Here is a 71,258-nt window from a genome sequence, read left to right as displayed (position 1 = left end):
AAATGAATTAATCAATAAAAAAATTAGATACATGTGGTTATGCCCAAAATAAATAAATAAATATATATATATATATATATATTCACATGTTCATTGATTGGAACTTGGTTGGCTGCTAACCTGTGAACACATAAAATAAATAGCAAGTCCCATCCTTTTGAAATTCAAAAACAGCGGGATAGCCGTTAGGGTTTAGATAGCGAGAGTAGATGATGACAGGAAGTGGAAACAAGGGCCGCTCTGTTTTCTCATGGGCCGATGAGGTCGAGAAAGAAGAACAAGAAGCAGCCGCCATTGCGGCTGCAGCAACCGACCAAGCACAACAGCAACAAAGGCAGAAGAAACCAAACCCTTTTGGATCTGCAAGGCCCAGAGAAGTTGTTCTCCAAGACAAAGGGATTGATTGGAGACAACTCGATCCCCATCTTCAACCACCCTCTCCTTCACTGTATGCTGTTTCACCCCTTTTGTCTTTCTTATTTGCAAAAGAATCGTAGTTTAAAGTTAGAAGAAGAGGTTATAGATGCGGGGATTGAAATTTTCAAATTGGGTTCATCTCACTTGCATTTGAGAATCTCCTCTTAAATTTTAATGGCATTAGCAAAGCATTTCCCCCTCCCCCCCGAAGAATATCAAGTGATTAATTCTTTACAAAATACAATGGATGTTGTTTGTAATAGATTTGTTTTTGAATTGATATTACCTGGAATGAATTCCATCAGAATGAGAAGCTGCAGAGACAAAGTAGCCCCCAGATTCAGAGTCCGATATTGTGTGCTACTACACTGAGATATCCACCAAAGTATGTCGCCGGCATTCTCTACGAGCATTGGGTGTCAATCACTCCGCATGCATCGCATCATCAGCATTGTAGGATCAAGAAAGGGAATATATCTCCAGGAGGAGGAAAGCGCGAGATCAGAATGAGAAGAACAAGAAATGAATTTGTTGAAGCTAAGCACGCACAACAGGGGAAATTTTTGGAAGGAAAGGAAAATTTTCATGGCATGAATTCCCTTGGTTTGACTCTGGTAAACCAAAATATTGGAGACCCTGAAATGCGCGGTAACAAGATGTCGTTGTCGGCCAATGGGATCAGGAGGCAACCTACGAACATACGAGATTCGGGCATGGACAAAATTGGCAGGACGACGAAACAAAAATGGCAGGACAACGAAACAAAAATGGCAAAAGGTCACCAACAAGCGCCAAGATTTGACCATAAAGCAGGTAAACAATGGCGTTCATCAAAAGAATTTTGACAAGTTACAGGAATAACTATAGTGTTATTGAAATCCATGATGGACCCACAGTCGATTTTCTCAGTCTTAATTAGATATATTCAATGGCTCTATAGTGTATTGAAAATTCATGATGGACAAGTCTTTTTATCAACAAGTATGTATCATTTTTGTTTTAAAATCAGCTTCACTTTTGATGAAACGACACTCCTATAACTTGCTGTAATTAAAGTTTTTTATTATGTTGAGGCTAACCGAAAGCGGAAAATTCTCATCATCGAGTAAAGGGCACATATAAGAAGAAATGCCAAATTTAAAGGACTGCTCTAGCTAGTAAGCGCTTTAATTCATATCTATGCCTAGCCATTGTTCGAAAATCACACCAAGAACCAAAAACTTGAGTAGATCCCGGCACTGGTATGCAAAATCAGTCCTCGGAAACATGGCTAAAACTTGGGCCGCCCGCCAGTGCATATGGTGATCTCAGAAGTTTATATAAATGTTGATAGGATATTCTTCTTGAGAGTGAATTCATCTGCTTTAGCTGGGCTGATAGACTGCATCAGAAACAAATAACTCAGGGTTACGGACAGCACATGTAACAGATGCTTGTAATTACATTTTAACCACCCTACAGGTTAGGGCCATCACGACTAAGGAATATACTTTTGTTTATTACAGTAAACATCATAGGAATGGACGCGTTAATTTCAGGGCGCCATCCTATTAATTACTGTAATCATCGAACCACCAAAACATAAATTTACTCCAAGTTTCATCAGCAATCCTTACCTTGTCTAGCATGCGCTGCAGCCGCTCGCTTTCCTTCTTGGGATAATCAGCACCTTTCTCCAAACAGCTTTCAAGTATATCTTTCCATACCTGGCAACCAGCAACAGGGAAACTAAGACATGGAACAGTTCTTTGATATAAAGAAAATTTAAACAGGAAACTATGAATTGGCAAGTCCATCGGAGAAGACTCGAGAGAAATTGAATACCTCTCAGTGGAACCCTTAAGCTTCTCAGCTTCCCCTTCAATCTTCGAGAAGACTGCTTTTTTCTCTTCATTTCCGGCAGCCACAAAATCCTTCACATGTGCATCTAAACTAGACAAAATGCCAGCCTAAGCAAAGAGAAGGGGAGGACAGTTAATTTCATATACGGGCATGGATAATGAAGAACATGTATTAATGATGAACTATTAACCTTCGAAGTCAGCTGCCCTTTTCCATCACGACTAGTGCCACACGTCTCATTGATGAAAGAAACAAAGTCATCTAGATCTCTGCCACCATTGTAGTCTTCACCGGATTTGTTGTTCTTTGGAAAGAACTTCAACGTTGGATACCCACTTACTCCATATCTGCAATTAAAGGCCTTTAACATCCATTGCTACATTCCATAAACGTTTAGAAACCATTTATTAAGGAACACTGAGCTAACTGGATAAGTTTGCATACTTTTCAGCTAGATCCTTGTGCTTGTCAGCATCTAGATTAGCTATCACAACATCTTCTTCCGTTTTGAACGCTGTTACTACCTTTTCATAGGTCTGCAGAGACATGACCAAAGGGTTAGAAACGAGATAATTTCTGTCAAAATAATAATATAACTGCTTCATTCAGCAAAGATATAGATGCTTACAGGAGCAAGGTTTTTTACAGTGGCCACACCTCGCAGAAAACCAACCCAAGACTCAATCAAAACACATTAAGTAGAAAAGATAGAAGCAAAAGAATATCAACAGAAAAACTTGATACACATATCATGAGGTCTTTAAACAGTGAACCTTTACGTTTTTTTGCAAAATAGTAATTTTTTTAAAAGAAGAAAAGAAGAAAAAAATCACATGCTTACCAAGGTGCATAAAACTCAACCAACACATCTTTGGTCTCATCAAATACAACCTGAGCAAAATTATCAGCATTTAGCACTACAACATTGGATGGCAAAGCGGCTATCTTCACATTGGTCCCTGTAAAACAACACGCGACCTTAGTAAATCTTTGGGGATGGGGATTCGGCATCAATCTACATTCAGCAAGTTCAACTTGTGAAACACAAAAGTAATAGCTTGAGACACAAGTTCTTAGAAAAAGCAACCACAACTAGAGCTTGTGCAAAGAAAAAAAAAAGACAAATTACCTCCTTCAGTATTTACAAACTCAGCAAGAGCCTCTGCAGTCCGTGGTCCTTCAAACCTAAATAAAACAGTTACAATCTAATAAGAACATGATTTTAATAGGATGATGATACCAATAATAAAACTTCACCTAAACCAAGATCAAAAGCTTTTCCGGGTTTTATTTTTACAAGTTAAATTAGCCTCACTTTTTAGGTTCCAAAGAGCCTTTAGGAAGCCACTGAATAGTTGGGTAGCCCTGAACACCATATTTGCTGCATACGCTCTTGTGCTCATCACAGTCTACCTACATCCACATTAACAAAAAAATTTCTAGCAAAACCCATAGAAAAATAGCAATAGCAAGAAAAAATTCATTATAGATAACTTTTCACAACTTAAAAAAAAAAAAAGAATACACAGGAATAACACACGAGCTGGCTAAGTATCCTGATTCTTAATAATTCATATACTAACAAACAAATATTGGGTAATTACAAATCCTAACCTTTCCAATCAAGACGGACTTAGCCTTCTTAAAACTTGCCCCAAGCTTCTCGTACTCGGGAGATAGCTTCTTACAGTGACCGTACCTGTTGTTGAAAAAACCCCGATTTTGTTGAGAGTACAGCTACCTGAAACCTCATTCCATGCCATAACAGAGTACCGGACAAATCAACCAATCCCGATTAATATCCAGAAGTGATACCACTTAGCTCATATGTCTTTCAAATAAATGAATAAATAACGAAATTCAAATACTTGAGAACAAAATCTACTTAAAAGGAACATCTTTAGCAACAATAGACTAATCTAGAGAAACTGATCCTAATCAAAAGGCGTCAAAAAACAATCAAACACACACACACACACACACAAACGTCAAAATGATAAGAGAACATCAAAGAAGTTCTCATTTAAATTGGCGAAGGCGAATCCAACGATCGATTGATTAGGAATTAATGTGAAACAACAACATAAAATATCAAAATCTAATCTAATAAATGAAATAAAAGAAAAGGACAAATAGGCGATAGAGAAATGAATACCAAGGAGCATAGAACTCGACGAGAGCTCCTCGATCTTGACCAACTTTCCCGTCGAAATTTTCTTCAGTTAGCACAACGACGTCGTCCGCCAGCGCTGATGCCAATAACAAGGCCAAAGTCCCAAACGCCAACCAGATCTGAGATTTCTCCATTTCCCTTTTCTATGTTTTGTTTCTAGCTTCCTCTACTTTCACCGTCTCCGGCTTCTATAACTATATTTATTATTTTCCCAGGCTTTACACTATTTAAGACGTATGGCTTCCCTTTCATATTTTTTATTTTATTTAATGTAAAAATATATTTGAAGAAATTAAATATTAAGATATGAACATTTAATATCACATGATTAAGATTTATTTTTAAATAAAAAATTTAAACTATTAAAATATTGGGCTAATTCTGATTGATAATAAAAATTCAATAATAAAGAATTAATTTGAATTGTAATTTTTATTTAATTTTATTACTTTATAATATAAAAAAATTATATCTAAAAATGATAAAGATAATTAAAAATATTATATTTAATTTAATTTAATTAAAAACTAATTTTAAAAAATATTTATAAAAAAGTTAAAAAATATAAAATAATCAAAAAAATAAAATTATTCTATAAAAATAAAACATAAATTTTTTTATTCAAAATTAATAATTAATAAAAAAATTATTAATAGATTTTTAATATATTTTTATTAAATTGTGATAATTACAATTTAATATATGTTTAAAGATAACTCACAATCATTTACTATTGAATATTCACATCTTTGATATTCATAGGGTTAGAACCAATGATTTCAATGAATAATAACAATTTTTTTAGTATTGAAATCGCTTGATTCGTATAAAATTTTTAACTCATGAATATATTTAAATTAAATATTTTTTGTTGGCTAGTTTGGTAGTAGTTGAAGTTTGACGATGTTGTTGCAAACTTTTGTTTGGAGAGGAACGTGATTTGTACGTTAGCGCATATTTTTACTATGGGGCCTAGTGTAGCGGATAGGATACTCTTGGTGCCTCTTGGTTAAATGACAAGGCATATTTTGTACGCTCGGCTATCGTGGAGACTTTCGGCTGGAAGTTTGCTTAAGCCCAAATTTCTTAATTTTGAAAAATTGGGATTTTGTGCGCATCATTAACCATAAACGTTTGATATCAAAGGATTTAGCACGTGGAAAAACTACAAATTTGTTTCTAGTTCAACAATATTAACATAAAGAGCATCATAGTCAAATATATCTTTTTATATTTATTTCATATAGGCACGATATAGAAGATATTCATATTTATCACTTAATTAAATAATGATATGTGCACGAACTAAGCGATCTCAATAATTAAGAAATTATTGTTATTTTTTAAGGTTATAAGTTCTAACATTAAATATGTAGGGATATGAATGTTGCGGAACTAGAAATTTATTAAAGTGGGATTAAGTATTTTTTATTTTTCATAAAAATAATTTTTTAATTAAGGGTGGTTGAGTAATTTTTTTTTATTTTTTTCATATATATATATATATATATATTAATATTAATTAATACTTAAAAAATTTGGCGGGTCAAGGCTTCTCTTGGCCCCTGTGAAGTTCCGCCCATGTGAATATTCAATGTCAAACGGTTGAGAGTATTTAAACAAATATTATATTGTATTCATATAAAACTAATAAAAAAATAAAAAATGATACGTTATCAAAATTTAATAGGTAAATTACATCCATCATCTATTAATTATATGGAATTCAAATTGGATTTTTAGTTTTTTTAATTTTATCAATCAAATAGTTTAATTATTTAATGATGTAAATTAAACCGATTATATTTAATATTTAACCAATAAATTGACGTTACGTGTAACAATATTAATATGATTACTCACTTAATCTTTATTATAAATTATGTTTAAACTTTAAGTTTGAAATTTATAAATTTAAGATTAAAATAAAGGTTAAAGTACACAAATAGTTATTGACTATGAAGTATTACTTTATTGAAATTTTCGACTATTAAAAGTTATAAAATAGTATTCGAACTATAAGATGTTATTTTGTTTAGTCTTCCGATTATTAGAAGTTACAAAATAGTCTCTCAACTATTCATATGTTCAAAACTCGCCCTTTTCTACTAAAAAATTATCGATAATCTGAGTTGGATGTTAACATACTGACTATGATATAATAAAATCATATTGTTAATATCTACTGACATCGTCCTTGCTTTTAAGTATTGACTCGATGACATAATGTTTTAAGCACTAACTCAACAACATAATTTAAACGAAGAGTCAGTCCACAAAATATAGCTCAAACGTTCTAGGTCATATTTTATTATATCACACTCAACATGTTAACATTTACCTCATATGATCGTAAACTTTTTAACGATAAATGACGAGTTTAGAAGATATGAATAGTCGAGTGATCATTTTTTAACTTTTAATAATAGGAGAACTCAAGAAAAATATCGTCCTATAATCAAATAATTATTTTATAATAGTTAAGAAACTCTACAAAAGAGAGGTCATTTATGTATTTTATAATAAAATAAATGGCATGAAAACAATTTTATAATATAGTTCAATTGGGTCAAGCTTAAAACTTTGCTCAGTCCTAACTACTAACCATGGGAATACGAATAACCACGTGGAAAAAAGAAGAAAAAATCACGTGGCCAGTATATTGGAAGAAACAAAAAAAAAAAAGGCTTACGATCATAGGCTTGTTTTCTGTTGAAAAAGTTTGCCACAGTTTGCTCTCGAAGCCCAGTTTCGAAGCACCTAACTGAAAAAACGATCCATTTAAATTGAAAAAGCTGCCTCAATCCATCTCCCATTCTCTCACGCACAAATTAAGTGTTCTACATTTGGAATCGAAGATCTGATAAGCATTTTTAAACATTCGTTGAGTTTCGCAGAGATCCACTTTCTCTACTGATCTCAAATTCATGGCGCGTCCAGGAACGAAGCAACTCTTTCTGTTATTCACTTTGTCTTACGCGATCTTCGCCGTTGCAGGGTACGCCGTTGTGTCTCTCCGTCTCTGCATTTCCAAAAAGAACTTCGTTTTTTTTTGTGAGCGTGAGAGAATGTGGTGATTACTGTATTTGATGCAGGAAGAGTTATTACGATATATTGCAAGTGCCGAAAGGAGCATCGGATGAGCTGATCAAAAGAGCGTATAGGAAGTTGGCATTGAAGTATCATCCTGATAAGAATCCCGGTAATGAAGAGGCCAATAAGCGATTTGCGGATATCAGCAATGGTGAAATTTCTCGTTCTTTATTTAATTTTTTTTTTGTTTGGGGTGGGGGGTGGGGGTGAGGATTGTTTTGATTGATGGAATTAATTTGTATTATGAATGATTAGCTTATGAAGTATTGTCCAATAGCGAAAAGAGGGGCATATATGATAGGTATGGAGAGGAGGGCCTGAAGCAACATGCTGCCAGTGGAGGCGGAGGAGGAATGGGGGTTAATATGCACGATATTTTTAGCTCGTAAGATTTTTGAAAATTTCGTTCTTCTATTTAAATCGCATTGCGTTATCTTGCTGATAGATATATATAGCAGTAATTGAAATTCTATGGTAAGTTAATTATACTCACTATTCAGCATATTAATGCATCTCAGGTGTGTCACAACTTTAGGTTCCCTATAGTGGAAGATAACCTCTATTTTATTGGTGATAATGTAGGAATTATAAAAAAAAAAGTTTAGTTATTGACTTGTATTTGGTATATAGCGTACATTATTAATCATTTTACCTTTAAGAACAGTCTACTTGATCCTACATTCACTTAGTTTATAGGTAGCTAGCCATAGTTTTTTGTTCACTTTTTTTTTTATGTTACTTCATTCCAACTCCTTATTGCTGACAAGATAAAGCTGTCCTTCAGGTTTTTTGGAGGGGGCAAGATGGAAGAGGAAGAGAGAATTCTGAAGGGTGATGATGTAATTGTCGAATTGAAGGCAACACTGGAAGATATGTACATGGGAGGCACTCTTAAGGTGAGAAGTTGTGTCCTCTGGGATTTGTTATCTTTAAGCCAAATCTAGTTACTGAAATGCTTTTGGTCATCTTAAGTAGTGTGAACTCCATGATTTGGGTGCATTATGCTTGTACCTAATCAATGAATTAATGTCTTTGATAAGTTGGCTAATGGCTATTCTATGTACATCAATGTGAATGTATGCATATTATATAGCCTTTTAACTTGGCATTTAGGCAGCAGGTTTGTAAGTCAAAAATCACATTTACCATTATACCTATGCTTTCTCTATACATTTGTTGAAACATCATATTGTGATAGTTACATAAAAATTTCGCAGAGGAACTTCACCACGCTTGTGTGTTTTTGTGTAATTGCAAATGGCAAAGTTAGATTCTCTTCCTCAAAGCTAATTGCCTATCAGCTATACAACATCATAGGGTATGGTATGATGCATAGCAAGCCATGTTATGCTCAGTCCTAGCTCATCTAGAGTTCTCCTTGTCTGCCTTGTTAAAGTTGCTCTCTGAAGTGCAAAAGAACTGTTAGATATCATTTGGAATAGCAATTTTACTTGGCGAATTTTCATTTTGTTTAACAGTTTTGTGGTTTTCTAGGAAGCTAGTGAATCAATAATTATATATAGATTATCATGAAATGATGATGATGGCGACGATGACGGATCTAGTAGCTAGGTGCTTGGCTCTCTATGCCCCTATCTGTGATCTTTCTCCTGAATACTCTTATAGAGAAGTAGCATTGATCTAGAAATCCCCAGGTTTGGAGGGAGAAAAACATCTTAAAGCCAGCTCCTGGTAAGCGACGGTGCAACTGCAGAAATGAGGTTCATCATAGGCAAATTGGTCCAGGGATGTTCCAACAGATGACCGAACAGGTATTATGGCTCTTTTGTTTTCTTTTTATTTGATATTATCATATGCGATTCTATCCTTTATCTTGTTTCTGGAGCCTTTTACAGTGGCCAAATAGTCATGTAGTATGTTGCTTTGGCGGAGCTTCTTATTCTCCAATCTTCCTTTCTCAGGTTTGTGAGCAGTGCCAAAATGTCAAATATGAACGAGAGGGGTATAATCTTACAGTTGATATCGAAAAAGGAATGCAAGATGGACAAGTATGTTGAATTAAAAAAATTTGTGATTGTTGTTTTCCTAAATAATGTTCAAATTTGTAGTCATGCTTAAAATCTAAGGAAAGTGAAAGAGGATAAACTATTATGCGAGATAAAAAGTTTATTTTATGCCAATTTCCGGTTGCAGAAAAAGATGTTAATACTTAATTGTACCACCATTCTTTTCTGTTCTTTCTTTTTTTATTTTTTAAATTTGAACTTTAGGATGCTCCTCTCCTCTTTATGCTAATCTGCTGATCTGGTTTGCTGAGTTTTGTTGGTGTGCCTTATTGTTTACACGCTGGAAAACGAAAGCATAGAACTGTACTTGTGTAAATTTTCTCTGAGAATCATTCTTGTCATGTGTAAATGGAACACATGATTTTTATGCAAATTTGCGTGTTCGACGATGCCAACAGAATTTCTTATCCCACACATCTATGGGGTGTCATGATTTTCATTCTCTTCTACTTTTACACTGCACAGTAGGAGTGGAATAGTAAGCTAATCATTCTTGTTGCTAGATTTCGAATAATGTTTCCTTTGCATTTTACAGGAGGTGGTATTTTATGAAGATGGCGAGCCTATAATTGATGGAGAACCTGGAGATTTGAAGGTTAATCTGAAAATAACGATTTCAAATTTTTTTTAACTCTCTTCCAGTTATAGTGCTACATACCGTTGTGCCAACTATGTCAATAGATTCTTTTTCAGTCCATAATCCTATGCAATCTTTAGTTAGTACATCCGAATTTGCTATTCTTGCTCGCATAATCGCATACGAGTAAGACTATTACATTTTCTACAGTTCCTCATTCGCACTGCACCCCATAACCGATTCAGAAGGGAAGGCAATGACTTGCACACCACTGTCACTATAACGCTTGTATGTCATTTTCTATGGTGTATGTAGATGATGTATCAACCTTTCATCTTCACTTTCATTTGAAATGGAAACTGTGGTAACTTTTGATTTGAACTTTACTTTCTCCAGGTTCAAGCTCTTGTTGGTTTTGAGAAGACCATTAAACATCTAGATGACCATTCAGTGGACATTGGCTCTAAGGTAAGCATGACATATCCTATGCTCATCTTGATAAAAAAAAAACTAACAAACGGCTCTCCGCCCACACCGGCTCAACTGTCCGGAGCCACCAGCTCCCACTTTGTGGAACAACAAAATCAAAATTAAATTTATTGGGGGAAATAAATTAGTATTTGCATATACAGGGTATTACTAAGCCCATGGAGGTGAGACAATTCAAAGGAGAAGGAATGCCATTGCATCTCAGCAAAAAGAAAGGTAATCTCTATGTTACACATGACGTTTTATTCCCTACGTCGCTGACTGTAGACCAGAAGTCCAAAATCAAAGAACTTCTTGCCTAGGAGTAGAGCATATGAAATTTCTTTCGACAAAGAAACTAGGGAAAAAAACTGGAGGGTTTCTGATTTTTCTTTCTTTCTATTTCATCCCACTTAAACAAAATGTCTTTGCACGCTAATACGTTAAATTATCTAGCAAATAGCAGTCGTGTATGCATTGAGAAAAAAATGTGGCATTTAGTACATAGTCAACAATGAATAATTCAGTTGTAATGGTTTTTTTGTTAAGCCATGCTTTTGCTTAATTGCTAAGTATTAATTTTATATTCTTACGGTATATTATTATATAAAAATACTTTTTTATTATTATTTATTTTATTGATTATATCTACTTTAAAATTTTATTTTTGTTTATTCATATAAAAAATTATTTATTTTATTAATATACGTGTATCCATCTTCAGAATATTGGAACCATCACTATCCCAAATCCCCACCTTCCCTGCCGTTAGCTTTCTGATTTGAAGACTCCTTACCAAAACTTTATTTTTGGTCGGTCTTAACCAAGACTTGCCTCTATTGGAATTTAAATAATACAAAATATATGGTAATGTGAAAGTAATTGGTACGTTTTATAGGAAAGTCTTAGATTAGCGATTTTGTCAACTACCTTTACAAGTGTCACGTAAAGAGATAGCTTTAATACAGCAACACTTCCTTTTTTTTTTTTTTATTTTATGGTTTGGTGAGCATCACTTAACAAATTCAATGAATATTGTCGATATAGATTGGGAATGGATAGTTTAGGACAGTTTATTTTAATAAAATAAAATTAAAAATTATTGAATATGACTATTAGGGGTGTTTGGATCAAGGAATGTGAGATTCTCATGGGAATGTAATTCACATTCCCATGTTTGGTTGGCTGAGAATCTCATTCCCGATAATATTTTATTACTAATAGTAGATTTTTTGGGTATATTACCGAGAATGTCATTATACATTTCTGTAGGTATTGTTGGATTACCGATATTTTGGACTAAAATGACCTTAAATTTATTTTTCAAAAATATCATTCTTTTATCGTTGAATAATAAAAATTCTACGAAGGTTAAATTACAAATTTATCCTTAAACTATTTTAGATTTATAAAAAAAATCTATAATTAAAATTTTATATGAAATTCAGGGGTTAAAATAAAATTTTACCTTTTCATTAAACCTTTTTATATTTTCAATTTTGTAAAAAATATATATAAATTTTATGAATTTAAATTTTTTAAAGAAAATATATAAATATTTTCCAACTTGTTAAAAAATAAATATATAATAAGGACAATTTGGTCAAATATACATTACAATAATTTTTTATTCCTTTAACCAAACACGATAATCTTACATTCCTGCTAAACCAACCAAACACAAAATACAACATTCCCAGTAATCCTATTCCCTGGTAATCTTACATTCACACTGGTAATCTTACATTCCATGAACCAAACGCACCCTTAGAGTAACTTGAGATAAAGAGAAACCTAGAAAAAAAAATTGTAAAGAGAATGAGTTCAGAGAAAAAAAAAGGTATAGATCATCTCAATCATTTATTCGAGTCTTTATATAGTTTAAGTTAAAAGTGAATATTCGATTGAGTTAAGTCAAGTTGAGTAAAAAAAAATTTAATTGAGTTGATGAGTATTATTTTATAACTCAAATTTTATTTGAAATTTCTTTGAATCGAATTAAGTTTATAAAATTCTAATCAAATCGAGTTATTCTATTTCTGTTTAAATTTAATTGTAAATATTTGTAATTACATGATATTAATTTATTCTAATTTAAATGACTTTCTATAATTATATACATTATATATATATATTTCTTCATATATATTTTGTCATATATTATATATGTGTATCATGTAGAGTTGATAGATTCGACTCAAATTTAAAAATCAATCTACTAATTACTAAAAATTTTAAGTTATTGGGATCATATTTTATAACTTAAACCTAATTTTTTTTAAAATCGAGTTGAATTTATAAAATTCTAAGTTAAATCGAATAAAAATTAGTTTTTTGAAATCAAATTTTACTTATCTCTATTTTAAGTCTCTATCTTATGTGATTTGACTATTTGGGATAGGTCAGTCCATGACAAGTATGAAGCGTAATTGGTTTGGATAGTTCAATATCATAATGAGGTCTAAATATATTTGTTGGTCGACGTTTAAGTTTGCTTTATCAAACAAGTGATTTGTTGGCTTTAATCTAGAGTTCATTAGAGTTCGTAGATGACTAAATGCTACATATTGTTGATGTGATTAGGTTCATCGTATAGTTTAATAATTTATGATGATTCTGAATTATTAAAATCAATACGTCATATAATAGTCACATATCAACTTAAATTAAATCTTAATTGGTAGAATTTTTTAAGGAAATTATATATTTTTTTAAATGTAAGAAAGACCTAAGTCATCTTATTAGATGGAGTTTATTCAAGTATGTAGAGGTCATAAAGATCTCTATGAAGAATACTATGCAAACAAGTAGGGATGAATCAAAAGCTGATAAATATTTGGGTGAGGAAGAGAAATCTTTGGCGATGCTATTGACTGCTTCATTAGCTTCACGTCGGATAAGAAGAATGTCAATAATCCATGCTTTTTTCAATATAGCAATAATGGTTCAAACTAAAGAGTAATGACTTTCAGATGAAGCATTCGATAAGAGTTTGTGAACATCGACACTATCGATTTAAAACGAGACTTTCTCAGATTATAGTTCATGCTAGTTTTAACCCTTCATAAACACCCCAAATTTCGATTTGAAATACCGTCAAAACATCAAGTTGCTTGTTGAATCCCAAGATAAAGTTGCCATCGTGATCTCTGAACACTCCGCCTGTTGAACCGAGACTGTCACTTGAGGAAACTGTCTGTATTGAAACTGAAACCTATCCAACTTTGCTGAGGAGGCTGCCATTGCGTGCTCTCTGCTCTAGAACTCCTTGGCGAAGATAACAGATTCGTGCTAGTGGTGTAGGGTTTTGCCCAGATTATACATATATATATATATATATTAATCCCCAATCATTAAAAATTTAAAATGAAGTCAAATTAAATGTTGTTGTTAGGGAGGACCAAACTTGAGACCCTTATAAAAAGGACCCAAAATCTTGTAATTAAACCAAGTTAGATAATTATTATATTACTACCAAAATTACTATTTAGGTTAAATTGTGTCATCACCTCAAAATCATAACATAATGCTACCAAAGAAGATCAAACTTGAGACATCTATAAAAAGATCCAACATTTAGCAACTAAATCATAATTCGGAGGTCTCCTACGGAAGTTGTTCTCAACCTAGTGTTGGGGGCAGCCTACTTTCTTACATCCCCTTACCCCATTACAAATGGGAACAAGGGACATCCATTTATTTAAATTCGCTACCTCAAAATTAATGTTATAAGTATTCTTTGCATTTGTTAATATTTTAATAAAATTTAATTAAAGGATTTTTTTACATTCAATTATATTGATGTATATGAGAATTAAATTTACAATGATTGTTATAAACATTTTTTAAAAAAATATTATTAAATTTAATATAAATTTTAAATGACAAAAAGGCATATGAGGTTCTTCTATTTAAATAAAATAATATTATCAATAATAACAACAATTAGATTAAATTATAAATTAATAGGATAAATTTAAGATTAGATATAATTAATTACAAATTAATTTTAAGTAACCTGACACAGATAAATGGTTTTGGTTTAGTGTTTGTAGCCACTTAACCATCTCTTGAAGGGCAGTCCTTGGTGGGCAGGGATGATCTAGTAGGTTTGGGAATGAATATTGATGAGGTTTGTCCCTTTGGCAACCAAGAAAAAGAATCAAGAGACCATTTCTTTTTAGCTGGTGACTTTGGCTAGATGTTTTGAAGCTTTGTCAGACTCATTGTAAGGTACATGAATACGTCAGAGGTATAGCACTCATCGCTCACATTCTTCGCATAACCTATAATCTACTTCTCACGGAAGAAGAGGTAGGGATGGATCGAGGAATTTGTAGAACGATCGTCTATCTCAATATTTTAAATTATTATATTGTATATTTATTTTTATTAATAATATGTTTTCGTTCCCTAAAATTTTAACATAAAATTATATATCCGCGTGCATGAAACAAGCCTTGGAGAAAATTAATTATGCTGCTCTAGCTTAAAAAAGAATAAGGAGACGATAGCAATTAAAGTTGCTAATCATAACTCTAGTCATGCTGCTGACATATTACTTTGGGCCTTAGATTTCGGAGAAAACAATCATAATTTAGTGTAAGATAGATCCTCAGCCCAAACCTGGAGTTTCTGTCAACTGGGGAACTAAACTAATCAAAAAAGGGCGTTGGAAGGTTTTCAGCGAATAGCAAAGCAAAGCAGTCTAAGATTTGAACTTCATTGGCTGTTGTTTCTCACTAATTAATCATTAAGATTTAATTTTTCTTTTCTTAAGCATCCGTTAACGTGAAGTATTCAGGGGATTGGGTGAAATACGTGATTATAACGTGAATAAACAAATGCAGACTCCGATCTTAATAAGAATATTTGAATAATAAAATGATGCTTTGAACAAAGTAAATCCCAGCTACTGGAAAAACAAAAGAAAGAAAAGAAAAAGATTGCAGCAGCACATGGACATGGTGGTATAGGTTCAGGTTTAGATGACGTTGTCTGTCACTGCCATCATCGTATCTGTCCACCGCTTCTCCTCTTTCCAATGTTCCCAACATTCAAACATCTCCTCGCTCTTATTTCTTCTTCTCTTACCATCAATTTAACATTGTTCTATGGCTGAAACCCTAACCAGAATTGATGCAAAACTCTCCCATCTCTTCACCCGCAACAATATAGAAAAGCAAACAGTATTAATGTAGATTAAAATAAACAATATTGTAATCGTAAATTATTTGTGGGTCGTTACTTTTACCAGTTTTTTTCCAAATTTTAAAGGAAAGAGTCAGGTTGTGACGTGGAGGGCATCTTTTTTTCCCCACTTTCTTTCACCCGACTCAGATTTTTATTGTTTCCTTTCTACTTCTTGTTTTTACAATATTTTAGAATTTCTTTTTTTTAAAAATGGTTTGAGGTATTTGTTTGAATGATGAGTAGTTGGTCAGGCGAAGCTAATTACAGAAGGCGTTCCAGCTAGGCAACTACCGCTATGTCATGTGGTTTTCACAGATTTCATGAGCAAAACTAAAAAGCGGGAAATTTTGAGCTGTGTTTCTTCATGATGACAACATGGTGGTTTGGTATTGCAAAATGGGCTGCTCTCAATTCATATAAATACATGTTAGAATTTGTATTATATATAAACTGGAGCGACACCCAACTTCCGATGCATAATGATAAAGGAAAAGGGTCGTAGAAGAAATGAAGCAAAACAAAACCTTTGAGTAGAGTGGAAGCGCATGGACAAAAAGAGCATCAAAAGAGATGGCGAGGGTCAAAAATGTCAAAATGATGTGGTTTTAAGTGGATCAACGTCCTTTCTCAATAGCACCTTTTTTTATGCATAATGTAAATATTCATTTGGACTCTCATTCTCTTTCTGAAATATTTTGATCATAACGCTTTATTTTATGGTAAAAAGAACTCTAACATTTGATTGAATAGTCACGTTGACCCTTAGTCTTCTTTTCTACATCATTTTGGCATCCAATGTTTTATTTTAGGATAAAAATACTCTTATTTTAGAACGTTAATCAATTGATTTTCATTCATACAGATGTCTTTTTGCCCCTAAATAAAATATTGGGGACAAAATACTCTAAAAAAGTATATAGGTCAAAATGTCAATTTTAATAAACATATGGGCTAATTTTGGTGTTATACTTTTTTTTACGAATGCCAAATTGATCTGTTGAGTGTTGACTTCTTATCGATAGGAGAGAAAACCTGGAACAAGAATTTGCACGGTGAGGAGATGTTATTTTACCTGGAATGGAGAGATGCTAGTTTTTGCTTTGGCAAACTATGCCAAAGTTGCATATTACCTTTCTAAATCCCTTGATTTTCTTGTATGAATAGACCCTTTTCTTTGTTCATTGTAATTTAATGCAAGACCAACGATGTATGAAGAAGATAGAAATTCAATAGTGAAAATACTGTACATGTGCTAGGGATGTCAAAATTTTCCTGCTGAGAAAAAAATGGATCTTTTCTTTACAAACAGAGAAAATGAACTCTGCCGGGAAACTTCACGATAAGCTATTTATAAATGACCTGACATTGATTTCCAGGAGAAAAAAAAAATCAACAGCTCAGTGCCTCAAACTTCACTTGAATTGGACGATTAAACCCGGCTTGTGATAGTAGATTCCCAACTGCAGCCAGATCCCTGCAAAATACACCTTGAAACACATTTGCATTGGATGTAGATGTTGTTGCTGCTGCTTTGTTTTCACTCGAATTAACCCCATCATTGCAACCCAAAAAACCAGAAAGATTTGTCGAAGAAACGTTACTATTTCCAGGTTCCGATTTAGAGTTCGAATACTGGTATTGCTGCACCTGAATTGCAGCCTGTGCTGTTTGTAAAGCAGCTGCAGCTTTCTTCCTTTGCTTCTCAGCCGCTTCTTCATCCATAATAGTAGCCATCACGCTCAAATATCCCTTCTGAAGTAATCTACAAAGAAGTGAAGCCGACATCTTGGCTCTGTCTTTAACCGAATTGAGATCACGCTCATCGTCCAGCTCACATCGATCAATGAAGTTAATAGCTTTATCCGGCTTGTGCCTTAAACATATCAGCAAATGTGCCCTCTGTAACTCAGACCTTGAGCACCCACGTTTCAAACCAATCAGTGCATAGTAATCAACATTTGCAGTCTCCCCAGAAGCAACCCTTTGCTTCAATCGTTGAATTTTAGCCGTTAACGCACAAAGCTTCCCCGGAATCTCCCTGTATCTTACATCGCCGCATTTCCAGGCAGGACCTGGAAGCTTCCTATCTCGCAGTATGGAATTGTAAAGGAGTTTCACGTGTTCAAGGTCGTGTAAACAGTCAGGCAAACACCGTATGGTTACCAAAAGTGAGGCCCTGGTTTCAAGTGCTTGAATGGAAGTAGGGTCCAAAACAAGGGTCTTGTTACAATCCGAAATTGAGTCAGCTATGCGACCCGAGGCCTTGTAGGCCGTGGCTCGATTCATGTAACACTCTGCAAGGAATCCCTGAGGGGCATGGCGACGACCATCCACGATTTTAGAGAAATGGCGAATGGCTTCGGAGTATAGACCGGCATCCAAGGAGGCGATGGCGGCGGTTCGACGGCGGATGAGGAGCTTGATGTGGGATAGTAGGTGGGAAATGTTTTCGGACTGGGAAACAGAGGTGACATTGCGTGGAGGATTTGTGGCAGTAGAGGAGACATCCGATGTGGTGATAATGGCGGGGAGGGAGAAATTGTCATCGGACCAGCAACTGCTTTCGCGGCGGAACGCGGCTGAGGCCAGGCGTTTGCCGGTTTGGAGCAGAATCATGGCGTCCTCCATTAAGCCTAGGTGGCAACATGCTTGGCCTAGAACCAAGTACCTGACATCAAAATCATGAATAAAATTACTTAGCTGCCCTCCAGGTACCTAATTTATTACTGTATTAAAAAGCAAACTAGGAAAGGCAAAGCATTGATTTTAAGGAAAGTGAAATGCTGCTAGCCAAATTCCAATAAGGCTGGCGGTGTTCTGTATGTAACTATTTCATCAAAACCCAATGTAAATCAAAAACAAAACACAAAGAAGTGATCTTTTTCTTTTTACCTCCAGTGCCCTTCTTTCTCGCAATTTTTACACAACCCAGCCATGACTTTCTTCTTCAAGTCCGAGACAGAGAAACACTTGAAAGATGGGTAACGACCTGGTGAGTCAGAGGACGAGTTACTAGAAGCGAGAAGCATGACTCGCTCCCTTGAAAACTGCTGAGACGAGTTATCCGAGGAAACGGAGCCAGAGTCCTCTCTCGACATTTTAAGACTGGGAATAAAATCTTGAAGCATGTCAGCAACGTCCCTGAATCGTCTCAGATAGAGCAGAGATCTCGCTTTGAGTTCCAGAGCGATCTCGAAACGAGGGGAGAGAGCCAACGCTGCATCAAGAAGAACAAGGGCCGAAGCGATGTCGTTTGGTTCTTTTGTAGAGATAAGGCACCTGGCATCCTTAATGTACTTATCTACAAGCTGCATGTTGATAAAAAAGAATGAAAACCCCATTTCCGAAGAGAAAAAAAAGATCGAAAGTCAATGGGAGGAAAAAAAACCTTTCTATTGGTAATCCACCAGTGTTTCTTCTGATCGGTGCCGCTCGAACATGGAGAGACAGCCATGATTGGCAAATTCTTTGCAGTAAAGCTTGTTGAGGAAGAATCAAAATCAATCGACCATAACCTCTCTCTTGCTCTCGAAGCTTGGACCCTTTTTTTCCCCTCGTCCCCTGATAAATAAGGAAGAATCTGTGTTTGCATATATAGTGGAAAAAAATGAGATAGTGGGATCAATTGGATATAAGTAGGTTCAATGTTTGAATTTGACCCTGAATTGAATATATTAATATCAATTTAATAAATAAAATATATTAAATTTATAATTAGATATAAGAATTTTTATTTATACCCTGAGTTATTCGAAAATTAATCTAAAATTAATATTAATTAAAAAATTAAGTACATAGGTAAAACCAACTGCCTATAAGATTAGGACCTTTCTAATTAAAAACAAAGAAAAATGTTTTAAAAACCAAAACTAGAGATGACTTCTTCTCCTTTCAAAATAAAATTTATTGTAATGGTCAAATTATGTAGAAGGTATTAGTACTTTATGTATTTAGTTTATAGTACTTTATGTATTTAGTTTATCTTTTATAATTTATCCTTTTATTTTCTAAAATGTGTATTCTTAATTTTAAGATTAATTTTTGGTTAATTCCATTAAATAATTTGATGTGATGACATTATATATATGTGTATGTTTTGTACGAATTAATTATGTCACAAGTCATTCAATTACAATTTGTATTTTAAATTAATCTCTAAACTTTCTAATATTTTAATTTCATTCCTGAACTATGATTATTATTCTAAACTAGTCATCAAAATTTTAAACATTTAAATTTTATCTTCCAAACTATGACCTTTATTCTCAATTGGTCCCCAAACTTTTTGATCATTTCAATTTCATCCCAAACTATATGTATATACTAATCATATCCACTGTTAATAAAATCATTAGGCTAAGTAATATTATTTTATGTTTGAAAGAAATAAAATTTAGGTTAAACTATGATTGAAACTAATTATAGATTTGGATGAATTTGGGAATGAAATTGAAATACTCAAAAGTTTGGGGACTGATTTAGAATAAGGGTCATAGTTTGGGGATGAAATGAAAATGTTAAAAAGTTGAAGGACTAAATTAAAATGGGAGTCATGGTTTGGGGATGAAATTAGAATATTAAAATATCCACTTGTTAATTTAAAATGAGAGTCATAATTTGATGACATACAGTGCAATTAACTCTTTTTGTGATGTAAAGTAAATTTTTTTCATATTTAAGAAAATATAGAAAATGATAAAAAGGTATATTTGTTTAATTATACAACAAATGTCAGTGAATATGTCATATTATTATATGTCTAAAAACACTCAAAGAAATTAATTTAAAAAGTTGAGATCATGACTAAATATCCATATTCTTAAAAGTATAGACTAGAAGTAATCAAATTATAACAGATAGATTAATTTTAGTAAAATGTATACATAATACAAAGGATCTTTTATAAAATTTGACCTTTTTTAACTGAATTATCCAGTAAATTGCATGTGTCTGACCGGATAAAACCGGTTAACCATCAGGGGTCATCGGGTTCAGCTATCGGAGCGAGGAGAAAAAAGATAAGATACGCCAGCCAGCAGCAAACAAGTTGCCCCCAAAAGGCAAGCAAAAGAGAGTATAGGAAGTTGCAGTTATTAGTTTTCACTTGGCTTTGGAATGGCCGAAATGTCCTTTCGCTTTTGTAAGATGTTGACTTTGTTGAGTGGTGTTTAGTCTTTCCAACCCCCACGAATCGTCATTAAAACATTATGGTCCATATTTGGGTAACGTAATGGGTAATGGGTAATGGGCTGGGTATCGTGACAGACTGAGTGTAGTGACCACAAATTTTAGGAGTGAAGTGAAAGCTTACTAATGATGATTTTAATGGCTCATGATATAATCGGCTACAATTAAGTATAAACAAAGAGTTTTAGGTTATAAAACTGAATTTATAAAATTTAAGAGATAAAAAATAAGTTATCAATAAAATATTTAAAATATAAATAATTTTTTTGATTTAAAAATATGATGAAATTTATAATTAACCATCTTTTAGATCCATCTTTGACTATAATTAGAGATGTCAATCTTGTGGGGGTGGGACATACCTTTTTTTATCACTCTCGACATGATATAATATAAATATAATTTAATTTTGTTTGTCTAAATCAGATGTTACAAAGGTTCATTTATGAAGATGACCATTTTAATTTAATTTATTTTATTAATAATATAATAATTTAAATTATCAATCTTAACTAAAAAATTTAGTGTCTCATCATAGTGATTATTGTTAATCTTTTATTCAATTTTAATGACAAAAGAAAAACTCTAATAAAATAATAATTTATATGAATATCACATGAAATTGCAATTTTTCCGGTACTAATATAACCTAAAACAATTCAGGAATTAAATTGAAAACATTATCAACTTCAAGGAATTGTACCACAGCTCGCCCTCGACATGTCATCTGAAGACCTAGCCTGTTCCACGTGTCGTGGACTCAATATGTGGTCCCACACTACTTGCTTCCATATGGGCAAAAGCGTACTTTGGACGTCAGCTTTGGCCTTTGTTTTGACTTTTGAGACCGCCTGTTTTATTTATTATCATACTTTGAAGTATTATCATCATAACACCTGGCCATCACGAGACCAATAATTTATATTTTTCTAATAATAACCTCGAATTAATTGTTGAGTTGAGAATTCAGATTTTAGACCATCGTTAAACATCAAATTATAATTATGGAATTTTGAAACACAATGAATGGAAAATATGATCTATATTACAACAATAATGGAATTTTTATTTAAGTGTTTGCTTCAACCAACAAATATTTATTATTGAATTTTATATTAAATAATAAAAGATAATGAAGAGGATCCCAACTCGCACTTCTCATGCTTAACCAACATAATTAAACCGGATGTTCTCTTCCACGTTTATTAGAGTATCTAATTGCCTAAGAATGATTTATGGCAATTGTTTTCCTTCTCTTTTCCACAAGTATTGTTGTAATACCCTAAATCTGTCGTGTTAAAAATTGTAGGCTTAAGATGTTATATTTGAGTCTTCGAATTAACCTAAGAATTGGATCATAAGACTTTTGATAAATAAATAACAACTTATCATCCACAAGATAATGTGATCTACAAAACAAGTCAAGTATTTAATACAAACGTTTTAAACAAAATGATTTATAAATGTTACAAATTCAAAATTAGGACTGAAATACAAGGTCTACGTGGATATACGTATCCTCTAAAGGATTAGTATTGAACTCTGAATAAATAATGATGAAGATTATTTATCGACGGTGCTCCCCTGAATCAAGTAAACCCGCTAACCTGGGTAAGAAAAATAATCGAACACCGAGCTTGTAATACACATCTATTCTAAAACAGATCATACGAGTCATAAATATAAACAAACAAGCAAACAAACATATGCATAATGCATGAGAAGTAAATACGAGTGTTGAAGTTAAGGTTTCAATTATTAACAGTGTGAGAAGTTTGTTTCATTTCTCGCTGTAGAAATTCAAACTCGCCAATGTTCCTTTTATGGATCCTTTTACTGTTTATTAAAACTTTCGGAGAAATTCTTCTATGAATTGGAACATTTAAAATTTTATGTCATTCGGTTAATCATAATCTTTTAACAATGCCACTAGTAGACCCAAAAGATCTGTCAATATCAAATTTATTGAAAGGCGGACACATTCATTTATCTCGTCGGTATACAAATAACCATTATAATCCTAGGTTTAACATCAACACTAAAAGTTAATGTTAGGTATGGCTCATAAATATACCAGGATTTTCTATTATAAATAGAGATGTAACCTAGACCTAAAATATCATTGAATAAAAACTTCTAGCGCCGCCTAGGCACCGATGACGTAAGCACATTGCCGAACCTCGTAAAATTCTCGTGTTCTTTCGTTTTCTTTACCCGTTTTCGTCAACAATTGGTATCAGAGTCAGGAGCAAAATTCGAAGTCGCGAAATTCGATGGTCAGGGTAACTTCGGATTATGGCAAACGAGGGTGAAGGATCTATTGGCGCAGCAAGGGATCTTGAAGGCTTTGCTATCTACAAAGCCGGCGTCGATGGATGAGGAAGATTGGGAAGAATTGCAGCAGCGAGCGGCAGGAACCATACGATTATGCTTGGCGGACGAGGTCATGTATCACGTCATGCATCTATCGTCTCCAGACGAAATTTGGAGGAAGTTGGAAAGTCAATTTATGTCCAAATCCTTAACGACAAACTGTATCTGAAGCAGCGGCTGTATGGGCTGAAGATGCAGGACGATCACGATTTGACGCAACACGTGAATGTCTTCAATCAAATCGTTTCTGATCTGGCTCGGCTTGATGTGAAAATTGAGGATGAAGACAGAGCGATGATTCTGTTGTGTTCGTTGCCTTCCTCTTACGAACACATGGTGACTACTCTTACATATGGGAAAGAGACTATCAACGTTGAGGAGATTACTGCAGCCTTGTTGGCTCACAACCAGCGGAAGCAGAATGCAGGGGAAAGCTCTCAAGCCGATAGCTTATATGTCAAGGGTAATCGAGATCGTGGACGGAAGCCAGAGAAGGCAGGGTCCGGGAAGCGGAATTCCAGATCCAAATCCAGGGATAAGAAGACGATTCACTGTTACAAGTGCAAGGAGGCGGGACATATGAAGCGAGACTGTCCGAAGTTGAAAAAGCAGACTGATGAGAAGCGTGATGGCTCATCCAAGTCTGTGAACGTGGTCGAGGATGATACTTCTGATTGCAGTGAGGGTGATATGCTTTCTATTTCAACGACACAATTGACGGATGCTTGGATTCTTGATTCTGGATGTTCTTATCACATCACGCCAAATAGGGAATGGTTTTCGACATACAGGCCGGTTAATTCTGGTTCGGTTTATTTGGGTGATGATCGATGTTGCAATATTGTTGGTATTGGTGATGTCAGAATTAAGATGCACGATGGCTCCGTTCGGACGTTGAGTGGTGTTCGACATATCCCAGACTTGAAGAAGAATTTGATTTCCTTGGGCACTTTGCACAAGAATGGTTTTATCCCTAAGGCTGACGAGGATAGGGAAACCATTCGGATTGTTAAAGGAGCATTGACTGTGATGAAAGGCAAGATGACTGCAGGGAATATCTACAGATTGTTAGGGAGTACCGTTGCAGGTGGAGTTCACTCTGTTGAGTCCTGTGATGATACGACAAAATTGTGGCATATGCGCCTTGCTCATCTTAGTGAACGTGGTATGGAAGAATTACACAAGAGAAACTTGTTGCATGGTGTCAAAAGCTGTAAGCTCGATTTTTGCAAGTATTGTGTTCTTGGTAAACAGACTAAAGTCTGTTTCAAGACTGCGAAGCACACAACTCAAGGGATTCTTGATTATGTGCATTCTGATGTATGGGGGACTTCCACGACATCGTCTTTGGGTGGATCTAGGTATTATGTTACTTTTATTGATGATTTTTCACGGAAAGTTTGGGTGTTTTTTGAAACAGAAATCTGAAGTTTTTGAGAAGTTCAAGCTGTGGAAAGCTGAGGTAGAAAACCAAACAGGACGAAAAATCAAGTGTTTGCGGTCTGACAATGGTACGGAGTACACAGATTCACAGTTCCTACAATTCTGTAAGGAGCATGGGATTCAGAGGCATTTTACAGTGCGCAAGACACCACAACAGAATGGTGTTGCGGAACGAATGAACAGGTCGTTGAATGAAAGAGCCAGATGTTTGCGGTTGAATGTGGGGCTTCCCAAATACTTCTGGGCTGAGGCTGTTAACATGGCGTGTTACCTTATCAACAGATCGCCAAGGGCATCGCTGGCTGGGAAAGTTGCAGAAGAGGTATGGACTGGTCATGATGTTAGTTTTGATAACTTACGGATTTTTGGTTTTCCTGCTTATGTGCATGTACCTGCTGATGAGAGATCCAAACTTGATGCAAAATCGAAGGAGTGCATTTTTCTGGGTTACAAGAAAGGTGTCAAAGGATTCAAGTTCTGGGATCCAGTTGCGAAGAAAGTTGTGATTAGTAGAGATGTCGTTTTTGATGAACAGTCTATGTTGCAGCAGAAGCAAGACACGACAGTGGTGGATTTCGAGCAATTTCCAGTTGAGAAACCAGAAACTTCTCAACCGACTTCTGGTGGTTCCACTACGGATGATTTGCAGGATTATAGTCTCGCCAGAGACAGGGTGAGACGGACGAATATAAAGCCTCCGAACAGATTGGGTTTTGAAGACTTGGTATCTTTTGCACTTACTGTTAGCAGTGATGATCCAGTTACTTTTCATGATGCCGTTACTAGTCAGGAAAACGACAAGTGGATGGCAGCCATGGTTGAGGAGATGGAGTCTTTGAATCACAATCGCACATGGGAGTTAGTTCCCCTTCCTGAGGGTAAGAAGCCGATTGGTTGCAAATGGGTGTATAAGAAGAAACCAGCAGTAACAGAAAAAGAGGGGGAGAAGTTCAAGGCTCGTTTGGTAGCGAAGGGTTTTTCACAGCAGAAAGGAGTTGATTATGATGAAATCTTTTCTCCTGTGGTCAGGCACACTTCAATCCGAGCAGTACTTGCATTGGTGGCTAGTTGGGATTTGCATTTAGAGCAGATGGATGTTAAAACTGCTTTTTTGCATGGTGATTTAGAGGAGCAGATCTACATGCGGCAACCTGAAGGTTTCACTCAACCTGGAAACGAGCATTTAGTTTGCAGATTGAAGAAATCTTTGTACGGGTTAAAACAGTCTCCGAGACAGTGGTATAAACGGTTTGACTCCTATATGATCAAGATTGGCTACAACCGATGTGAGTATGATTGTTGTGTCTATGTTAAGAGCCTTGATGATGGTTCTTTTATTTTTCTATTACTGTATGTTGATGATATGTTGATTGCTGCGAAGAACATGGATGATGTTATCGGTTTGAAAACTTTATTGAGTCAGGAATTTGATATGAAAGATTTAGGTGCTGCAAAGAAAATTCTTGGAATGGAAATTTGCAGGGACAGAGACTCAAGGAAACTGCGGCTATCTCAACGGGGTTATGTTGAGAAAATGCTAGAAAGGTTTGCGATGAGCAGCGCGAAACCAGTTAGCACTCCATTGGCGAATCACTTTAAGCTCTCATCAGAACAGTGCCCGAAGACAGATAAGGAAGCTGAAAATATGGCAAAGGTTCCGTATTCTAATGCTGTTGGCTGCTTGATGTATGCGATGGTATGTACTCGTCCTGATTTAGCTCATGCTGTTAGTCAAGTTTGTAAGTACATGTCTAAACCTGGTAAGCAACATTGGGATGCAGTCAAGTGGATCTTTCGGTACTTAAAGGGTACTGTGGGACATGGAATTGTTTTTGGGAGTCAGCGAGATAATCCTTTGGTTGTAGGATATGTGGATTCAGATTATGCAGGTGACTTGGATAATAGAAGATCTATGACAGGGTATGTGTTTACTCTTGGTGGAGGGCCTATTTGTTGGAAGTCTACTGTTCAATCTGTCGTGGCACTATCTACAACTGAAGCTGAATACATGGCAGCGGCTGAAGCTGCAAAAGAAGCTTTATGGCTTACTGGTTTAGTGAAGGAGTTGGGTGTTCAACAAGGTGGAGTTCAGTTGCTTTGTGATAATCAAAGTGCTATTCACTTGGCTAAGAATCAGGTGTATCGTGCTAGAACTAAACATATTGATGTAAGGTTCCACAAGATCAGAGAGTTGGTTGCATCTGGAGAGGTTTTGTTTCAGAAGGTACATACTGATGAGAATGCCGCTGATATGTTCACCAAGCCAGTTACGACAGACAAGTTCAAGCATTGCTTGGACTTGTTGAATGTTTCGAGTTGTTAAAGAAGCAAGGTAACCCAACCCACATTGAAGTTTCCAAGGGGCAGGATATTCGCCAAGGTGGAGATTTGTTAGGTATGGCTCATAAATATACTAGTAAAGAGGACAGGAGATGGAGCGGAGTGAGCGAACATCAACTGTCCTTACAAAGAAAGTCTCGTTGTGGGGTTACAAATTATGTGGGTTGGGGGTGCGGGGGCGTAGTCCCCGCGGTACGGTACAGGGTTAATTTTGTAATTATGTACCAGGGTTTTCTATTATAAATAGAGATGTAACCTAGACCTAAAATATCATTGAATAAAAACTTCTAGCGCCGCCTAGGCACCGAGGACGTAAGCACATTGCCGAACCTCGTAAAATTCTCGTGTTCTTTCGTTTTCTTTACCCGTTTTCGTCAACAGTTAATATTTAAACCCTCATACAAGAATGAAAAAAAAAACTCTCTCCCTCTCCTAAACGACTCATTATTTTTAGCTCATATTTATTCCTAAAACTATAGACTATGACTTTCCGTTTTTAACCAAAAAGGGTGATCTGCCTACAACTATCACAACCCGAATCATTCTATCAACAAGACTTATTCCTATCAAGTTGAAATTGTTAAAAGGCAAAAACGAAGATTGAAGTTGCTATTACCTTAATGACAATTTTGTTGTTAATATTTAAGATAAATAGGAGTGTCGTTTTAGAGAAACAAATGTCATATAATAAATAAATGCATAAATTATCTATTTGTTATCTTATCTATTTACATATATTTATTTTTATTATTCAATTATTTTTGACAAAATCGTTATTAGTATTACATTTTAATTCTATTTTAATCATCAAATGTTAAAAAAATTAACATAAATGATGATGTGACGTGATATAAAGATAATTTTAATCACAAAATTTATGTATTCTACCAGTTTAATCTAGATTCTATTAATTTAATCATCGTCTTACATATATTTGATTTGCAATTAGAATTTATCTCTCATATTTCAACTAAGTTTCTCTAATTTTACAGACAATAATGACCCAATTCCTATGTCAAATTTCAACCCTTAATCCTCCCCATTTCAAAGTTCCAAATCTTCCCTCTCAAAATCATGAATTTATCTTAAACTTTACAAAAGCCTTAAAAAATAATAAAAAAGAAAGAGAGTAGGTAGAAGACTATCCGATTCCATCTCTTGGTCCTCTTCCCTCAATCGACCGTTGAGTCTTCATCTTCTTCCTCTGTTTGAATCGCCACAAGACTCTCCTATTAAATTTAAGCTGTAAAGAGAGAAAGAAGAAGAAATAAAGTAGAACTAGAGTAATAATTTTAGATAGAGAGCAAAAAATAATTGAATAAAATTGAAACTAATAACATCTAATTTTTTTCCCATATGAGCTGCTTTAGAACATAAGTTTTTAAAAGTAGACGTAGCTTTGATTAAAAAACATAGGGAGGGATAGAGGAAGAAAAAAGACGATGTAAATTGGGAAATTTAAGGTTTGGTTTTAATATTTAGATCAATAGTTAAATTTAATGAGTTATTTCGAATCAGGACTCAATTGATAGCATGCATAAATTTTGAGAATTAAAATTATTATTTTATCATGCTACGTCACCATCTTTATTATGTATTAACGAAAACCTAATGGTCGGTGACAAAAATAGAAACAAAACTTAACATAATATGATTTTACTAAAAGAATAACTGAGTAACCAAAATATAAATATAGATAGGAAACCAAATAGGTAGTTTACACTAAATAAATAAGCATTGGCATTTATATTTTCTGTTGGTGTTGTTTTTCAAAGTCCCTCATAAGCTTGGGACCATTTACAGGACCAGGGACAAGTCAGAGTCTGCTACTGGATGGATCCTTTCATAAACATTGCGGCAGCTGTTATACAGCTAAGTGATTCCAGGTTGTAGGTGGTCGAGCCTATATGGCTATAGGGACCCCTCTTAAATTGCTGATTACACGAAACTTAGGGCTCCACTCTCTCAGGGTTTCCTTATCCCTTCTGGCACAGACCGTGTTTTGTCAAGCGTTATCTTATAATGTACAACTTCATGTTCCTCAAAAAGGGTTCCCTTTTCAATTCATGAATGAATATTTGCATAAACTTGTCATTTTGTCACTGCAATCAATAATCCCATGCTTTGTTTTTGAATTTCATTAAGAGAAATGGAGGGAAAGTGATTAGTTTTCTTCTTCTTCTTGGGAAGGTATCATCTCAAGTCTATGCTTTGTTTTCTTGCAGGAACATTATTGCTTGGGTCCTTTTTGTTGATGTTTGCTGTCCTAACGTGAATTGATGCTTTTATTTGCATTTTTAAGACAAGGGAACAAGTTATCGTGTGCCATTTATGTTCAATGAAATAGGCATGGTGTATCTCTCGATTAGACATGTTCAATGATTAAATTATTTGATTATATTTAAGATGATTTAAAAATATATTTAAATAATAGATTAAATTAAAAAAAATTTAAGTTCGATATGAATGGAAAGATAAACCTTTTCAATAAAACTACATAATAGATATTTATTGATATCACATACTCACATTTATGTATCACCAACTAAGTAGTTATTTGCCACATTGATTCAACGGTTTTAACAACTGACAACTATACTAAATTCCATGCCTTCCATCTCTTCCCCAACGGAACAATGAATTAGGACATGTTTCATACATTTTCTGGAAGTTTACTTTTAAGTTCAGTGAACAAATTTGTTGTCATGTAATTCCATGCATTAAATTCATTTTTATCCTTAAAAAGAAGTCCGTACAAAGTTCAGCAATCATAGATGGGCAAATTTCTTTTTCCAGGGACCCTATAAATAAATGAAGTTGTTTCAATTAAATTTGCAATGTATTTCTTTACTTAATGATATTATCTAAGTTATGTTATTTTTTTAATAATGGAGTACCAAACTGAAACCTGAACTAAATGCTAGATATATATATTTTTTAAATTAAGTTTTGGTACCAAAACAAAATAAAAGTAATAGTTTAGGTACTAAACTTATAGTTTACCAATTTTTTTAGTTTGAAATCACAGTGGGCGACACACTGACGCACGTGTGCAGTGGATGGAATTCACGTGGGATGTGCAAAAGTGGTGCAGCTTTAGATATTGGTAAGCTTAAGTTTGTGGGTGTGACCATGATGCAAATGAAGCCGTGGTAATTGACTCTTTCTGTCAGTCTTTGATTACCGAAACGGGTATCGTTGGGTAGTTTTGGAATCCGGGCTGATGGTGGATCAAGGACCAGCTCATTCGACTGTTATGTCCAGCTCACAGTATGAATATGTATAGAGTAGGATTATATTGAGATTTGGTGCAAGTGAGTCAGCGTTCAATGTTTTCACATTTGATGAGTCATGAAATTTCAACTTTGGACAGTTCATGAGGGAAGGGAATTTTCTCTTATGTGGCATCTGATATTGAACAGAGAATCTACGGGAGAAGGGTGTCTTTTTGTAACAGTGGTGTAGACACTAATTTTTTGCCCAATAATACTATCCTCGTATTTCTCGGTAACAAGAATAACAACCAAGTCAAAATACTAAATCAAGGCATTTGAGTCCAAGTGGGACTCTAAAACTGAATAAAGGAGCGTTTCAGTTTGAATAGGACTCTACAAATCTATCTAAAAATAGCCAGTTTCATGGCTATAAATTGAGGCAAAAATAAGGAGGAAAGGGGGGAGATTGGAAGCAAATTACACAAAAAATTCATTCGAAAAATAGAGAAAATACAGAGTATTCGAGGGGATTTTTGGGAACCCATCGGAGGGAACTCACCTTCGAATCTGAAAAAGGGGTGGTAGCAAACAAGTGAGGTCCTTCCTCTACCATCTTCGTCCCAAGGTTCTACATCAATGGCCAAGATGTGAGCCACCCTGTTCGCCGATTATGGAACGAAATTGAAGAATCCCCTTCCACTATGATACTTTTGGAGCCCAAGATCCATCGCTAGTTCCACCGCGTGAATAGCTACCTTCGCTTCTTCCATAAATGTCGAGCTTGAAGTGACCAGTTTCCAACACACGGTGGAGTTGCCCTACGAGCCATGGAGACAAGCTTTAGCCCTGAAAAGTCGAGACACTGAGCTGATGAAGAGGTTAGAAATTGAAAGAGGAGGGACCCACGTTTGCTTGAGGAAAATGAAAAGAAAAGTCATCATTTTGGCTTTCTTTGTTAGAAATGGAACAGACCCACGTGAATGACTGAAGGTGAATTTTTGGGGTAAACTCTCCTATAGCCCTTCAAGTATTAAGGGCGAATTATGTTTTGGTCCGCTGATTTTGAAATATTTCATTTAAACCCCTTAATCGGTCTTTTACTTCGATTTCTTCTCAATTTCATCATTTGTTTTGTTATTATTTCAATTCAATCATTTATGTATGTTTTGCTTTGTTCTTATTTAATATTATTTAATTTATTTTTTTTATTAATATTATTTTTGTGTTATATATTTCATTTAGATCTTTTTTATTATTCTTTTAATTTTATTCTTTACTGATTATTTTTATTTTTATTATTTCTGTTTATTTTTTTTATTATATATATATTATGTTATTTTTTTAATTCTTTTAAACTAATTTTTTTTCATTTTTTTTATTATTTTATTCTTTTCCTTTTTTACCAACTTTTGTTTATCTTTGTCATTTATTTTATTATTATATTATTGTATATATATTTTTTTCTTTTTTTTCTTCGCATTTATTTTTATTTTACCATCTAACATTTTTCGGCATTTTCAGTGGTAATTTCAAACGATCAAAGGGTAAGTAATTCGAATTGGGTATTTTTAATTTTCGCAAATAAAGACAACCGACAAATTAATTGGTACCGAAAGGGCGGTTCAAGGGTGCTAATCCTTCCTTGACCGTAACCGACTCCCGAACTCGACACGTTTCTGGTACAAAGCAGATCAGGTAAGAAATAGGGTATCTGATCAACCCATTTGTTTTAAAATAAATGATCGGTGGCGACTCCAATTCGTTTAATCCAAGTCGAAGCCCGATCCCGGGCCCAACCGAAAGACGGTTACGACAGCTTGGCGACTCCGCTGGGGACCAGGTAAGTGAGTCAGGCCGAAATTAATTTTTGGTTGTTTTTTTTTATGTGAAAATGTTAAATTTTAATTTTAATTTATTTATTCGATTCCAATTATTTATCTTTGATTATTTTGTTTCAAATAAATAGTTGTACTGATGTTTTTTAATGATTTCAGATTTTTTTCAAAATTGTCATCTCTAAGCTCTAAACCCGAGCTCCAAACCCGTTTTAAGTGGGGGTGAAAGCGACGCATTCGTGTGAATTTATTCACCGCATATGCCTAGCAAGTAGCCTTCGGGATTCATATACCTTATGTCTTCGTGTGAATTTATTCACCGTGCGGGCATAAGGAATGTTTCCTCTCGAGTTTAACTTAGTCTACACAAGCCTGTGATGGGTTTAGGACTAAGGGTCTGGTAAGCCCAAGGGGGCACCAGCAAGGAGAACTCGGGTACCGTGTTTTAGAACCTAAACTGGGAGACTTTGAAGGAGTTAGAGCCTACCCCAAAACCTCATTTCAAACCCTAGGATGCTGGAATTATTTCATGCTTTACTTTCTGTTCAAAGCATGTGAACTAGAAATTTATGCGGTTAGGACTTGTTCAAAATCAACATGCGGGATAGAGATCATGTTCGGGTAGGAATAATAAGCATGTGGGGTAGGACTTTTCATTTTCATTTTCATTTTTTTATTATCCTTGTCTCACTAACTTTTTTTTTCTCCTTTCATTTTCTGTTCTTTTGCATTTTTTTTGATCATTCGCATCATTAAAACGAGGTGTTGATCCACCAAAAATATGTTTGTTAAACGTAAATAGTCTACATTAATGGATAAAGGGGTTATAATACAACGAGATAAAAAGCTCAGAAGTCCAACCAGGATTAAAGAATACTTAGAGGCAAAGGTTGCAGGGGCAAGACGAGGAAATGGTTATTGACCCGGAGAATCCTTTCGAAAATTACGGGAATAAGATGGTGAAACCCTAGCTAAGCTAGAGACCATTATTGATGAATTCCAAAAACAAGTCGACAAACTTCGAATGGAAGGCTCCAAAGACACTTTCGTTTGGAATGAGCTCGGCATAGAGTGAAGGCCGGAGATGCAGTCATTCGAGACCTTTTTTGGGGCAAACAACTCGTCACCCGCACAAGTTTAGCCAAAGGAGCTGGAACGGTTCGACAGGATATTCAACCGGTGAAGAAGCGGAAGACGAATCAACTTGCCAGAGGCTGTGCGGGATCTATACCATCAAAAAGTTTTTTGTCTCTTCAGACGTAACATTTTTGTCCCCAATAAGGATTATTCAGAATAATAGGCACATTTTTCGGATCAATGCCTCGGACATTTCATGCTTCATGCATTTAAACATTTTGCATATTATTCATTTCTTTACATTCACATTAACTATCTTCACATGATTCATCAAAAAATGAGAACACTTCGACCCTATGACATAGAAGGAGCTTTACCAACAGTTGTTTGACGCACATGTGGTGTCACCATATCCAGAGAAATCCATGAAGCCCCGTACCCCAGGTAGTATGATGAGAACGCTCATTGCAGCGGAGTCCCAGGGCACACTATCGAGAATTACTCCACAATCAAGAGAATCATACAGAAAATACGTAACAAGAATCGGATCGACTTCAACAACTTGGGGGCATCCAAGTGAGGAAGACCATTTCATCATTTGAGCCATTCTATTTGGATTTGTTTTTTCATTCTTTTCTCAAGTTTTTGCAAGGACTTTTAAATAAATTTATGTTGTTTTAATGATGGCGAGCAATAAATCACATTTGCAAACTTGCAATTCTTTGAATATCATTTGAATTAAGAAACTCTGTTAATGGTCCAAAGTTACGGATCTTTGACAAAGTAACATGATTTTTTAAAAAAAAGGACTTTGACCTTATCCAAAATATACCCTCAAACACCATACCCTGCTCTTGTAATTAACCAATATACCCTTTTTCTTTTCATAAGGTGCGGACAACAATTACTATGTTTTTTATTTAAGACGTTCAATGACGATGATGATCTTTACAAATGAAAGAGTCGAGTAGGTGAATCCAGTTTAGGTCAGTTGCTTGAAAATTGAACTCTAAAGATGAGATTCCTTAACTTTCAAAAAACACCTAGGCTATAACAGGTTCTTCTTGACAATCTTAGGAAATTAAATCCGTAAAAACTGAGCTATTCCGCTAAGGCAATTGGTTATAGAGGAAACTTGAAAGCCCTGGCCTTATGAGTAGATTACGTTCAAACCATGACATTGCTCGGACACTTGGCAATTCGGTGTTTGCTCCACTGCTCTTGTCAGGCTGAAGACTCTGTGATGAGATGAACCCTTCAGTTAACTTGATAACTGTGATTATAATATTAAGCTGTCCCTCTAAAGCAATTGGTTAAACGCCCCGGCTTTATGGATTCAGCTAGTAAGATAACGACAAATTAAATCAAGTTTATCTAAGCAAGAAATTTTCGGTAAAATGGACTAAGGGAGTTAAGGAACACCTGTTATAGTCAACTACACACGAGCACTCAAGAATTTCATTTTTAGACCGATGTTTTTGCACTGCCTTTGTTAGAGGAGCCTACAAAGCTTGAACAAATAGAAGATTTCAGAGGACTGAAATAAAAGGTCTAGTAAGTGATCATGCTAGTTGCGTCATTTTGTCCGCACCCAATTGAAGTGCCAAAGCATGTTGTGATATTTCAAAAAAAATGACATTTTTTTTACCAAAACCTTAGAAAGGAGGCCAAGCTAAAGCCAACCCATCCATTTGAACGCTGGTCAAAGAGCTGTAACTCTGAAAACGTTAAAAGAGTCATTGATTCCTTTGATATTCTTTGAACTCACGTTTATAATTTGATTCAATTGCGAATAATATTTTACAACATTTTTATCGTTTTCTTTCCTGAAACAAGAAAAATGAGAAAAACATTTTCAAACAGAACAATCTCAGATATGAAATGTCTGTAAAGCCCAAGCTCGAGAGGCAAATGGGGCACGATCGATTCCATGGACCAGATTGGCAGACAAAGCACGAAGAGATAACACATAATTCATTCATGTTGCATGCATCTTAGACATAATTAGGTGCATCACATTCCTCATTTTAGTATACATGATTTTTGCAGCTTTTAGAGTCAAGGATACTTGATTCGTAAGCGCCTTTAAAGAACGATGGTGGTTGCTTAGCTCGGCAGCAAGAAGCTACCGATTGAAAATTTTCTCTCGAACTCACAATTTGCTCGAGAGTAAATCTCAACTTCTCAATGAAGGATCTTGAATCCAAGACAACACAAGCTCAACTTCTTGACGAAGGGGCGGCTGATTGTCAACAAACACTTCCCAATTTCAGAGCCAATTTCAACTTCACATCGAAGGATATTGGACTCCAGACAACGTATGTTCAACTTCACGACGAAGGGACCGCTGGTTGTCAACAAATTTTCCCGATTTCAGAGCCAATTTCAACTTCACAGCGAAGGATATTGGACTCCAGACAACGCAAGTTCAACTTCACGACGAAGGGACCGCTGCTTGTCAACAATAATTTCATAATTTCAGAGCCAATTTCAACTTCACAGCGAAGGATATTGGACTCCTGACAACGCAAGTTCAACTTCACAACGAAGGGACCGCTGGTTGTCAATAAAAAAATTCCCAATTTCAGAGCCAATTTCAACTTCACAGCGAAGGATATTGGACTCCAGACAACGCAAGTTCAACTTCACGACGAAGGGACCGCTGGTTGTCAACAAACATTTCTCAATTTCAGAGCCAATTTCAACTTCACAGCGAAGGATATTGGACTCCAGACAACGCAAGTTCAACTTCATGACGAAGGGACCGCTGCTTGTCAACAATAATTTCATAATTTCAGAGCCAATTTCAACTTCACAGCGAAGGATATTGGACTCCTGACAACGCAAGTTCAACTTCACAACGAAGGGACCGCTGGTTGTCAATAAAAAAATTCCCAATTTCAGAGCCATTTCAACTTCACAGCGAAGGATATTGGACTCCAGACAACGCAAGTTCAACTTCACGACGAAGGGACCGCTGGTTGTCAACAAACATTTCTCAATTTCAGAGCCAATTTCAACTTCACAGCGAAGGATATTGGACTCAAGACAACGCAAGTTCAACTTCACGACGAAGGGACCGCTGGTTGTCAATAAAAAAATTCCCAATTTCAGAGCCAATTTCAACTTCACAGCGAAGGATATTGGACTCCAGACAACGCAAGTTCAACTTCACGACGAAGGGACCGCTGGTTTTCAATAAACAACTTCCCAATTTCAACTTCACAACGAAGGATATTGGACTCCAGACAACGCAAGTTCAACTTCACGACGAAGGGACCACTGGTTGTCAATAAACAACTTCCCAATTTCAGAGCCAATTTCAACTTCACATCGAAGGATATTGGACTCCAGACAACGTATGTTCAACTTCACGACGAAGGGACCGCTGGTTGTCAACAAATTTTCCCAATTTCAGAGCCAATTTCAACTTCACAACGAAGGATATTGGAATCCAGACAACGCAAGTTCAACTTCACGACGAAGGGACCGCTGCTTGTCAACAACAACTTCCCAATCTCAGAGCCAATTTCAACTTCACAACGAAGGATATTGGACTTCAGACAACGCAAGTTCAACTTCACGACGAAGGGACCGCTTCTTCTCAACAAAATTTCATTCAGAATCAATTTCAACTTCACAACGAAGGATGTTGGACTCGAGACAACACAAGTTCAACTTCACAACGAAGGGACGGCTGGTTGTCAACAACCAATTTCCCGGTTCCAGAGCCAATTTCAACTTCACGACGGAGGATATTGGACTTGGAACAATGCTACTTACTTGGATTTCAACTTCACGACGAAGGATATCCATTCCAGACTCAACTTCACGACGAAGGGGTCGCCAACGGTTTCAACTTCACAACGAAGGGAATCGTGCACACAAGCAACATCCATCTTTAGATTGGATTTTAACTTCACGGTGAAGGATATTCAACTCAAAGAAGGAGTGTCTGTCAACACACTTTCCAGTTTCAGAGTCAATTTCAACTTCGCAGCGAAGGATATTGGCCTCGAAACAACGCAACTTACATTGGATTTCAACTTCACGACGAAGGATATCCCATTCTCAGGCTCAACTTCACGACAAAGGGGCCATATACATATACAACTTCACAACGAAGGGTATCATACCCTAATAGGTTGACCTTACTTCACGACGAATGAGTCATCTGTAACACATCAACACCAAAGTCTTCAGGTCAAGTTCCACCTTCACGACGAAGTATCTTGAGCCAGAAGACGATCCAGGAGTCACTTGCCAAAAGCTTTGAGTTTGATTTCAACTTCACAACGAAGGATATCGTACTCAGAAGTTTCCAGTTCAACTCGACCTCACGACGAGGGAGTCATTTTGTGATTCAATTTAAATTAACAGATCAGTCATTGCATCGGATTTCAACTCTACGGCAGAAGACGTTCGATATGGACAAAATTTGTGTCTTTTTATCTTTGTCCTATTTTTCGTTCCACGAAAAAGGACAAAGAGGGGCAGCTGTAGACACTAATTTTTTGCCCAATAATACTATCCTCGTATTTCTCGGTAACAAGAATAACAACCAAGTCAAAATACTAAATCAAGGCATTTGAGTCCAAGTGGGACTCTAAAACTGAATAAAGGAGCGTTTCAGTTTGAATAGGACTCTACAAATCTATCTAAAAATAGCCAGTTTCATGGCTATAAATTGAGGCAAAAATAAGGAGGAAAGGGGGGAGATTGGAAGCAAATTACACAAAAAATTCATTCGAAAAATAGAGAAAATACAGAGTATTCGAGGGGATTTTTGGGAACCCATCGGAGGGAACTCACCTTCGAATCTGAAAAAGGGGTGGTAGCAAACAAGTGAGGTCCTTCCTCTACCATCTTCGTCCCAAGGTTCTACATCAATGGCCAAGATGTGAGCCACCCTGTTCGCCGATTATGGAACGAAATTGAAGAATCCCCTTCCACTATGATACTTTTGGAGCCCAAGATCCATCGCTAGTTCCACCGCGTGAATAGCTACCTTCGCTTCTTCCATAAATGTCGAGCTTGAAGTGACCAGTTTCCAACACACGGTGGAGTTGCCCTACGAGCCATGGAGACAAGCTTTAGCCCTGAAAAGTCGAGACACTGAGCTGATGAAGAGGTTAGAAATTGAAAGAGGAGGGACCCACGTTTGCTTGAGGAAAATGAAAAGAAAAGTCATCATTTTGGCTTTCTTTGTTAGAATGGAACAGACCCACGTGAATGACTGAAGGTGAATTTTTGGGGTAAACTCTCCTATAGCCCTTCAAGTATTAAGGGCGAATTATGTTTTGGTCCGCTGATTTTGAAATATTTCATTTAAACCCCTTAATCGGTCTTTTACTTCGATTTCTTCTCAATTTCATCATTTGTTTTGTTATTATTTCAATTCAATCATTTATGTATGTTTTGCTTTGTTCTTATTTAATATTATTTAATTCATTTTTTTTATTAATATTATTTTTGTGTTATATATTTCATTTAGATCTTTTTATTATTCTTTTAATTTTATTCTTTACTGATTATTTTTATTTTATTATTTCTGTTTATTTTTTTATTATATATATATTATGTTATTTTTTTAATTCTTTTAAACTAATTTTTTTTTTTTTTTATTATTTTATTCTTTTCCTTTTTACCAACTTTTGTTTATCTTGTCATTTTTTATTATTATATTATTGTATATATTTTTTTCTTTTTTTCTTCGCATTTATTTTTATTTTACCATCTAACATTTTTCGGCATTTTCAGTGGTAATTTCAAACGATCAAAGGGTAAGTAATTCGAATTGGGTATTTTTAATTTTCGCAAATAAAGACAACCGACAAATTAATTGGTACCGAAAGGGCGGTTCAAGGGTGCTAATCCTTCCTTGACCGTAACCGACTCCCGAACTCGACACGTTTCTGGTACAAAGCAGATCAGGTAAGAAATAGGGTATCTGATCAACCCATTTGTTTTAAAATAAATGATCGGTGGCGACTCCAATTCGTTTAATCCAAGTCGAAGCCCGATCCCGGGCCCAACCGAAAGACGGTTACGACAAGTGGGAATCATGAAAATGGTTTCTCAGCTGTTGTACGACAATACCTACTAAGTAATCCATTTTGGTCGTATCTTGTGGTTTTGTAGGGTTCGAAAAGGTTGAAGAGGTCCGACAAGCTGGGCTGCTTCAATTATTTTACATGTTTTGGTTAGTGAATTTGGGTGTGGGTGCGTCATCACGATTACAATACTCGGAGCAAAGAAGCCCATAAATGAACAATATTGACTCAGTTGATTGGGCTTTTATATAGACTCCGCTATTGGATTTTGCTTCATTCAAACCTATAAGTTTCATCAAAGTAGAAGGTTCCATTTAATTTTAAAAAATAATTTTTATTTTTACTTTTAGAAATATAATTTCCTTTATAATTTTTTTAAAATCATTAAATATGTTTGATTAAGAAAATAAAATTAATAAAATATCTTTTGGATCTAATTTTTAAAAATAGAGACGAATAAATAGTTATTAAATAATTAAATTAAAAAAATTATTTAAAAAATTCATTACATAAATTTAACATGTTAATTATGAAAATATAAAATAAGAAATTTGATAATAAATTTCATAACACAAAAATTATTTTAGTTTATAATAGAATATAATGTTAATGCATATTGGAAATCAATTAAATACGTTGGGAAAAAATCTATAATGTTTACTAATATTTGAGGCCCTTAAACTTTTGGGAGGAAAACTAGTGCAGCTCCTGAACTTTTTTTTTTTGCACTTAATGTGATCCTTAAAATGAGAAAAGAATCAATCTAATATTTTGACCAACAGAATCAAACATTGATATTCAGGATGCTTACAAGGAAATTTACAATATTGATGCAACAATACACGATGGATAATGATGTGGTAGATGTATTTAATTAATTTTTGTAACTAAGTTCGAGGACCTAATTGATTTTTTAGAAAGATCGAGGACTTGTTTAATTTAAAAAATATATTTAAATATAAAATATAAACAATTATTAAGATATTCAATACATTAAATATAAAAAATATTACAAAATTAAATTATTAAAAAAATCAATTTAAGGACAATATTGAGTTTAAAAAAAATTCGGAACCATATTGATTTTTATTAAAAAAATTTGAGGGCTTCAGATACCATTAAGTCAAAAATTTGTTGTTAGAATGATTTGAACCGTGTAAATTAAGTTAAAAATCTAGATCTTGCATTTTTCCTATTTTTCAAATTTTCAAAAATAATTTTAATGAAAATATTGAAAAAATATGTATATTTTCACTTATTTTTTTATTTTTCAAAACAAAAATGAAAATAACATATATTTCTAGAACCAAATAGACCCTAAGCCTTTCCATTCCATAAGTAGGGCTCGCATTTTCTGATCAAAGGATAGCAAATGGAGTGGAGCGTAATTGTTAATTGATATAATTATTATATTTTATAAAATAATTAATTAAATTAAAGTTAAATAATTTTGGTTAATTGAATTGTTAAAAAGTTTTATTTAATGTTTATGATTACAGTTACAAATTTTAAAAAATAATTAATTATATGTTAATTGTTATTAAATTATAGATATATTTTTTTAAGAGAAAGTAGAAGTTTAATAATTGTTTTATTTCTATTAAAGATTTATTTTTAAAATTTTGATGGTTTATATGATATGTGCTTAATTTTGTAGTGTAATTAGTAAGGGTGTATTTTGTGTTGTATGATATGTGCTTAATTTTGTAGCGTAATTAGTAAGGGTGTATTTTGTGTTGTGTTGGAACTTTAAATTAATTTATCAATATGTAATTGTATTAAGAAGAAAAAATTTGATTGATATGCTTTGGTCAGTTATTCGTTTTGTATTTTTCTCATCCTCCCTTTTGTTTAAATTTAAAATATAGTAGCTGAAATTAGGGTTTTTCTCTCAATATTTTTATATTGTCTTTTTTATTTTCCTTTAATTTTTGTTTAGCGACAACATCAATTTTAATATTGATTTTCGATCGTTGATTATTATTATTTTTCTCATTGTTATTCATACTATGTCTTTTGCTTTCATTTTTTATAATTTTTAAAATTTGAAATAAAAATGTCTTTGTGATACACTTTTCAATGTTCTTGTGACACATTTTTTCTCTGTACTTGCGGCACGTTCGTTACGGTTTTTGGTACGTTTTTTTTCTTACCTTTACTGTCGTGTTGGTGCTCGTACAAAGACCCTCACGACATTTGTTTTCTAATTGATTTATCGATTGCCACATATTGACAGATTCCCTCTTTGGTAAAAGGTTTGTAAAACATCTAATTCAACAGGGACAATGAGTTTTATGAATGTTATTGTGTTATTTTGATGTTGAACTTCATTCTCAATGGAATGTTTCTTTTTTCTTCATCTATTTTGGTTTAATAATTTTATTTTTTGTATGAATTTTTTTGGTGACTATTTCTTCATTTTTCTCTATATGTTTAAATGTGTTGCAATTTTGGTTCCTTCTATTATTCTTATTAATAAAATCTAGTTTCCATTGTTAAGAAAAATGTACTAATAATTATATAGTATGAGTATGTAATTTTTTAACTATGTAGTTTGTGTTCAGGATTTTTATATATAATTTTTTAAAAAACTAATATAATATATATTGGAGAAATAATTTCATTATATTCAATAGAAATAGTGAACATATACAAGATTGTAGTAATAGATTACAAATCAACTTATAATTGTACTGTTAATAATTAATTATTTTTAATAATTAAATTACAATTAAAAAAATTAATAATTATCATAATGACTAACCGAACCATTTAAATTAAACGCATACTATTTGCATTACCATTTTTATGCAGGAGAATCCTATAATTTGATCACCCTAAAGTTGCAGTCTCAATGAAATTGGAGTGCTTAAAACATTACCAATATTATTCTATTAAACAATTACTTAGTTGATATTATTATCATAATAAAAGTTAAGGATAATGTGCAATATTTAGATATTATTAATTATTTTCTACTAAAAGTAATTAAACCATGACCATGGGAGTTACAAAACAAGCTTAGCAACCTGTAATAACTAATTATTATTATTATTATTTTTGGATACTTTCTACTTAAAGAGAGGGAAAAAATCTTATTCTTAATGGGTATTGAACTCACAATTTAAAGGAGAACAAAAATATAAACCAAGTGCTCGAGATCGCTAACAATACCTAATAAACTTTGAACGTTAAAACAACCTATGTCGTACCTTCTCGTTTATAGTATCCAAGCTTGGTTTCCATCCCTTGCCTGAATATTGCATATTCAAGTATTCCGGCCTACTTTCTGAACTCTCCGGAAATAACTCCATTGAACTCCGAACCCCATCAGGCCTCTCGTCGGCGCTTTCCTTCTTCTGCAACGGGAACTTATGTCCCGTCCCGTCTACATGATCTTTCGTGTGCAAATCCGTGAAAAGAGAGGAAGAAATTTCGGGGACGACGATAAAATCGACTTTGACCTCAAGACTGAATTCGCACTCGACAGCACACGACGAGCTTCTTCCGATGACAACGTGATCGGCTTCCCTCGTCTCACCGGTAGCATCACGTAAATCTTTTTCACGTCGAGTTTATGGTCTGCCGGCAACGGAATCGGCCTCTTCTGATTAATTGTTGCGTTGAACTCCACGACAACTTGTTGCGGGTGCTCCAACATCAGCTCCGCCGCTTCCAAGGGACAGCTAAACTCTTGTACCGAACCATCCCAGAGAATTACTTTCCCGGCGGTATCGGATGGCAGGCATGTAGCAGTGGTAATATAGTTACCCATAATACATACGATAATGATATATGGGAATTTGAGTGTAGGAATCGAGAGATGAAAGCGATGATGATGGATTTTAATGCATGAATCTGGAGAGGGTACCTTCAAGTTGTAGATTGTGTTTGTTAAACGGTTCCATATCGAGAACGATTTTGTGGTGGAGTAACTAAAATATCATAAAAGATTTAAGGGTCGTTGGATTTTTAGTTTCAAGCGGGCCCTGCCATTGTCATCATCTAACTTCCCTTATATTAATCCCAGGCTGATGAATGCTCCGCCCCCTGGTGTAGGTCTGCTGTACCCGACTTAAACAAAATCCACACCAAAGAATTGGTTCAACCATAAACTGTATTAACTGAATATCCGTACTTCAATGGCGAGTGTTTTTTAAATCACTTGTTGTATCTAAATCTTGTCCAATACGTAATGTGAAAAGAAAATTTAACGGTATTGGTTTCAATCATGGACGTGTTAAAACTTAATTATGGACTTTTAAGTTAATTAAATTTAAGATTGAGGACTTTGAACTCAACGATGATAATTGGTTTGGTCTCCTGATTTCTTTGTCGGATATGAAATATTTAAATTTTTATTAGATTCATAGAGTGAGTAAAAAAATATCTTATATAGAAAAATATAATTTTCAAAATTCATTCAATAATGATTATAATAAAAATTATTTATAGTTCTTACTAAATATAGGTACGATTTTTAGATGAGTAATCTTATATTATTTTATTTGAAGATTATATAAAAAGAACTTGGTAAACGTTATGGCATGGAACATACCAAATTGCGTTATAAAACGTTATTCAAAAAAGAGATCAAAGATTAAGAAATTGAATGGGGGGAGACATTGTATTTACGTATTGGTTTACTATGCCTCTTCTTGTTTCTTTCAGATGATTTCATGGCGGGGCCAAACTAGGGAGTTATTCTATTCACAAGCAAATTTTGGGCTACGCAAATGGTTTGAAGGAAATTTTGGCTAGTTTTTTTGTTTTAATAAACATATGGTATGTCAATCTTGTTTCCAAAGTTGGAATTCGAATGTCTAATTTGAGATGATATTCATATGAATCAAGAATTATTCATAAAAGAAACTATCATAATCAATTTCAAAGTTGAAAATACTACTCAATTGAATTCTAATTGAGTTGGACGACTTCACCCCTAACCCTATGACTTGATGACATATCAGAAACATTGCTTTCTAGTGAAAACCATCAGATTGTGGTAGGATATGTAAGTTCATTGAGAAAACTACAGTACCAGAGACTTGCTGCCACAACTATTTTACAGGACAGTGACAGTATTACCTCCCTTCTATACATCCCAATTTAAAGCACACTTGGGGGCCTGTTCAAACAGTTTGATGTATACATTCTTTTCCCCGGAATCAATGCAATGAGATGGAGTTGGGGTACGAATGCATAATGCATCTTTCTGGTCATTAACCTACTTGATATACTGAGACATCCACTTGAAGCCATCACCATATCCCATTTTGCGGACAATGCTGCACATAAATACCTCTAGTGGACGGACATTTGAGTCTGCTAGGTTTACCTTCCCCTTGCCGGTGGTAAAGTTGGTGAGACCGAGATGGTATCGCAACTCATCCTCAGAGGCAGCATATGGTATATCAATCTTGTTTCCAAGGATAAGAAATGGGACATTGGCAAGGGACTCGTCTGAAAGGAGTGCATCCAGTTCCTTCTTCGATTCTGCAAATCTCTCTTTATCATAGGCATCTACCAGGTAAACCATAGCATCCACCTGGAACCAAAAAATAATATACAATTCAAAGCATTCGCTGGAGACCATGCAGCCATAGCTTCTCAATCAAAACAATAAGAACAAAGACGTATAGCAGCAAAAATTGTCATCTAAACTTTAGTCTCATCATAAATTGTATGTTGCTCGAAAGCAATGATAGTTAAAAAAATGTACATACATACAACTTCAATTCAACCTTCACATCCAGCTGGCAAATCTAGATCATCTGGTTGAACACACAAGCATATACATTGCTGTTTTCGGCACAACAAGAATGGCGAAAGAAAAACACCCATGCCCCGCAAGGAATCTCCTTTTCCTTTTCTTTGTTATGCCTTTTGTATTATATGCTGGAGAAATATATTTACAAAAATCAACCAATGCAAGCTACAAGGTTGCAGAAAGCTACAGCTGACAGATAATACTCGACCAATGGCCACCTTTCCAAAATGAATATAGTGATATGCTTTAACTAAAGATGAAAGCAACTACTTACAACAGATCTAATAATAAGAGTTTGAGACTTTGGTAACTGTTCGAGACCCTGGTTTCACCTAGACAACTAGAGAAATAAATCAATCAGGTAAAAGTTTATGCATTCCATAAGGTGATCAAAACACCAACCTCACTGAAAATTCATGACCATGGAATGATTTAAAATCAGCATATGACATTAGAAACAATCTTAGTTTGTTTCTCATACGGCAGAAAAAATAGCTCAGGCACAAAAACATCAGTGCGACATATGAGCACAGAGAAATTTCTGTCGTCAAAACTAAAAAACTCCCGGCAATTGAGATTCTAACAACCATAGAAAATGAATTAAAAATAAACAGATTCAAGTGAATGCAGAATCACTAAAAGTACCAAACATGCAAACCAAGAAAACACACGGTTGACGGTGTAAAAACATTGGAACCTAAAATCAAGCAAATTTTACTTAGAAAATAGGCAATACATTCAGCTTTTGCCTACCTTAGCATAGTAATCTTTCCAGACTCTGCGAGCAATCTGATGACCACCCAAGTCAAAAGCTTTGAACTTAATCTTCCCAATACTAAGCTCCTCGGATGTGGGATACTGAGTTGGCTGGTGTTGAACCAATCTCTGGAAACAGTTAAATAATAATCAACATAATTAATTACCTTTTTCTTTCAAAATTTCCTGATCAATCGAAGTTGATTCGAGATCCAAAACTATACCTTCAAAAACAGATTTCGGTACTTGAAGCGAAATGGGAAAAGTATTAAAAGGGGGGGGGGAACGAACCTCGTCTTTCAACATGTGAAGCAATGTGGTTTTACCGGCATTATCGAGGCCGAGGAACAATATCTTGGCCTCTTTCTGCCATAGACCGAGGGAGGCAAGAACGCCGTAGAACCAATCCACAAGAAACATCGTTTCGCTCTCCGGTTCAAACTTCGGAGACCCGGAAAATACAAACGGATGAAGCTCGATATTTTGCGAGTATCCGAGAGCGGAGGGACGGTGAGATCGATGTAATTCAAGGGAACCACTTCATACCATAGAAGAAAGGATCAATTTTTTTTTTTTTTTGAAAATAAGACAGGATCAAATTGGGAAAACGAGTTGGAGGCACTGGAGGGTAATATTGGGAAAAGGAGAAAAATAACTCTTGATGTTATCTCAAAATCTGAGACAAATATGGAATTTCATAACCTGTATCTCGGTTTTTCTGTGGGCGCCCTTTCTTTTGTGAGATGCGACTCCGTTTCACTCGAAAACCATATAATTACTCGAAGAAGTATCAGCGGCGGCGGTTTAATTTAATATTAAAAAATATTTTTAGGTGTAATGAAAATCGTAATATCTGAAATAAGATGTAACTTAAAATATTATATTTTTAAAATATTTTTATTGAATCGAAAATTTTATATTTTTTAATATTTTTATTGAATCAAAAATATTATCTTTTTTATAATATTATTTTATTTGTAATATTTTAGGGTTAATTGAAAATATTAATAAAAATATAATATTTTAAGTTACACTAATCTAAAATATTATAATTTTTATTATATTTTTAATTATACCTTAAAAATTACTATTTTTTTTACTTTAAATTAATTTATCACACAACAAATCTACTCATAATTAACTTCGTAGATTTTCAAGTAATAGAATGGCGAACTTTTATGCTGCGGTAATTTTTGGTTGGGTTAACTACCAAATGCACACTCACATTATATGTTATGTCTAAATTAGTCCCCAAATCTTAAACTAATTTAATTAAATCTTCAAATATTAATATTGTATCAATGGACAATGAACTTATTGAGTGACCTCAGTGGTTAAAGAGGGTATTATTCTCCTTTGAAATTTTAGATTCGAATAGATACATTTATAAGATATATGTATTATCATAATTAATTTGTTTTAAATAAATATTATACTAAAACCATTCAATAAATTGTATTTCATATTAAATTTTGATAAATATTGAGCACCTAAACTGATGCTGATGGATAAATGATTATGCCATACTCTTGAAAGGCATAAACTGATAAACTCCATCTCCTTCTTTGAGGAACACACAGGCTTTCAGATAAGAAAATCGCAGACCATAATAAACATTTACTACTTATTATTTGATCTCTCTCTCTATATGACAATATTCAAGGAAGAAAATGCAGCAAAAAGGAAAGCCTTTATATCTTCTCCGGATGTTTCACGATCACCACTGGGCATTGAACGTGCTTGGCGCAATGATCACTCACGCTTCCTAGAAAAGCCCTACAAGAATTAATTAAACAAAATGGGAAATTTCCTGGAAATAAATCCATAAATGAAGTTGTAAAGTTATTATAAATTTATAATACCTTTTGAAGAAACCGTAACCATGGCTTCCCATCACCAACGTATCGGGTTTGATTCTATTCACGATTTTGCATATAACATCCTTAGCATCCCCACTTGACACGATTTTCTCCACATTTACCTGCGCACACTTGAATTCATCAGTAAGAATAATACAAAAGTAAATAAAAACAGGCAGCGTTCAAGTTCAAAGCAAGAGCCTTTTTACATCGCTGCTGAACTTTCCGCATATATCTTCGGCTCTTCCCATCACCGAGTTCACCAGATCATTGCCGTAGGTTTCCAACGCTCTGATCACATCGCCCGAAAATATATACCCTGAAACCATACGCTGTGAGCACAATAGTCCTGGCAGAATTTAAAGAGTATTAAGTACTTATAATTGATAGAAAGAGCAACGATTTGAAGAAGCAGTCATGGTTAACCTGCAACATCTAAGGAAGAATAGACGGGAGGCGGGGGCTTGACATAAAGAAGGATGAGCTTGTTTATTGTGGTTTGAGAAATCAAGTTACAGAGGCACCATGAAAGTGCATACATGCTCTCTTCACTCTCATCCACGGCCACTACAATTTTGCAATCCTTTTTCTTGAGCTTCACTGCTTCCATTGCTACGACTCTGGGTTGTGTGTATTTTTTATTGGTTTCAATTTGAATATAAGAAGGATCTGAGAAATTATTGGCCTTAAAGTGTTGATAAGAAAGCAAAAGAGGAAGCTTGAACTTTAAAGGAGGTAGTTGCCGTGGTTTGGAGTTCCCTGGGTTGGATTATATTTACTACTCTGGTCCCTGGGTTTTGAAGTGAAAGCCGCTGTATGGATGTGAACTCTTGTTTCTTATGTGCCATTGGAAAACCGGATAATTAAGAAAAAGAATTGGATTAAAACATGATGTATGTACTTGTTTTTTAAGAATCAAATGGGGATAAAAAAAAATCTGAAATTTGGACTGTATGGAATCTACTAGCTACTGCCAATTATACCAGAAGCTGTTGTTGCTTTCTATTCAGTGGGAAGTCGTGATTGGCTGCAGGAAAGATATGCGCTTTTTGTAGCCCAAACCATATGAGTTGATGCTATGTGCAAGTTGACAGGTGAACTTTTTGTCTACAAACAGGACTCTTTCTGATACTCTAAAATCATTATTTAAATTTTTAGCCAAATGAAAAAGATACTTATACAGACATCCTAAACAAAAACAAAGGACTCCGCCTAAATAAAGAGCCAGCCATCTACCAGAAAAAATTTGAATAAAGAGTCAAATAAGTACAAGCACACCCAACCCTAGACAGTAAACACAGAGATACCAAGGGCGTATGAAATGTTCCTCTAAAATTGAATTTGGACGTAATCATTTTTATATGTGAATTCTGTTAGATAAAAGAGTCATTAAAGATTTTTTTTTGGGATAAATCAGCAGTTTATTACCCAAAATAGCAATGTTGCTACAACCAATCAACAAAAACAAGACAGCCTAATTACAAAATGAACCAAATATTGGTTAGACTATACCCCAAGCATTACAGAGGTAAAAATTAGTACTATCAAGTCTATCTATAGCTTTACACCTTAGTCTAATACTAACAGCTTCGACAATATCTTTAAGCAAAGTATCAATTGATCTAAATCGACCCTGGAAAATACGTTGATTTCTTTCCTGCCAGATGGAGTAAATGAAAACGTTCCAAGAAATCTTCAGCAAAGTGGTGATAAGAGACTTCCCTTTCCAGGAAGTGCTTGCCCGAGAGACCATTGTTTCCCAAGTGAGAGAAGAATAAGACATACCATTAAGCTTCAAAATAGCTTTCCAAAGACCAACAACAAAAGGACATTGAGAAAAAAGATGATCCAGCGATTCTTGAAAATGACAGCAGTTAACGCATATAGAATCAGAACATAACCCCATTCTCCGCAAACGATCTCTAGTAGGTAACCTGTCCAATAATGTCATCCAAGAGATCAAACTGTGCTTTGGAATATGTAAAGGGTACCAAATCAGTCTATGCCAATGAACTTTCGTGCCTTGCATCCGAATCTTATCCCAGACTTCCCTAATTGACTGAGGAGCATACGTAACAATAGGATAAGCAATTGGTCTCAACTTTAGAAATCTACGAAAACTCCAACTGACATTTGAACCTGCTTCAAAATTCCATAAATCATGATCCTTAAGGACAACGACATTAATTTTGGTATTGGTCACAGACCATTTGTGTTACTTGTTTTCCTTATATTTTTTATAATATATTTTTATTTTTCCTTTGTTTTCTTTATTTTTCAATATCCTTACTTTTGTAACACATTTTTCTCTACATTTTGACAAGTGTTCGATGATAATTTTTTCGCGATGTTTGACTCTAATTTACAATTGTCGATGGTCTTTCAATAATTTAATCTCTTATTGTGTTTCGTTTATCAATCCAAACAAATCTATTTGTATATATCTTTTGTTTGAATTTTTTAGATGAAATTTTAACTATTTCTCGTATGGGACTATTCGTGATACGAAACAATACTTCTGCATTTAATACCCATGCATTTAATTGTGTTATTGGTTTGCCGGCAACGCCATCTGCTGAACCGAGTCTTGTATATAACTTCATAAAGAACAGATTCTTGATATGAAACTATAACCCCATAATGACATTTGATTTTCGTGATCTACAACCACTAACAAATTACATAGTGCTCATTTTTTATAATCTTCCCCACTTCCCAACTGGAACCATGACACATAACAATGACTTGACACGACTAGCTTTCAAACTTTTATCAAACTCCAGATCAAACAACTTCATCAAACAGATGCAAAAGAAACCTTTTATAGAAGAATCCATATGGGCACAATATGCCAAGCAAATATTGAAATCAAGATCTCAATGAGATGAAATTATTCAAATTGAGTTTGCTCATCATCAATATAGGAGTCTAATGAAGGGAACGCAAGTAACAAAATGCAGCTGAAGCTGTCCACAATTTCACAAGAAATTAAAACATTCATTCTTCTGCAACAACACTGATTTCACCTTTCTCGAGCATGTCGTAGAATGCTCTCACTTTCCTCTGCTCATTCCAGTGATGCATCTTCCAGAGCCCACCAGCACAGAGGCCAAGCGTTATCCCGATAACTATCTCCTTAACAACACTTGGTCCTTTCAAGGTAGCATGAGCAACCCTCCCACCCGCCATTTCACTTCTGTAGTAAAATCTAGTAAACCAAAGCAATAATAAACATTTAATTTTCCAACTCTATTGTTAATAACACTAATAATGACAATATAGAGCAATCCATGTGAATTTTTGTACTTATAACTAGAAATTCGACCCATTCAAAGCAACACACGGAAGAAAGATGAACAACATACTCAGATTCGTTCTCAAATATTGATTCCTTTCACTCAAAATGGCTATAATCTGTACTGCTTATACATCTATTTGTTTTGGGAACAATAAAGCTGGCATCTAAAGCGTTGTGTTAAAAAACAATTTTATGGTTGTCAATCAAGCAAGCAATACAGCCAACCCCTTCAACTTATTCATTGTTTAATACTTTACAACACAAATTTATAAATGAAGCCTCACCTTAACACCTTCCTATTTGCCAATGCAAAAATCAACACATTCAATTTCTTTGTTCCATTCAACAGCAGTTTTACATTGCATACTTCATAGTATCTCTTATGTCTAAGCACTCAAATTATAGAGAGATTTCGAGTTTCTTAGCTTGAGGGAAAATATATTAACAATACTTCCCAACAAATCAAGCAATACAGCCCTAAATAATGCTAAAAAGAAAAATTAAAACAAGCGCTGTCGTGATTTAAAAATAATCAAATCGAAATTTATGCTTTTAGCTAACAATTAAGAAACAAAAAACATAAAAATTTCAACCGGAATTTTCAGACGATGAAACAATTATAAAACAAAAAACGATCTTAAATCACCATCGTGCACGCTGTTCAATCATTGAAATCAATCTCAAGAACTTTCAAGACAAAGAACTAAAACAAGTGAATCGTCATTTAGACGGATAAAGATATCTAAAACCGGAACCCCAAAGAAAACCAAAGGAAAATCGAAGGAAGAAATTAGGGTTTACCTGAACAACGCTGTGTCGATGAACCAAGGATGGAATTCGATGGCAGAAACTTCCCAGAGAAATGAGGCTTTACTTCTTTTGACGACTTTTATAGAAAAGCTCTTAATTCTCTATTTTGCCCTTTTTGAAATAAGTGGGCTCAGCTACGTATTAACTTGGGAAGTTACACAATTACAAGACAGAAAAGGACTAGTCCCGAAGAATTTTTGTTTGTCCGTCTTATTATTATATCATAAGATGACTCAGAACGAGAAAAATAATCTTATGATATAAAAAAAATACACAGACCTTCAATCTTATCAAATTTGTATTAAATATGAATTAAGTTTATATTATTTCAATTAAATTAATATCATGAACTAGATATTTAGATAATATATTTAAAATATGATATTAGAGATCATAAACACAATATTAATAAACATATTAGATATTTAAGTATTATTTAAAAATTTATAAAATCATTTAAATATCAAATTAATATGAAATAAACATATTTAATAAATTTATACCACCAATAATTAATTATCTAATTAAAAATATAACAAATCTATTAATATGAAAACTTATATTTTAAAGATATTTGTATTTAAAACGAAAAATAACAAATAATTAAATAAGAGGAGAAAATGACATTCTAACAATTTGGAAAAAAGAACGTTATTATTGATAGGAATTAAGAAAAACTTAGAATAAAAAATAAGATTTATGAAAAATTATTATCATCATTTTTGTCATGAACAATTGAACACTCGCCCCTAAACAGTATATAAAAGAAAGTGCTAATATACAAGACTCGGCATCTCTCTTTTCGAACTAATTTCAAGAATAAAATATTTGTTATAGAAACCGAGAACAAACGAAATAATTGAGCAAAACCACCAATAACACACTTTCCTTTTTGGGTTTTCGTTTAGTATTCACCCAAACAGACACCAACTCAAGCGAGATAAAACAATGGGGCTTAGGTTTTGCTCTCCTAGATTCCTTGTTTTCGTCTTCCTCGTATCGGCAATACCCATAGCTTATATCATCTCAGAAGAACGTGCCGAGCCTACCAGCCGTGTTTTCCACTACCATAGCACCGGCTTTTTCAGGGAGTGCGCCAAGTGGGACGATCAAGGCCGTCGATTCCTCGTCAGTTTCTTGGAAGGTGGCGTCGGTGAAATCCACGTTCCCGACGACTACGCACCGGGTCTCGTATTGCAAGAGTCCACTGTGGTCAAAGACTTTGACTTGGCCGGAAATTCTTCCCTCGGCATCGCCGTTGACAGCTCCAGAAATCGGCTGCTTGTGGTTGAGGCCGACTTGCTCCGTAACCGATACAGCGCTCTCGTGGCTTATGATTTGTCCACGTGGAACCGGCTCTTTTTAACCCAGCTCAGTGGCCCTAGTAAGTATCACCATAATAATTTATCCTTTCCTTTTAGTCTGAAGAACGATAATGTTTAAATGAATTATTATATTCTTTTATATATACAATTATGAGAGAGTTTTACTTTAAGAGATTTAATCTAAAACTTCAAAAATAATCTACATTTATTTAATTATGAAATATCGAAAATTTGATATTTTAAAAAATCTAAACCATGGAGATGATGGTGGTACAGACAGATGAAAGAATAGTACTAGTACTAGATGGTCTTAAGTTGTTGAAGAACAAAGTTTTCAGACAAAATAATTAAAATAATTAACTTTTATTTCATTTTTTTTAAATGAAATGTGTTGGAATCCGAACTTGTTTTAACCTATCAAAGTTTTGCTTTTGTTGAAGGGCATTCTTTTTTTCTCTCCAAATGTTGGAGGCCAATAATGCAGGATTATAACTCATAAATCTGATATTAATATGTTACCATGTACATATGGTGAATTAATTTATAACATTATGGCACATGAGGGGTATACCACATTAAACTTCATGGGGTGGTTTTATTTGTTGTGGAGTAGTTGGCTTTTGGTTGAATTTTGAGTTTGGCTGTTGTTTTTGTATGCTTGTCACAGAGTTCTACTGCTTTGGGTAATATAACAGATTTATCCCCAAAAAAATGCATTTCTTCCCTTCCAATTAATTAGGGTAGGGACAGGGTCGAGATTGCGTTATACATTTTTGGATCCACATTTAAATGATGTCAAATATATGTATCACATATGATTTAGACATTTAGTATATGCATTTAATAAACTTTAAACGGTTTTTTTTCCTTGATCCTTAGGTGATGAGAAATCCTTCGCGGATGATGTTGCAGTAGATGCAGATGGTAATGCGTATGTTACCGACGCCAAAGCTAGTAAAATCTGGAAAGTTGGTGTTAATGGCGAGTTCTTGTCTGTCATCAGAAACCCACTCTTCACTCCAAAAGAGTGGTACAAAAACATGGTTGCATTGAACGGAATTGTCCACCACCCCGATGGTTTCTTGATTGTAATTCATACCTTCAGTGGCAATTTGTTTAAGATTGATCTAAACAAGGGAGACGACGTCAAGTTGATTCAAGTAGATGGAGGCTCACTAGTCTTTGGTGATGGTCTTGAGTTAATTTCTCCGACAAAGCTGGTTGTTGCCGGGAACCCTTCGGGTAGATTGGTAGAGAGCTCCAATGGATGGGAGACGGCTTCCGTCGTGGCAAAGTTTAAGGGTCCTGCCCATCGATTGGCCTCAGCGGCAACTGTGAAGGATGGGAAAGTTTATCTCAGCCACTTGGTTGGTATGGGGTGCCCCAAGAAGACACATGCCCTTGTTGAGGCTGTTTTCTGAACGTTAGGAAGGGAACAATCGGATTGACAAAATAAAATTCATGCTGCAAAATTGTTGTTTAATTACAGTTTTCACTTCTTTATTGTATCGCCAGTTGTTGGCCATCCCATGATGTTAATAACGCACCAAGTAGATGTGTTTATGGTGTAGTTTCGAGAGGTGTGTAACTTATCATGATAATACAACTCTTCTTGTGTATAAACTGAAAAAGACATTATATGGGTTTTGAAAGTTGCCTCGTAACTGGTCTTGAAGCTTAAGGAATTTTTGTGCACATTGGTTTTCAAGTCCTCTAATGTTGATATTCCGTTGTTTGTTTATAAGCATGGAACTATTCGTACGTGTGTGGACGATGTTTTGGCATCGATAGCGTCAGCGTGATTCTTCTCATACTACTATTTTTAGAGGCATTATGTTACACCTTCGATTTGTTTTAGTTGGAACTAAGTCGAAGATATCGTATTGACTGATCAGTTTTAATCTGCATTGAATTAGAAGGGTTATTTGCATCACATGTCCTCAAAATATGGCATTCATTTTAAATTAATCCTTAAATTTTTAAATATTACAATTTTATCCTTGAACTATGACTATCATTCTAAATTAGTCCTCAAACTTTAAACATTTCAGTTATGGGTAAGATTGGAACTTCAAAAGTTTGAGGATCAATTTAGAAAGAGGGTCATAGTTTAGGAATGAAATTAGAATGTTCAAAAGTTTAATGACTAGTTTAGAATGAGAGTAATAGATTGGGGATGGATTGGCATATTCAAAAGTTTAAGGAACAATTTAAAATTAGGGTTATAGTTTAGGGACATATGATGCAATTAACTTGAATTGGAATTAAAATAAATTTATCAATTAATTAAACAATCATAAAACACCTATCGAAGAAAAACAACAATTCATATGTCAAACATAGAGATCTACATGAAAACCAGAACGACAAATGAGTATAATTTGTAATTTCACATATTTTAGGGATTTAACTGAAATTAGTAAAAGTTTCGAGGATCAATGTAAAAGACATATTTTTATTCACTAACCCTATGTTTATACACATTCTCTTTAAACATTATGAATCAAAAAATGACGATTAGGTCAAACCCAAACGATCAAATTATGCTTTTTGGATTAAAATTGTAAAATTTAAGATTCGGAGAAGTTTCGAAAGTTCTATGCGCAACAAATTTTATGATTTAGAAATTCCGGAAAGTTTTGAAACCTGATGTATAATTTCGAAATCCACCTCAAGATTTGAAAATTCTAAGCTTCAAAAAAAAAAGAGTCTAAAACATATCTAGATGAACAAACAACTCATATAAACAAATTTTAACAAAAGAATACAAATACACCAAACATGCATTCCTTAGTAATGAAATCTTCTAATTATATAACATTCCATGCTATACCATTTCCTTACAAAATTAGCAAGAAGAGTGAAGAAAATAATTAACATTCCATGTTATACCCTTCATTCAAATACACTAACAATATACGTCTTTCATTACGAACATGCTTAAATTATCAACTAATATAAATTGTCTTTTGTATTATAATTAATCTTGTAATACTTATATTTAGTTAAACTCAAGAAATCAATAAATTTATATTTCTTTATCACTTAATTGTTTCATTTAATATATTGTCATATTGAAATTTCTGACGTGTTAGAGATTGGATATTACTTTTATATATATACACTACTTACTTGGGTTCTATTCCATTTTTTTAGGCATGAGGTGGGCAATGGTCTAAGTAGGCCTATACATGTATTCACCTTTGGTGGAGATTACATGTCAATAAAGATAAAGTCAGAATTTTAAATTTATTGATTTTGAAGAAAATAAAATTAAGAAGAAATAAATAAACATTTTGATATTAATTATATAATAAATAATGATAAATGATAATGGAGAAAAGTACCAATTACGAGGAAGAATAAATTAAAATTATAAGTTAAATTCATAAATAAAAGTCTCATAACATTATGTTTTAAAGATTTAATCACTTTGTGCTCAAACGAGTACAGTTTAAGAATTTAATTATTAGATTATTAAAATAAAAATATAGTTGGAGTTACTGTGTTGGAGTTTGACTGCCTTTGGAATATAATGATACATTCACCTAAAAAAAATATACTTGGGAGTCAAAAGCGGAATTAGGAATTTATTTTAGTAGGGGTTAAAATATTTGTTGATTTTCATAAATGCAATTTTTTAATTAAATGGATATGATAAAATTTTCTTTATTTAATTTTTAAAAATATTTAATTTTTAATATTAATTAATAATTAAAAAAATTGGCGGGTCTAAACCCGATGTTCCGCCAGTGCTTGGAGTTTTAAAAATGGTGAAGCGCTGCGCTTTGATGCGAAAGAATAAAACAGAACGGTCTCGTTTGGCATCATTCTATTTTTAGACCTGTTGGTCACAATACAAATTAAGAACCAAAGCTTAATCCCGAGCAAAACCCTGGTGCCTAGAGCTTAAACCCTGATACTCAAAAGAGAGAGAGAGAGAGAGATGAAATTTACGAATCTGATTCCTCTGGGATCCGGGCTGGTGAGAAAGCTTTTCACTTCGGCAGCCGATAATGCAACGGCTTCAGCGGCTCGAAACAGAAACAGGCTGTACCCGAGGCTGTCGATTTTAGCAGCGACGGGAGGGACGGTGTCAGAGACGTTAAACGAGTTCATAATGGAGGGGAAAAAGATCAGGAAAGATGAGCTGAGCCGATGTGTCAAAGAGCTACGCAAATTCCGTCGTTATCAGCACTCCCTTGACGTACGCCCTTACTTCCCATTTCCCATTTTTAATTTCCCCTGTTTCTGAAACCTAATGACCATTTCCTTAAGTTTCGTTTTAGTACTGTTCCTTAAGAAATAGAAACAGTAAAAAATAACTCATTTATTTAATTTGAATTTTAGCCTGTAATTTATTTGTTTATGATGATTATTATAATGTAGATAATGGATTGGATGGAGAAGAGGAATATACACTTTTCGCACATTGATCATGCTGTACGTTTGGATCTTATAGCAAAAACCAAAGGACTTGCTGCTGCTGAGGATTACTTAAGTGCCCTTCCTCCCGGTGCCAAGAATAAGATGACTTACGGATCTCTTTTGAATTGCTATTGCAATAATATAATGAAGGACGAGGCGTCATCTCTTTTTAAGAAAATGGATGAATTGAAGCTCATTGACAATTCTTTACCTTTCAACAATCTCATGTGCCTGTATATGAAAATGGGACAACCCCAGAAGGTGCCCGAACTTATCAATGAATTGAAGCGCCGAAACATCCCCCTGGATCACATCACTTACATTATGTGGATGCAGAGCTTTGGAGACTTAAATGACATCAAGGGAGTAGAGAGTGTTGTAGAAGAGTTGTTAAATGATAGTGAAGCTAAGTGTACTTGGAAAACATATAGTAATCTGGCTGCAATTTATGTTAAGGCTGGTCTGTTTGAGAAAGCTGAAGTATATCTTAAGAAGCTGGAGACAGATAAGAAGCCTCATCAGCGCGAGGCTTACCATTATCTGATTAGCCTGTATGCAGGTACTTCGAACCGAGCCGAGGTTTTCCGACTGTGGGAAACTCTGAAACGAGACTTTTCAGGTGTTAACAACACAAGCTATCTTATTCAGATTCAGGCTCTTGCTAAACTGAATGATTTCGAGGGTATGAAGGATTGCTTCAAGGAGTGGGAGAGTAGTTGCCTTATTTATGATAAGAGGTTGGCAGGTAGTACCATCCGAGGTTATCTATCAGGGGATATGCTTGAGGAAGCCGAGCTTGTTTTTGATAATGCTTTGAAGAGAAATATAGGTCCTTTTACTAAGGCTCGAGAGTATTTCATGGCTTACTTCTTAAACAAAGGTCGATTTGACATGGCTTTGAAGCATATGGAAGCAGCGGTTTCTGAGGTCAAGGACTGGAGCCCTTTGATTCCCGAAACTAAAAAGGCTTTCTTTGAATATTTCTTGAATGAAGGTGACGTTGAGGCTGCTGAGGAGTTCTGCAAGATTCTGAAGAATAACAATGGTCTCGATTCCGAGGCCTGCCATTGGTTGCTAAAAACTTATGTTGCCGCTGGTAAAGTGGCTCCTGACATGCGTCAAAGGTTGGAGAATGATGGTATTGAAATCAGCAAAGAGCTTCAGGATTTGCTTATAAAGGCCTGCCCCGAGTAATGTTGTAATCTGAAGCTCCTAAAATCATTTGGATTATTTTGAGCTTCTATTTCATGATTCTTACTGCTAAGACATCACCCAAAAAAAATGTTCCATGATTTTCATTGCCCAGTTTTTTTTTTAGTATTTCTGCGAACCGTTATATTCCAGTTGGTTAGTTCCTAATTAGCTCCCTTTGTAAGGGTTAAACTTCGGGTTCTGCATATTCTAGTTAAAATTTGAGATTTGTTCTTATATTTAAAACGGTGAAAATGTTCCTATTTATTTGATTTACAAATATTAATTCGGCACAAATCAAGTAACTTTAGTGGTTAAATAGATTATTGTTATCCTTAAGGTATTAAGTTCAAGCATGACACATGCAGAATTATTTGAACATTCATTATCAATAATTGAGAGTTTTTCGAATAAATATTAATTTATAATCATTTTATATTAATAAAAAAATATTAATTCAATTGTTACCCGAGTGAGGATGTCTTTGGAAGAAGTATGTTATTATTCCATTACCTTGGCACATGTTTATTATTGTTAGGGTAGTTTGGTTCACAAAAAGGTTGAAAAATATAAGATATAAAAATGTATCTTTTATTAATTTTTTTAGATATATTTTTAATAAGTTAAATTCTCAATATTAAAGTTAAAATATTTACATAAAAGTTCAGAGAATATAATTTTCTATTATTTCTAATTTGTATATATTTTTATTAAATTTGTACACAAATAACTTAATATATATATTTTTTATTTTTTATTTCTTTGAAAATATAGAAACATACTTATACCAATATAATTATGTGTTTATTTTTAAGTACCAAAATATTGAGAGATGTACATATTTACACCGGTATAAGTATGTGTTAAGTGCTATATTTTTTTTTATTTTATCCACTTACACCGGTATAAGTATGTGTTAAGTGCTACACTTTTTTATTTTATTCATATTACATGTATGAGTTGTATCGAAATATTTGATAAAATTAATAAATATAAAAAATATAATAAGACAACCTTTTATTATATGCATCATATTAGCAAACTTTTGAAGTAATTATCAAATTTTTATATATGTAATTTTAATTTAATATCATAACATTTTAGTATATGAGGATATGTGATTCCCGGAAAAAATATTTTTTGTGATAATAATCTTTTTCACAAACCAAACACCTTCTTAATAATCAAAATGGTGACATGATGAAAATTTATTAATAAACCCTCTACTTTTATGGATAAGATAAGAGAGTCCCAAATGAAAAGATTATTGTAACATTCAAATGATTAATATGGTTATTGTGATATTTAAAAAAAGTGTAATACTATTCAAAATGTATATATCTTTTCAGATTCAAGGTATGTGTAATGTATTATGAATGGTTCAATAAAAAAAAAATTAATGGAGCGTTTTATGGGACAATTGAGATATTATAAATTCAATGATGAAAATCATTTTTTTGTAATATATAAGAGATTTGTTCATTAGCATTTTTTAAAATAAAATACACTCAAGTCGTGTTTGATAATAAACAAATTATTTAAAAAATTATAAATATTTCATTTAATTAAAATATTGTTATAAATAAAATATTTACAGTTATAAATAAATTATTGTTATTCTTTGAGGTCTTGTGTTCGAGTACCAAGAATGCCAGAGTTATGACCTTTTAATGTCAAATGGTTGAGCATGTTCTTTGAATAGATACTACCTTGTATTTACCTCAACTTATAAAAAAACATAATAGTTTGTCCCTTAAAATTATATAATCTATCAATTTGACTCTAATTCAAAATAGTCTAATAAATTTAATTTTTCATATTTAAAAATCTCATCGTATTAGTCTTTATTATTTGCTTTTATCCAAAATGTTATATAACTTTCATACTATAATAACATTTTAATAATAACTTGTTGATGTTTGACAACGTCGTTTTTGTCAAATAAAATAATTTATATTTCTCAAATGAATAAATGAATAAAGATATTATAGAGAAGTGGGCCGATGCGCAAATATCGATTTGTTTCGATATTGATTTAATGAAAAAAATAAAAAGGGGTTTTTAAATATAAGAGTAAAAAATGAATGGTAAATAAAGTAAAAGTGAATTTTGAAAAAAATATGATAAGATGAAAATAACCTCAAGCTTTGCTCTACCTCAATTTCAATTGATCATCGAAATAAATTTTACTTTTGGATACATGCCGATTACAATCTACAAGGAATGATCAATCATTGATCGATCATCGAAAAGCCCTAACTTGGGTTGTGGTGTCTAACTGAGAATCGAATCCGATCTCGATTCACCTTAGTGGACCACTGCTAAGTTTGTTCACAGGAAGTCGAATTACGACTAATTGATTATTCCTCCCAACAGTAAATCAAAATACCTTCCAAGTCAACGCGTACTTTTTGAAGTGAAAGAGTCGTTCGTGATAATTAAAAGAATGATTGATTGTCAATCCAAGTTTTCAGAAAATAGAGAATATTATTCGAAGATATTAAGTGTTTTTCAATTCTCACAATAGGAACCGAGTCATCGCAAAAGTCTGTGGCTAAGTAAAACTTTACAAAAGCATGACGAGAGTCATACTTAGTATTTTTTAAAAAGAAAATTAAAGAAAAAAATCAAAAAGATGAAAATAGAAAAGAATTCTAATAAAACCCCCCAAGAGAACTTAATAAATTAAACGAAGAAGTACATTCTCAAGCTTCACATTAAGGGATATTTTTAATTTAGAAAGTTGCAAGAGATAAAATATCCTAAAGATAAAAGAAATATTCAAAATAAATATCGTAATAATAATTCAAAGTATTTATCTCAAATTCATCCTTTAAATTTCCTTAATAACTTCGGCCATCCACCTTCTAAAAGATGCTAATTGGATTGTCTTCTAGAAATTAATGTTGACTGGACGATCCAAATCTGTAGGTCAAAAAATGTTGTGCCCCAAATAGTACCCATAACTCCAACCACAATTCCAAAAAATAAACATTGGAGAATTTGCCCTATAACTGTTCATTCTGGAAAATAAGTTCCTAAATGAAAATAAGTCAAAACAAAACTAAATTAGTAATATCAAATCAACAACAATAAATAATTATCAACAAATATATGTAAATTCCATCACTCATCAATGTTTTATGGAAAAATACGATTATTCAAATTTTATTTTGATTATATGGACTCGTTTGATTTGACATTATCTTAAGAAAACTAAATAGATTAAAATTTTAAATATGAAAGGTCAAATTTATTAAATTGTTTGAATCAAGACCAAATTAATAGTGTATAAATTTTGAGGACTAAAAGTATTATTTTACCAGCCACATTATACTCTGTTCATTTTTTAAAAGACAGAGTGATCTATTTGTATCAATATTTTAATTAAGTGATATATTTATTATTTTTTTATAAAATAATCATTTATTATAAAACCATATAATTGAGGGATCTACGTGTATTTTTTTTGGATAAATGAATAATTTTATTACCCTAAAAATCAAAAATTTATTTATTAGCTTACCCTTTTTTCCCATACGTAATGGGGTAAGGGGGAGGTATGATAGTAGGCAGGCTCCCAACGTCAGGTTGAAAGCAACTTCCACGGAGACCTCCGAATTATGAAATGCCCTCCGTGAGACTCGATCCCACGACCACAAGGTTAAGAGCCTTGTGCTCTACCAACTGAACTGGACGGGCATTTACCCAAAGAATCAAAGTTTGCTACAAAACAATTTCCAATCACTGAACACAGTTACTTGAATACAAAAAATAGCGATCGGTTAATAGATACCCCAATAAGTACAAAGGTTGGAGTTTACATAGTCGAGCCTATTTATGTTTTTCCCCTAAGCTTATGCCAACAAAGTCTCTGATGCTGTTGAGAAGTTCATCGACAGTTCTGGAGCATTTCTTGAAAATTTTTCGATTACGTTCCTCCCACAAAACATAAATGTTAGCACACTAAGCAAGTTTAAGGATAGTAGAGATGGGAGATTTACCTTTCCATGTGTTACAAGCTTATGTTACCATGTCCTCCCAAGATGAGAATGTTTTGTTAAGCCTGTGGAAGAGTATAATTTTTCCTCGCAGAACAGAGGTGATGGAACAATCAAAGAACAAATGATCCCGACTTTCAATCATTTCATTACACAAAACACAAATCCCATTGGTATTAATCCCCATGCGAATATGACGATCACGAGTGGGTAGTCTATCTAAAATCATCCAAGCTATCACGACTTTTCATCATTTCATTACCTTTCTAAGTGTATTTTACCCATCATTTTATTATTAAAGTTTAAAGAGTTGTTCGGTTGGGTGTGAACCGAGTCCAAACCCGATTCACAAACACATCCGAAGTGTGATTTATAAATTTTATATGGGCCAAAATTCCAACAAGTATCAGATCCTTCTTCAGTCTCTCGTTTTTCAACGAGCTTACTTTAGTCACCGTGGGGCTCTAAAGCATCGACAGCTAAATTACTCATCGAAAATGAAAATCAGTGATGCTTCATTTTGTTTGTTGATCCTAGTTTACACAATTTCAGCTGTCTCGGCAAATTCCGTCCACGGCTGTGGCGGGTTCCTTGAGGCAAGCTTTTAACACTTCATTTTATTTTCTGTTCATTTCTTTAATGCAAAAAATGATAAGAAGGTTTCAAGAAAAAATATTTCGAATCTTTATTCTATTGTTTCTTGGAAATCAAGATGACAGTTAGTGGTGAGAAGGGCTTTTTTGGTGTGTTTCTAGATCTGAATTCATTAATTTCAGCTAGGATGCGATATTCATTTTGACCGCTTATTTTATTTTTAAATTTTTTCTTGTTATTGCTTCCAGTAAAACTTAACATTAATGGATCATTTTGTAGGCGAGCTCGTCTGTAATCAAATCGAGGAAGGAAACTGATACAAAGTTGGATTATTCTCACATCAACGTGCGGACTTAGCGTTGTGTATTTGTTACATCAGTAGGACTTTGTTTTTTTTTTCGTATTATATTAATTTTAGACACCTGGTTTCCAGAGTATGTCAATGCTTATTTGCAGGTCGAGCTTCGCACTGTAGATGGGTTAGTAAAGGAGAGAACTCAGTGTGCTCCGAATGGATACTACTACATTCCAGTATATGACTCTGGGTTTTGACTACGTGAATTCATATTTGAGATCTTCGGGGCTCTGTTTTGCTTAGCTACTTTGATCTAATGCTAGCGCAAGAATACTTTTGCTCTCTAAATCTTTTAATCCACTGGTTTGCTTTTACGTTTTTCCAATTATTTTTTCATGTTCAGACCTTACTGTATGCAGTGCCTTGTCATGCTTACTGAAACACCGGATATGAGAATGTAGGTCCCTGATGGAGATGGACTAATCAGTGTAGTTTGTGTACAAGGTTCTTTTGTTATCAAAATAAGTGGACCGGAAGGATGGTCTTGGGACCCTGACAAGGTTTTGTTCATTGTTATTACAAGAGATTTTCTTACAGGCTGTGTCCTCTATACTCTTGACAAATCAATGTTCCTACATTTAAAGCTAAATGCTACTCTGTAGGTTCCCGTTGTCATTGACGACAATGGTTGCAATAACAACGAAGATATCAATATCCGTTTTACAGGGTTTGTTTTATAGCTTTATCATGTATCGTTTTTTTATTCTAGATTATGTGCAATCTGAGTTCCACTCTTTTCTCATGATCTGAATGTCAATGTCAATAATCCTTTGAGTTTGTGTATTTATATATTGCAGATTTGCCCTATCTGGTAGGGTTGTGGGAGCTGTTGGTGGACAGAGCTGCTTAGTTAAGAATGGTGGCCCTGCAAATGTGAATGCGGACCTTTTATCTCCTCATGGTGATCTCATTTCTTCAGAATTAACAATGTTGGATGGAAGATACTTGTTCAAAAATATTATTCCAGGTATGGATGCTGCCGTGTTACTTTCTTGTTAGGAGACTTTTTATGTTTCATCTTGATTAGTTCATTGTTATTTTATTATTATTATTGTTATTTCAGTTATGGTTTGTGGTTTTTGCGAATCTAAACAAACAAAAGCCGTCTTCTCTATAAAATTTCTCTGCATGGACAGTAACAAGATAATTTACCTTCATATACTAGAAGGTCAGAATAATGTGCAAATTAACTTGGTCATTATATGTAAACTCTTCACCTGCTAGAATAATTTGCATTAGGAACATCTCTCTCCCTCTCTCTCTTACTGTTTTTAACTTTTCATGTATCCTTATGTTACAGGAAAATACAATTTACATGCTTCAAGTTCTGATTTGAAAATTGAAGTTAGAGATTCCACGGAGGTTTTGTATATTTCCTCAACTCCATTTGTGCTTTGTACTGTGTTTTATGATATGATAACCACTTGGAACTGCACTCCTTGCAGGTGGAACTGGGATTTCAAAATGGTGTTGTTGAAGACATTTTCTTTGTTGCTGGGTACGACATCCATGGTTCTGTGTTTGCCCAGGTGCTAAATAACAACTATTAAGATTATAGTATCGTTTATTTATGCATCTTGTAGTGCATCATATGATTAGGTGTCTATGCATGAGTGTTGCACTCTAAAGATTTAAAAGAGAATTCTTGAGTAATTGTTTTTTTCACCCACACATGTGTGCATAATGCATTAGCGCATAAGTTTATATTGTTTTATCTACTCTCTAACAGTCACGTTGCTGTTTTGGCAGGGAAGTCCCATCTTTGGAGTCCATATATATGTATATTCTGATGATGTTATCGAGGTAGACTGTCCCCAAGGTTCTGATACTGCCCCTGAACAAAGAAAAGCTCTATGCCATGCTGTCTCTGATGCTGATTGGTTGTTCACATTCAAATCCGTTCCTTCTGGTAAACTAATCTAAATGCACACCTTCCACTCATTTGATTTTTATAATCTAATTTTATGTGTGGTTACTAAACAGCTGGATAGGGAATATTATTATTAAAGTGCTTCTGCCTATCATTCATTAAATGCTATTTCATACCAATTTGGTATCAACTCTCGAATCAGCACGCTGGACTTGCCTAAGGAATGTGAGCTAAGGTTGCTCTTCTCACAGAGTGGTACCTGTTCATTTTAGCTGTTTTTAGTGCTCATTGGGAAAGCAATTGGTTATTTATGACAAATTACGGTTTTATTTTTACCCTGGATATTTCTATAGTTGGAGCCTTTTGGTCACACAACAATTTAGATTTTGTATATGTTTCTCATTAAAGAACATTTGAGTCAAGCTGAACAGATGCTATGGGCACTTAACAGCAGATAATTGCAGAACTTATGTTGCCATTTATTGGTATAAAAAGTTTGATTCAGTCTGAGTTGATTACTTTGAACAATTACAGGGTTTTATGAACTCATACCATACTACAAGGGTGAAAATACAGTGTTTGATGTCACCTTCTGTTGTGCCAGTGTTTGATGTTTCACCTTCTGTATTTTAATCACTGCAAAAATATCTCATTTTCTCTCTTCTCTGCAATTTGATGTTTTCTATGAATATTGATTACTTATGTGCAACTTCTTCATAACTATGAGATTTCATTTTAACGAGACCTACTATTCCTATAAAAAAAACTATGAGATTTCATTTCAACTACAAATTTATGTTAAATGCTTGAGTAATGAGTCTAACTTTTTATGCTCTCATTAGTTCCTTGAAAAGATGGAAATATGGTCAACCTTTGTTGTGTTGTGTATGCCTTTTTTAGTGTTCTTTCATGCTCTGTAGGAAGGCAGTGCTATGAGCTTATTCACTTGCTTCAGCCTTCTTTGTGGTTGGAAGAATCATACAGGCTTTCGGTCATGCTTGTTTATATTTTCCCACGAGTTTGGAGTTTATTGTTGCATGCATTTTTAGTGTATCAAGCGTGTATATTTTTATTTAACTGATGGTCTTACACAACTTCAACAGTTTTCTAATGCAGTTGAAAAATGTAAATTTCCAAGGACGTTACAGATTTATTGATAATTGCAAGTGATTGATGGTGGGTTTTATAGATATATGCTATATTCCATGTAAGAGACTGAAATGATATAGCATTTAGAATTGATTATAACCCAAAGAGATTGAAATGATATAACATTTAGAATTGACTATTACCCATAAATCTCAGTGTCTTTTAAAAGAAGCTGATTGATCATGAGAGTCTCCTATAGAAGCATTTGTAACTTACATGAGATCTCATTAAAAGCTAGCTCGCTATTGGTGTACCTTTTATAACTAAAGATTGCTTGTTGCAGGAATAATGGAGAAAAAAAGCTTCTTTTTTATCCTAGACTACATCATTTTTTTTATAGGAATAGAAGGCCTCAATAAAACCCCCTTCGTGATTAACGGAACTTAAAAATAGTTCCTTAATCCGCACAAGGAGGAAAAGAGTGCCCTAGGATTTCATTAAACTCAAATATAACAAAGTAATACAAACTAATCTCCCTCAAGAGATACAAAACCAGAAAGAAACAGCCCTTAACAGAACATAATTCAACCAATACCAGCCTTAGCTAGAACATCTGCCTCTATATTGGCTGTCCTACTAACCCAACTAATAAAACCTTCAAAAACACTAAGCTTTTGAATAATGTCTTTAACAATTTGAACATAAACAACAGGACAGGAGACCACATCCTTAACCCAGCCAACTGCCACCTTACTATCACTCTCAATAATCAATCTATCTTTAAACCTATGACAAATAGATTCATAAAAATCTAAACCTTTTAGGATAGCCTTCAATTCCATTAAAGTTGGGGGCCCCGGACCAGCAGGCTCTTTGAAGGAGCCAAGAATCGAACCAGACATGTCTTTCAAAATACCACCTAAACCACTCCTCTTCCAATCACTCGAAGTAGCCGCATCCACATTAAGTTTAATAAAACCTTTTGGAGGAGGGGACCAAGGAAACACGGTTGAAATTAAGCAGTAAATATAGTAACTTACAAATTCTTTCTGTTACTTCTTCATCTTAGTCAATTATTTGCACTGTTCCTTAGGTTTCGGTGACATATGATGGTTGTCAAGCTTCAGTACCTCAATTCTCTGGTTGATTAGGGCTATACTTGGAGGGATCAGTTTCTCCCCCCATTTTCAGTGTTCATATACAGATTATTGCTGGGGACGTGAGCATGATTGCTTCATTCAAGAAAGGAGTAGTGCTTGAAACTGCTACAGAGGCAGATGGGTCTTTTGTTGCAGGAGCTCTGTATGATGACATAACTTACAATGTCAAGGCTTCAAAGGTAGGGAATGTTTATTCTGGTATTATTTCTTCTGAATATCAACTTAGAGCCAATGTATATTAATTCCCTTTTCAAATTTAATCACTAACATAGCATCCTCTTGGTGCGTTTCAGTACTTTGGCATTTGTTCATATATAAACATGTTAGTTATATGATTGATATCCAAAATGATAGTTTTATGTTCTTTTTGGTTAAGTGACTTGATACTTTCTTAATTTTTTATGATAAGTAACCATGATATTATCTTGTTATTAATTGACAATTTTTAGAGTTTTCATCTTCAAGACTCTGGTGATATGTGGACTGTGTTGGAAGTCTTTTGGCCTAACATGAATATGTGATATGGGTGCAATCATGTGATGCATATTTTCCTATAGTTTCCGTTTTTGTTGTTCTCACTAAATTTGTTTGTATCTGGACTCCTAGAAAATAAAATAAATATTTGAGTAGAAAAGTCATAGTTTGAAGAGCCAGTGCTGGCAATGGTGTCTTATTGATTTTAGTGTCTAGTTATGATGTGTACGTCAACCATATAATGATAGAGGAGAGAAACATACTCTTAAAAAGGTAGTAGATCCATCAATTGATGCAGTTACTGCAAACTGCTAGCCTGCACCCTTGTGATCCATTTTAAAAACAGATAACAATGGAAATAGAAGAAATAGAAAAGAATTGTAATTTTCACTCGTGTTTTATTAAAAATCAAATACAACCCTGTATAGCCTACAAGAGTGTTAAATTATTTTGGAATATTAGCACAAACTAGGGAAGTTTAAATCACAAAGAAATCAGAATTGATTTCAGTATTTATAGCTTGCATTGCCTTTGTAATTTTAGGGAAATTATTCCTTAATCCATTCTCAGATTTTTAGGGATGTCTTACTAAAAATTCGGGTAAAATATCTTTTAGATCCCGTCAACAATCCAGACTTTTCATTTTTTCTGAAGCACCCGGACATGGTTATGGGTGCATGGTCTTCTAAATAAATATAGCTTGTGATCACTAACAATAAATGTAAAAGGCATGCGATACATATAAGATAGAGCAGGTGAAGTGAGTTTCTAGCATTTTATGTGATTAGATGGAAAATAAGTTTTTAGCCTTTGCAAGGGATGTAAATACACATAGATCTAAAGCATCATGGACCCATAGTTCTTAAATGGTTTTCTTGGTGCAGTTTCAGTATGATTTAAATAGTCAAGAAAAAAATTAGCTGATTTTTTAATTGTCTTCAATGTGCAACTTCTTTTCCTTTTAGGTGTTCAACATGTTACATTCTCTGATGACTCTCTTATTTGGTGCAGCCTGGATTTTATCTTAAACAAGTAGGGCCATATTCTTTTTCTTGTTAGAAGCTTGGTCAAATATCTGTGAAAATATATTCCAAGGATGATGCCACTGAACCTAGTCCCTCTGTTTTGTTGTCATTGAGTGGGGATGATGGTTATAGGAACAATTCTTTGTCTGGGATTGGTGGAATATTTGTTTCTGAAAACTTATTTCCTGGAAGCTTCTATCTTCGGCCTCTGCTAAAGGTACTTAATCCTCTTTCTTCAGATTTGAATGTTCAATTTCTAAAGTTCGTTGAAACTGTAAGGGAAACTAGGCTTTTGATTGATTCTAAGTTGATCATGACCATATGCACATTATAGACGGAAACAACAGAAAGGAGTTTTAAACTAGTTTTGTTCAATTTAATTACTCCACATGATATGAAATTAAATTAAACTAGGTAACAATGTATTACTTTAATCGGTGATTTCTCTCTGTTTCAGGAGTATGCTTTCTCATCTTCAGCACAGGCAATAGAACTTGGTTTTTTAGAATCAAGAGTAGTAGTTTTCCACACTACACGTGTTGCTTACAGGTTTTTCTTTTGCTTTAACTCTCCAGTTGTCTATTTGACATTATAAACATTTAAGTGCATATTTCAATGTTATTATTATTCAAGATAAGTTTATTATATTTTTCCCGGAACTTATTTACATTAATTTTTTTTAAAATTTCAGTTATTTAAATTTTATGTGATAATTCAAATGAGTTCTGCACTTTTTCCAACTTGCTTGTCTAGTCGATTTACAATATGAACTTCCAACTTTAAGATCCTCTCTACACCAATGCTAAACTTAGTAATTAGTATATGGCATCTTAAAAATGTCTAGCTTAGTGTCAGAATCAAAGTTCCATGTTGGTTAAGGCAGTTTAATTTCTTCAGTGCAATGGATGTGGTGACTTTGCTCACTGGGCAACCAAAAGAAGGTGTCTTCATTGAAGCCCGTTCAGAGTCAAGAGGGTACTATGAGGATACAGTTACTGATTCATCTGGGAGTTATCGTTTGCGAGGACTAATTCCTGACTCATTGTATTTAATCAAAGTTGTGAAGAAGAATGGCTTGGGTAGTGCTAAAATTGAGCGAGCATCTCCTGTATCCGTACCTGTAAAGGTTGGTTCTATTTGCTGTGAACTTGTTTCCCCCCTCTTTTGGTTTTTAACTCTTCAGTGTGTTTTAGCTCTTTTAATTCGTTAATGTCATTTTTTTATTGAAGCTTTTGTTGAATTAAAACAATTCCGAGGGCTACTAAGCTTCAAACTTCTGATGTGTGTGGTTGATTGACTTGCTGCCAGGTTGGGAATAATGATATCAAGGGACTGGACTTTTTGGTCTTTGAAGAACCAGAGATGACAATCGTAACCGGCCATGTTGAAGTGAATAGGACTGGTGAACTACCTTCTCATTTGTTGGTAGAAATTAAATCAGCTGGTGACACGTATAAAATAGAGTCTGTCTTCCCACTACCATTATCAAACTTCTTCCAGGTGAAGGACTTACCCAGGGGAAAGCATACTGTTCAGCTCAAATCTAATCTGCATTCCAACACTTACAAATTTGAGTCGGATATCATTGAGGTTGACCTACAGAAGAAATCTCAAGTTCATGTTGGTCCCCTGAAATATAGTTTGGAGGAGTATCATGTCAAACAGATTTGTTTAACTCTGTTAAAATAGTGCATGTTTTTTCTTTTTTCAAACGATTATGCAACTATGTATAACAAAATAGTGTGACCTAAACTAATATTGTGAAAAATGATGCTAAACTATATATACTTATTAAGGAGCTGTTTGTTTACTTCAGAATGATTAAGCGCGGAATGATTCAAATGCTGAATGATTCAGAGGCTCTGTATGAATTAACTTTAAATGTGACATGCTGTTTAATAATGACTCTGAATTTAGCATTCAGTGTTGAATGATTCTAT

The 71,258-nt window shown here is 34.1% G+C and overlaps 8 protein-coding genes and 2 pseudogenes across 9 annotated transcripts; 4 read left to right on the top strand and 6 right to left on the bottom strand.

The window, feature by feature from the left end:
* Positions 1-1,564: 1,564 nt before the first annotated feature.
* LOC120153412 lies at positions 1,565-4,663 on the bottom strand (annotated as a pseudogene).
* A 2,479-nt stretch (positions 4,664-7,142) lies between these two features.
* On the top strand, positions 7,143-10,985 carry LOC120153389 (dnaJ protein ERDJ3B-like). The gene is made up of 10 exons (XM_039165348.1): positions 7,143-7,430; positions 7,528-7,676; positions 7,781-7,910; positions 8,310-8,421; positions 9,181-9,297; positions 9,448-9,534; positions 10,088-10,147; positions 10,340-10,417; positions 10,526-10,597; positions 10,762-10,985. Exons 1-10 carry the CDS (start codon positions 7,360-7,362, stop codon positions 10,918-10,920), a joined length of 1,035 nt encoding a protein of 344 aa, XP_039021279.1. The 5' UTR covers positions 7,143-7,359; the 3' UTR covers positions 10,921-10,985.
* Positions 10,986-17,050: 6,065 nt separating this feature from the next.
* On the bottom strand, positions 17,051-19,394 carry LOC120153421. The gene is made up of 3 exons (XM_039165371.1): positions 19,179-19,394; positions 18,683-19,098; positions 17,051-18,458 (listed from the first exon to the last, which is right to left on the bottom strand). The coding sequence occupies exons 1-3, from the start codon at positions 19,380-19,382 to the stop codon at positions 17,180-17,182; spliced, it is 1,899 nt and encodes a 632-aa protein (XP_039021302.1). The 5' UTR covers positions 19,383-19,394; the 3' UTR covers positions 17,051-17,179.
* Positions 19,395-42,504: 23,110 nt separating this feature from the next.
* On the bottom strand, positions 42,505-43,088 carry LOC120153544. The gene is made up of 2 exons (XM_039165474.1): positions 42,706-43,088; positions 42,505-42,661 (listed from the first exon to the last, which is right to left on the bottom strand). Exons 1-2 carry the CDS (start codon positions 43,086-43,088, stop codon positions 42,505-42,507), a joined length of 540 nt encoding a protein of 179 aa, XP_039021405.1.
* Positions 43,089-44,253: 1,165 nt separating this feature from the next.
* On the bottom strand, positions 44,254-46,421 carry LOC120153461 (GTP-binding protein SAR1A-like). Its single transcript, XM_039165411.1, has 3 exons — positions 46,131-46,421; positions 45,837-45,968; positions 44,254-44,861 (listed from the first exon to the last, which is right to left on the bottom strand). Exons 1-3 carry the CDS (start codon positions 46,257-46,259, stop codon positions 44,541-44,543), a joined length of 582 nt encoding a protein of 193 aa, XP_039021342.1. The 5' UTR covers positions 46,260-46,421; the 3' UTR covers positions 44,254-44,540.
* A 1,041-nt stretch (positions 46,422-47,462) lies between these two features.
* On the bottom strand, positions 47,463-70,063 carry LOC120153467 (universal stress protein A-like protein). The gene is made up of 6 exons (XM_039165414.1): positions 70,050-70,063; positions 66,517-66,526; positions 48,125-48,318; positions 47,908-48,017; positions 47,702-47,820; positions 47,463-47,615 (listed from the first exon to the last, which is right to left on the bottom strand). The coding sequence occupies exons 3-6, from the start codon at positions 48,306-48,308 to the stop codon at positions 47,531-47,533; spliced, it is 498 nt and encodes a 165-aa protein (XP_039021345.1). The 5' UTR covers positions 48,309-48,318; positions 66,517-66,526; positions 70,050-70,063; the 3' UTR covers positions 47,463-47,530.
* LOC120153468 (cytochrome c oxidase subunit 5C) lies at positions 50,503-51,940 on the bottom strand. Of its 2 annotated transcripts, none has more exons than XM_039165415.1 (2): positions 51,798-51,940; positions 50,503-50,900 (listed from the first exon to the last, which is right to left on the bottom strand). In XM_039165415.1, exon 2 carries the CDS (start codon positions 50,885-50,887, stop codon positions 50,696-50,698), a length of 192 nt encoding a protein of 63 aa, XP_039021346.1. In that variant the 5' UTR covers positions 50,888-50,900; positions 51,798-51,940; the 3' UTR covers positions 50,503-50,695. The 2 variants fall into 2 exon arrangements, with proteins under 2 accessions (XP_039021346.1, XP_039021347.1); XM_039165416.1 differs by having other exon boundaries at positions 50,503-50,906; positions 51,798-51,866.
* LOC120153465 lies at positions 52,692-54,689 on the top strand. The gene is made up of 2 exons (XM_039165413.1): positions 52,692-53,190; positions 54,011-54,689. The coding sequence occupies exons 1-2, from the start codon at positions 52,755-52,757 to the stop codon at positions 54,550-54,552; spliced, it is 978 nt and encodes a 325-aa protein (XP_039021344.1). The 5' UTR covers positions 52,692-52,754; the 3' UTR covers positions 54,553-54,689.
* LOC120153464 (pentatricopeptide repeat-containing protein At1g02370, mitochondrial-like) lies at positions 57,020-58,903 on the top strand. The gene is made up of 2 exons (XM_039165412.1): positions 57,020-57,338; positions 57,521-58,903. Exons 1-2 carry the CDS (start codon positions 57,078-57,080, stop codon positions 58,751-58,753), a joined length of 1,494 nt encoding a protein of 497 aa, XP_039021343.1. The 5' UTR covers positions 57,020-57,077; the 3' UTR covers positions 58,754-58,903.
* On the top strand, positions 63,171-71,046 carry LOC120153543 (annotated as a pseudogene).
* The last annotated feature ends 212 nt before the right edge of the window (positions 71,047-71,258 follow it).

This window comes from Hibiscus syriacus, unplaced genomic scaffold (assembly GCF_006381635.1).
Source record: "Hibiscus syriacus cultivar Baekdansim isolate YM2019G1 unplaced genomic scaffold, ASM638163v2 tig00111100_pilon, whole genome shotgun sequence".
NCBI lineage: Eukaryota > Viridiplantae > Streptophyta > Magnoliopsida > Malvales > Malvaceae > Hibiscus > Hibiscus syriacus.
This window is presented reverse-complemented; position numbering and strand designations above follow the sequence as displayed.

Coding starts and splice junctions, on each gene's coding strand:
- LOC120153389 (XM_039165348.1), top strand. CDS start 7,360: ATGGCGCGTCCAGGAACGAAGCAACTCTTTCTGTTATTCACTTTGTCT. Junction 7,677..7,780: donor ATTTGCGGATATCAGCAATG/GTGAAATTTCTC, acceptor ATGAATGATTAG/CTTATGAAGTATTGTCCAAT. Junction 10,148..10,339: donor GAGAACCTGGAGATTTGAAG/GTTAATCTGAAA, acceptor CATTTTCTACAG/TTCCTCATTCGCACTGCACC.
- LOC120153421 (XM_039165371.1), bottom strand. CDS start 19,382: ATGCAAACACAGATTCTTCCTTATTTATCAGGGGACGAGGGGAAAAAA. Junction 19,099..19,178: donor GGTGGATTACCAATAGAAAG/GTTTTTTTTCCT, acceptor ATCAACATGCAG/CTTGTAGATAAGTACATTAA. Junction 18,459..18,682: donor GAGAAAGAAGGGCACTGGAG/GTAAAAAGAAAA, acceptor TTTTGATGTCAG/GTACTTGGTTCTAGGCCAAG.
- LOC120153544 (XM_039165474.1), bottom strand. CDS start 43,088: ATGGGTAACTATATTACCACTGCTACATGCCTGCCATCCGATACCGCC. Junction 42,662..42,705: donor ATTTGCACACGAAAGATCAT/GTAGACGGGACG, acceptor GAAGAAGGAAAG/CGCCGACGAGAGGCCTGATG.
- LOC120153461 (XM_039165411.1), bottom strand. CDS start 46,259: ATGTTTCTTGTGGATTGGTTCTACGGCGTTCTTGCCTCCCTCGGTCTA. Junction 45,969..46,130: donor TTCACATGTTGAAAGACGAG/GTTCGTTCCCCC, acceptor AACTGTTTCCAG/AGATTGGTTCAACACCAGCC. Junction 44,862..45,836: donor GGAAAGATTACTATGCTAAG/GTAGGCAAAAGC, acceptor TTTTGGTTCCAG/GTGGATGCTATGGTTTACCT.
- LOC120153467 (XM_039165414.1), bottom strand. CDS start 48,308: ATGGAAGCAGTGAAGCTCAAGAAAAAGGATTGCAAAATTGTAGTGGCC. Junction 48,018..48,124: donor TTCTTCCTTAGATGTTGCAG/GTTAACCATGAC, acceptor GTATGGTTTCAG/GGTATATATTTTCGGGCGAT. Junction 47,616..47,701: donor GGTTACGGTTTCTTCAAAAG/GTATTATAAATT, acceptor TAATTCTTGTAG/GGCTTTTCTAGGAAGCGTGA.
- LOC120153468 (XM_039165415.1), bottom strand. CDS start 50,887: ATGGCGGGTGGGAGGGTTGCTCATGCTACCTTGAAAGGACCAAGTGTT.
- LOC120153465 (XM_039165413.1), top strand. CDS start 52,755: ATGGGGCTTAGGTTTTGCTCTCCTAGATTCCTTGTTTTCGTCTTCCTC. Junction 53,191..54,010: donor AACCCAGCTCAGTGGCCCTA/GTAAGTATCACC, acceptor CTTGATCCTTAG/GTGATGAGAAATCCTTCGCG.
- LOC120153464 (XM_039165412.1), top strand. CDS start 57,078: ATGAAATTTACGAATCTGATTCCTCTGGGATCCGGGCTGGTGAGAAAG. Junction 57,339..57,520: donor GTTATCAGCACTCCCTTGAC/GTACGCCCTTAC, acceptor ATTATAATGTAG/ATAATGGATTGGATGGAGAA.